At 46.7% G+C, this 71,797-nt stretch overlaps 1 protein-coding gene and 1 pseudogene across 2 annotated transcripts; both read right to left on the bottom strand.

Annotated features, from left to right (window-relative positions):
- Nucleotides 1–19,812: 19,812 nt before the first annotated feature.
- Nucleotides 19,813–53,956, bottom strand: OBI1 (ORC ubiquitin ligase 1). 2 transcript variants are annotated; one of them, XM_035116117.2, is made up of 6 exons: nt 53,802–53,956; nt 42,034–42,169; nt 40,858–40,949; nt 38,895–39,143; nt 30,425–30,513; nt 19,813–21,704 (listed from the first exon to the last, which is right to left on the bottom strand). In XM_035116117.2, the coding sequence occupies exons 1-6, from the start codon at nt 53,871–53,873 to the stop codon at nt 20,141–20,143; spliced, it is 2,202 nt and encodes a 733-aa protein (XP_034972008.2). In that variant the 5' UTR covers nt 53,874–53,956; the 3' UTR covers nt 19,813–20,140. The 2 variants fall into 2 exon arrangements, with proteins under 2 accessions (XP_034972008.2, XP_034972009.2); XM_035116118.2 differs by having other exon boundaries at nt 52,616–53,952.
- Nucleotides 53,957–58,846: 4,890 nt separating this feature from the next.
- LOC118085803 (U2 spliceosomal RNA) lies at nt 58,847–58,976 on the bottom strand (annotated as a pseudogene).
- Nucleotides 58,977–71,797: the final 12,821 nt, after the last annotated feature.

Genomic DNA, 71,797 nt, shown 5'->3' with positions numbered 1-71,797 from the left:
GTCTGCCGCTCCGGTGACAAAGGCCAAGGCAGCTGCTGTTACACCTGGAGCTCCGACACGTGTGCCGCTGGCACACGGACAGATGTGCATCATGATGTGTGCGGGGGAGGGGGGGTCTAGGCGCCGCGCGCCCGGTTGTGTGTATGTGTGCGCGCGCCCGCCCATAGAATCCATTAGGACGAAGCATGTCTTTTACTAGCGCCAGAAGAGATGCAAAGCAGCGGCTGAGAGCTGGGTTAGCGCGTTTGGATACCTTTTCTCGCTCTCCTGGTTTAAAAGCAGCGGCAGGCTTCTCGCAGAACTGCGTTTTTTTTGTTTTCGGTTTGCGATTTGTCCGTTTCCTGGACATTGTTGGCCAAACCAGCCATTAACTGTGTCGTTGTAGTAGCAATAGGTTGTGTGAATGTGGTCAAAGCATGGTTGTGTTCTTTAAGTTATCTTTTGCTGGAGGCGAGTCGTCCTGGTGGCCCTATTTCGCTGGGCCCGTCCTGCCTAGCCGATCCACAACTCGCCCCCGCGGAAAGAAGCGCTGGAAGGGTAAGCCGAACTGGCTCCATCGCCTTCCACAAAACGATTGTCCCGTCGTCGTCCCCACCACCTCCCTTCCTAAAACAAGCAATTCTGGAAGTAAGTTCCGTTGAAATCAGTGGGGTCTGCTTCCCGGCGAACGTGTTTAGCTGGGCTGGGACTGTAAGACGGAGAGCCCTCATTCTCCGATGGGGTCAGGGGGACTTCATGTAGTAATGTATACAACCCACACTTCACAAAGAAGTCGGTAGGGTTTTCCTTCTGCCATATCATCAAGCCGACAGGATCGGGTTAGCTAAATCAGCTGGAGTTCAGGGGTCTATGTTTAGCTGGGTTGTCGTTGCGCATTGGGAATTATTATTATTTGCTGCTGCTGCTCATTTCTTTAAAAGGATTCCTTGAAAAAAAGGAGACTTTGCAGCATTTCTGTAGATGTTATTTGTCTCTTTGGGCTTTGGGCGGCGACATCTTTCGGGAGGGCATGGCTCTTCGAAGAGACTCCTTCTCATCTGTAATAATGTCATTTGCTAGTCACCGAGTCACTCAGCCCAAATGCAGGCTGCTTTAGGAAATCAATAGATTCCTGTTTGGAACGATTTTCCTAGAAGGTTTCACACACACACCCTCGCTTGTGTGTATGTGTGTCTGAAGGACCTCAACCTCATTGATCTCCATGTGCATTCAGACCCACGTGGCATCACCTGGGTGCTGAGCGTCCACTCCTGCCCCTCGGATGGTGCTTGCTTGGTGCGGGGCAATGACACGGCTCTGACAGTGCAGACGGCTCAATTGAACCCGGGAGTCCAGACAGACTGATTCGAAAAAGACCCACTCTCCTGCACGTTTACAAAGGGAGTTTGCTTACTCCCAGGGAGCGTTAAGGAAGGAAGGAAGGAAGGTGTTAATGGAGAACAGGACTGGAGAGAGGGGGAAAGGGTCTGTTCCTCGGGAGCACGCTTATTTGGAAGCAAATTCAACTGCAATGAATGGGGTGTGTACGTGTGTTTAGGATTTTTCTTGTCGTTGTCAACTCACCCACCCCAATTCCCGGTTTCGCTTCCGCTACTGTTGCCACGTGATTTATTCATGTAGAGTACTGCCCCTAAGGCCATTTTTTGCTTCATGCAGCCTTACAACGTACCTGCTAGGCCAGCCCCTATATTATCCCCATTCCCGTGGAAGAAAAGCTGAGGCTGGGCGGGTGCGAAGGCGGTCTTGGTAAGCTAAGTCTGCAAACGGATCTGAACCTGACTCCATCGCTTAGACAGGTTCTCCACCTCCTACGCTATATTCTAAGCAAAGGACCTTAAAACAGTGGCGACGACTTTCCGGAGTGACAGAAAGGCAGGCTGATGCAAATTGTTCTTCTTGGTGGCTTGCTCAGACGTTTAAATGGGGTCTCCGCCCCCACTACACCACAAGCACCCCAAGAAAGAACGGACTCTACAAGCTGTAACACCCCCACCCCCACTTTATCTCAGCAGAATTCCACCGCAGGCTGTAAAACCAGCCTTGCCTCTGAGTAATAACACAAAACAGATATATAAAATAATTTGAGACGGAGGCGTCGGCGGCGGGTCTTCAGCAAGGAATCTGAGTCCCCCGCCTCGAGTCCTCCTCCAGGAGCAATGGGCGAGCCGCATGTTCCTGGCGCCGAGATTTGTGTACACACACACCCAACCGCCACAAAAACCCACATTTTCCATCATGCGCCTTCCCCCTGTTTTCTCCCGCAGCCAGAGAGGCTATAGCGCTCATTAATTTCTGTCTCCATCCTTGAATGTGTCCCGTGGGGTTCCTATATTCAAATTTATCTCGGTGAAATATGTCCTGGGAACTCAAACATTCTGATCTGCTGTGCATGGAGGGCTGGCATTATTTATCTTGCTGATTCTCCTATATGATGGCTAATTATTGTTCTCTTATTAGAGACGTCTGCTTGGTACTGGCTCGAGGTGCCTCGTCTTCGGAGCCTTGATGCACAAATTATGCCTCAGTCGATAGTTTGGAACAGGCTGAGTTGTAAGGGATCCATTCACCAAGTGTAATGTTGGGGTTTTCCTGACCGCTTGGCGGGGGTCCTTGGAGAGATCTGGAAAGCCAGAGAGCTTGCTGGGCACACCACAGAGGCAGAATGGCTCAGTCAAATTGTTCGCCTTGCGGAATCTTAAGGGTGAAGACAGAAGTGTTAAGGGGAAAGACAGACGTGAAGTATTAACTCTGGTGGAAGTTCTTTGGACACACAACTGCTGCCTTCCTGGGCATGTACTCTTTTCAAAAGAATCCCCCCACACAGTGCCAACCTGTGCATATCTAGGCAGGAGCAAGCCCCATTCAGTTATGGGACTTGCTCCCAGTTAAGTTTGCAGAGGATGGCCGCCTTAGACTGTCTTCCCCGCAGATCAAAAGCTTTTCCAGTAGACCTTGTGGATCTGAATCACTTCTGGGACATGACTCTTGATCTTGAGTTGGGCAACGCGGTTGGGAAACGTTGGGTGTAAAGCCTTTACTGTTCTAAAAAAAAGAGGGGAGGGGGTCCCGTGTTCAGAGGATGCAGAGAATTTAGTCGTGGCACAGAGATTACAGAAAAGAAAACCTGCTAAGTTTGTGTGTGTGTGTGTGTGCGAAGACACAAAGCAAAGCTGCCTCTGGGGGAGTATTTGCAAGATAAGAAGCATGTCCTTAGGTTCATTCATTAAATTTGTATTCTTTCCCTCGCTATAGATGAAGTTTTTGTTTTTGTCTTGGTTTGGATCAGGCATAGGCAACTTTGGCTCTCCAGATGTTTTGGAACTACAACTCCCATGATCCCTAGCTAACAGGGCCAGTGGTCATGGATCATGGGAGTTGTAGTTCCAAAAACATCTGGAGAGCCAAGGTTGCCTATGCCTGGTTTGGATCATAGGATATCTCTGTCTTCTGAACCCTACGTTCAACCCTAAACATTGCCATTGGATTTTCCAAGGAAAGACCTACTACTACATAATGTATGTGAAACTTTTTAGTAAGCGCTGTACAAATGTTGTTTCTTCTTCTTCTTCTTCTTCTTCTTCTTCTTCTTCTTCTTCTTCTTCTTCTTCTTCTTCTTCTTCTTCTTCTTCTTCTTCTTCTTCTTCTTCTTCTTCTTCCCCTCACAAGGCATACTGCAAGGCTTTTCAGGAATTCTCAGTGCTGGACAGCTCCCCCTCCGGCCCCTCCATCGCCTTTCCCCAAACCACTTGCCTATAAGGGACAGCTATAACAACAACAAAGTGGCTCCCTTCGATCAATTTGCCTTCTTGTAACTTTAGACAGCCTTTCCACTTACACATAATTCTTTGCCAAAGACCTTTTCTACTCAACAGAAGCCGGAGTGTGTGTGTGTCTTTTCTTCCTACAGCAAGGTCTTTCCATAATCAACCTCTTCTCTCGCCCCTTTCCTAGCTGATATCAGATGAGAATTTTTTTTTGTAGCGTACGCTACAAATTATATGAAGACGGCTTATTTGTATCTGTGTTTCTTGTCAGATGACACAGAAAGAATCTCCATGTTAGGAGAAGAGGGTGGCAAAGATCCCACCTTGGAGGTGCGAGGCCATAGAGATGTACGTCCCCCCCTTATTTTATTTTGAGCATTTTTACCCCTCTGTGCAGCCGAAAAAGTCTCCTAGAGCCGTTTACACGAGATCAAAACAAGACACTCCCTACTCGCGGGTTTACATTCTAGCAAACAAACAAACAAACAAACAAGGGAAAAGAGACAAGGGAGAAAGAGGAAGTAATCGAGAATTACTTCTGACACCTAGTTCCTACAGGCAACTTAGAATGCAGTCTTCATCTATCAGCCTGGCTTGGGTGGCACACCTTCGACCACATGACCTGAGAGTAAGTCCTACTGAATTCAATGGGGCGTGCTCCTCTGTAGACACGAGTATAGCCTTGTAGTGGAGGAGCCCAAAGTTTCCTCTCGGAGAGGTTTTGCTTGCCAGTTGCGCGAAGTTACAGTAAAAGTTGGCTAATCCGTGACACGCGGTCCTGAGAACGCGCCCGAGGCCCATCATCACCCCTGTCGATCAGGATTCACCGGCTGCGTTTCTGAGCATTTGATCTTTCCCCACTGAGGTCAGGCCAGCCGTTTGTTTCCAAAGGGGTTAGGGTGGAGAGGAAGAAACAGGACCTGTCCCCGCATTTCCAGAAACCAGCTGCTCTGCCTTTCTCTGCTGGAAAGGGACTGAGAGGCTGGATAGATGTTGGGTCGTTGCTCTCGTCTGGACCAGAGACCGCTTTCTGCACAACTCACACACAAAGCGCTTTCTTCCCCTCCAGGAACTTGGCTGACCTGCAGACCGCCTCTCCCACGGGCCTCCTAATATATTTTAATACTCGCTGTTATTCCTAATGGGCGCTTTTCCCCATGCTCATGAATACTGATGGCTATAAACACTCCAGCTTGGAGGACCTAAAGCCCATTGGAGACACGCGGCTGGGCTGTACTCCTGATCTTTTTTCTTCTTTTTTTTTTAAATGACCACTCAATAAAACCAGAGGGAGACAAGTGCGTTTGGTCTAACAGTCGTGGCGCAGAAGCTCACCTCCAGCACTTTCTTTCTCTTGCACACACACGAAAAAGTAGGAAGATTCCCTTTAAAACAAACAAACTGGGGGCAGAAAAAAAGATCTTAAATTAGCCTCGTGTTGTCTCGCTTGTTCGGAGGAAAAAATAAAGCACTTGCTATGTGGAACCCAAGATACAGTAGTTCGATTTCCTGTTGGAAGGCCCCATGAAAATCCTCGATCCCAAAAAGAAGGAAACCCCACTTTCCATCCTAGTATTATGGACTATGATAATCACAGAGGCAGGGGTGCCAAGATGAATAAAATATTGGAGGGTGCCCCCAGGTAAGCCCCGCCTCGCATAATCGATCACTTGACGCGGTGCACGGACACTATTTGAATGACAATGCCCATCAACTTTGCGGGCCCTCAAATATTTTCTTGGGGGGACCGAAGACCCCTCGGCCCCTAGGAGTTGGCTCCTATGTCTCGCCATGGGCTTTAGCCCATATTGATTTCGTCTCAGCATTTATCCAGTAATGAAAATACCCATTTTTCACCCCGAGGTAATGCATCTTTACTTCGAGGTAAAGCCCTTGAATTTGAACGGTACGTGCTTTTCAGTTGATCTTGAGGTTTTACGGCCCCCGTCCAAATACATCCGGTTTGCGCCACTCTCTTCGCCTCTTTGCATCATAACCAGGGAGTAAGACAGCCAGACTTATTTAGCAGTGTGACATTACACGTGTGTGCGCCACCCACAGCTCGGTTGTGCGAATGTTGCAGCTCAGTCCTAAGCATGCCTAACTCCAAAATAAACCCCAAAGTCTTAAGGCAGTTTTTCGCGTCACTTTTTCCGCCTAAACACCTCTACTCGGAAATCTCACTTATCCTCGAATTTGGATTGCGTCCTTTTTTGTCCTTTGGTTTGCGCCAAGTACTGATCTTGTAGATCGCTCTCTTCATTTTCCCTGCCTCCCCAACTGCCAACTCTTCACAGGTGCAAGCCCACCGTTCGAGAACCAGTCTTCTGCAAGTTTTGGGATATGGGATGCAGCGTTCCTCAAACTTGGGTCTCCAGCTGTTCTTGGACTACAGTTCCCATCATCCCTGACCACTGGTCCTGCTAGTTAAGGATGATGGGAGTTGTAGTCCAACAACAGTTGAGAAAACGCATTAGAGCAGACTTGTGTGGTTCTCTGGCTGTGGTTGGACTTAGATTTCCATAAACCCTAGAGAGCAGGGGCAGTTGCCAGGGGTGATGGGTCCAAGCACATCTGGGCGGCCACAGGTGCCCCATCCTTGTCCTCAAGCGTTCTGGAGGATGGCAAGCGCTGCCACCGAAGAGCAGCCGGCCTCCCCCTTTTCAGGATCGAGAGGTGCTGCCGTCGGGGAGGGAACTCGCCCATCGACCTTAAAACAAATCCGCGTGGTTGAGTGCGCAAAAAGTCTTTCCATGTCCTAATGAGGACTTTCCCTGACAACAGCAAAGGCCCTGCTAATTAAGTGGCGCGCGAGCTGCAATGATTGCTTTTGCAGCCAAAGTGTAGAATGTTGTCATATTAAATATGGAAAAGCTCGATTGTGATTGCAGGTCCCAAGGCAGCCTCCCCTTGTCCCCTTAGGGGAGGAGAGGACAGCAGCGAGGCTGGCTGGGTGGAGGCGACTGGGGAGGGGCGTCCAAAGATCACCCGCTTATTCGTCTCCCTGAGTAAGTGGATCCTAAACACACGCACAAGCACTTTTTAGGCTGAAAACGCATTCCTGTACATGTCCTCCCGCCCAGGACTGTTTGATGGAGTTTACTCCGAAGTAAGCTGGTAATATGAGGATTTACTTCTCTCGCCGAGATTTACTTCTGAGTCAGTGCACACGCACAGCACCGGCCTGCACGCACTACTGATTGCCGCACGGGGAGTCCTGCAGCTATTTCAGTCTTATTTCGGTAGAAATCAATTCGCACCTTGGGCTGGGTCCACACGTGCGTGTCTAGTCATTCCCTAGCCACTGCAAGGCCGAGAGAATAGCTTGGATGCGTGGATGGGGCATTGCGGATCTCACCGCGCAGAAAGAACTTCCCTCCCACCGCAAGAAGCAAACTTTTAAATGGAGCCCATTCCCACGTTACGCGAGGAACCTCCAAAATTTGAGTTTAAACAGGCACCCCCAAACTTCGGCTCTCCAGATGTTTTGGACTACAGTCCCCATCATCCCTGACCACTGCTCCTGTTAGCTAGGGATCATGGGATTTGTAGGCCAAAACATCTGGAGGGCCGCAGTTTGGGGGTGCCTGGTTTAAACCAAGAGCTAGTTCATGCACGCAGATTCGCTGGATGTCTCTTCACCATTGCTGCGTCCTTGACCAATTGCTTTGGCTGTGTGAACAGAGCCCTTGACGGCCCACTCACTAAGGCGTGGAAGCCATCTCTGAATGTTGCAGACACGTATGAAGCTTTTGCCTACAGCCTTCTAGAATGCTGAATTTCAAAGGTCCAGTGATTGTGCCTTGCAAATGCAAACGCGCATGACATTCTAAATTCAACCATCCTAGTTCAACTCTGGTCAGTTTCACTTTCTGGACTTTCCTCCTTCCTTTCCTGGTAGAGTCTTCTTCTTCTTCTTCTTCTTCTTCTTCTTCTTCTTCTTCTTCTTCTTCTTCTTCTTCTTCTTCTTCTTCTTCTTCTTCTTCTTCTTCTTCTTCTTCTTCTTCTTCCTCTTCTTCTTCTTCTCCTCCTCCTCCTCCTCCTCCTCCTCCTCCTCCTCCTCCTCCTCCTCCTCCTCCTCCTCCTCCTCCTCCTCCTCCTCCTCCTCCTCCTCCTCCTCCTCCTCCTAGGAGTATCTAAATCACACTGCGTCACATTCAAAAAAGGAGGGGGAAGGGCTGGAAGGGAGGAGATCGATTAGGAGTTAAAATGCAAAAGCCATCCGAGAAGTTTGGGCTTGCCAAATAAATAATAAAAATAAAAATAATCCAGACCGAATTAGCTGCTCTCCAGTCCCAACGCACCCCCGCCTCCTTCCTTTCTCCTATCTGTGCAAATCCGAGCACATTCAGGAGGGGGGGAGAGAGAGAGAGAAGAGAAGAGACCGGGAAATAGTTGCCTTGTCATGTAACACATTGCGCTGATTTATTATAAAATTTTAACGAAATCATGCATATTTTAACAGCCTTTAATCACTGCATGAAAATTTAATTCATGAACTGTAGCACGTTTAAATAAATGAAGTGTTAATTCATTAGGATTAATTAATTTGTTAAAGGATTGTGGGCAAGGTTAAGGTGGAAGGAAAACTCTTTGTTAGTTTCCTGGCTTAATCACCAGGTTTTGTTAGCAGGAATAATAATATTAAAAAAAAAACCACAGGAGTAGTTGCAGCTTGGGTTGCAAAAGGAAGTGCGAGATTCAACTCTATCTGTAGGGTTTGGGAGGGCTGCGGACAGGCAGCTGTGTTATCCCAATAATTCTTCTGGACAGATGGTGAAATGAAAGTCCATCCCGTTTGTTCACACCTTACATACACCCCAGGATTGGTTCCAGAGTGACCCCCTTTTTATCTGCTAAATTTGCATACCAGTCCTCTAGTAATTCACATTGACACTGGTTATTTAAAACCCTTTTCAGCTTTGCAGTGATTTCCAAAAGGGCAGTAGCTGTTAATAGTCTGTTTTGCAACAGAAGCAAAGAATCTTCTGGCACTTTAAACGACTACATTAAAAAAGCAAAACAACAACAACCAGCATTAGCTTTTATGGACTACATCATCAGATGTATGAAATGTAATATTCATCTGTAGGTGGTGTGTGTGTGTGTGTGTGTGTGTGTGTGTGTGTGTGTGTGTGTATAATTAGATACATGTGGTATTGTAAGAATTGCACTGAGAGAGGGAAATGCAATGCAATGCAATGCAATGGAATGGAATGCAATAAAATAAAATAAATACAGACAGTGGCAATTCTGTTAGAGCTAGAATGTCTGCAACATACTTTAAGCAAGTGACTCTAAAGGTGTAGAATGATTTTTTTGAAGCGGGGAATATAGCTAGAAAGTTTGTACCTTGGGCATATTACAGGCAAAAGATAAGATACCACCTTGGAAAATGTTATTAAGTCACCTGCTGTAGTGGTGGAAGTCAACCACACTCTCAATCATTCTGTGTACAGGAAGCTAAATGGCACTGTTATGGATCTAATGTTAAATATTTTTTTTCTTCCACGGGTCTTCACCTGAAGAGTGACATGTAAATACTTTACATTCATCCATCCATCACTGATGTGAGGACAAGAACACAAGAACATTTACGTATTCTTGTTGGGGGGGGGCACAATTTTGAGTCTAATCAGAGAGTGACTTCCTTTGGCTATCTGTATAATATCAAATAGTAAAATATTTAGCTGTACACCAACCACCAAGCTCATTTTTACACAATGGTGGAGTTTCTAAATATTTATATAAATAAACGTGTAGTAAAATATGTTCTCTGAGTGGTCTCTCCTAGTCTGCTTTATCCCAGCTCACGCTTTAAAAGCCTGGGCTTTTGAGTTACAATATTCTCTTTCTGCCTATTTACATTACATGCTAAACATATACCAGGCTGTTCAGCTCTGCCAAGGAAATGGTTCATTGATTATATTTCATCTGAGACACATCCTAAGCCCCCAAATGGCACATGCAGCAACATACACAGAGCAAAACAAAAACTGCAAAGCAACATCAAATACAGCAATAAAACGAAAGCTTAGTATAACCTGCAGTCAGATCCGATGGATTGTTTACTTATGTATTGCATAGGTTCAATTAAAGAGGAAAAGGGACTTTTCTACTGTGGCACCGCCATGGAAATGCTCTCCCTGCTGAGATCAGCCACCACCAGTGGGGCGTTCTCTCCCTCTCTGGCAAATGAAAACTTATCTTTTCACCCAAGCACTTCCTGATGGTTAATATGAATGTTGGATGCCCTGGTCACCGTGTGGCTGTTGTTGTGGGATATCCAGAAAAAGCAGTCAAGTCCAACATTTCCTGCTTGCTAGAATGGGCACTCGGCAGAATGTGGATCTAACAGGGGGAACTTCCAGTCAATCCTGTGGGAGCCACTCCCACCCTGGGAGAGGCCAAGTAGAGATGGGCGGAACTTATAAAAAGGCTGGTCAGGTCTCCATCTCTCTCTCTTCTACTACATCTTGCTCGCTTGCCTTCGTCATGCATCTTCTGCCATGGCATCTCTACAGAGAGGTAGTGACTTGTTGAGTCTGAGGTCAAAAGACTCAGATTCTACTTCCAAGAAGAGTGGAAAGACTTTAAAATCTATTTGAAAAAAAACATGCAAAAATTGTATACCAAGAATAGAGTTAGAATTGTATAGAAGCTGAGGATTTAAAATCTAAGTGAAGTATACAGAAAGGATAGATTTGAAATTTTAAGATATGTATATAGAAATGTATTAGAAATTGCTAAAAGATAAAAATGAAATGAAGAGCAGATGGAGGGAACTCAAGGAGGTCCCTATATACAATGTTAAAGAAATTTGTATTTGTATTTAGATGTTTGTTTTCTTTCTTTTTTATTGTTATGTTATTGTTCTTTAATGTGTTCTACTGCTTTTTAAGTTGTTGTTGATCTTTTGTTTATCTGTTTTGTGTTTATAAAATCAATAAAAATCATTATTTTTTTAAAAAAGACCCAGATTCCATTGTCCACACACACACACACACACACACACACACACACACACAAGCTGGCCCTGCCACGCATTGCTGTGGCTAATCCTTGTGATTTCCCCCACCCTGTGCCGATCCATGATGTATCACGTCCCCTCTTTCCCCCCACCCCCGGCTCATCCCTGTGAATGGTCCCACCATGTCCTGACCTATCCTGTCCCCTGTCCCCCAACCCCCCCCCCCAGCAAGTCAGTGCCTCCATTCGGCCTAGTCTGTAAACGTCAGCCGAGGTGCTGTTGAGAGGGAAGGTTCTATAGGTGCAGTACCAGTGTAGAGGGCACTGGTTTGCAACCTGGTTCTTTTCCCAGCATGCACTTTTGCTGAGTGGTGCATTCTGGAACAGGTTTTTTTTTTTAGTTTCACCTGGCGGAGGTGTGACATCTGTCTTTGAAAACTTTATAAGAGCCTTCGTACATTCGCTTTGGACGTTGTGTTCAAATTTGAACGGAATAGGTGAAGCAGTTTCGGAGAAAAGTGGACACAAACCCACATGCCCCCTTTTTACACACACACACACACACACACACACACACACACACACACACACACAGAGTAACTGCCAACCTAGCAGTTTGAAAGCACACCAGTTCAAGTAGATAAATAGATACCACTGCAGTGGGAAGGTAAATGGTGTTTCCGTGTGCTCTGGCATTCATCAGTGTGTCCTGTTGCACACTAGAAGCGGTTTAGTCATGCTGGCCACATGACCTGGAAAGCTGTCTGTGGTCAAACGCCATCTCCTTCGGCCTGAAAAGCGAGATGAGCGCTGCAACCCCAGAGTCGAATTCTACTGGACTTAACTGTCCAGGGGTCCTTTTTACCTTTACTTGAAACTGCAACCTAAGCCTGCCTCCAGATTGCTACTGTATATGAACTGTGAGTAAACTGTATTTTATTTTATTTTAGTCCAAGAGACTGTTTTTGTGCTGTTATGGTTTTAAGGAGAATAAAAGGGGGAAATACAAAAAAAAATATCCAAGCTGCACCAAGACGTCCTGGCTTGCTTCATCAAAAAGGCTGTAACCAGCTGAATCAACAGTGTCCTAATTTTGTTGTGAAAGGGGTGTACTCTGCTAAACTCACAAATGTGTATAAGGATAATATCTAGCTAATATATCCTCTCCTGGTTTCTATGCACATCCCTACAGCTGTCACATATGTTTGCATGCACATGTTTGCACGTACCCCACACTTTAGCAAAAGAGGCTCTCAGAGTCAGGGGCATAGGAAGAGGGGGGCGATGGGAGCGTGCCGCCCCCGGCAGCGTGATCCCAGTAGGGTGCCATCGTGGCTGTCCCTGCACCACGTCCCTGCAGGCAGCGCGCCACGCCCATGCAGGCAGCGCGCTCCGCCCTCGGGATGTGCGCAAGCCCTGCCCCCACATGAAGCTCTGCCACTGCTCAGTGTGGCTTATAAAATTCAGTACTAAGATGACCACTGGCCTCAGGTTCATAATCTGAAAAGTCACGATAGATGAAGAACAAGGAATTGTGTGGAGGGAAGAAAATGCAAGCTCAAGCAATTCAAGTTATAGTGTTAAGGGTTCTGGGCATCTTGCCCTTGATAAACCAGTACAGTACCCAGTTCCCAGATCAGCTCCAGAAACAGAACAGGTGACAATAGCTAGGCCAGGAACAGAAGGTAGCTCGTCACATAGATTTTCCTACAGACAGCTGGCTTGATAGCCATTAGCTTCCTCCTTGCCAATGTCAGCCATGGCTCTGGCTGTCTTACTCTCTGCAAAAGCACTTGTTCATGTTGTGTGTCCCCCCCCCCCCACTGTTCTCTTTCATCCATCAATTTAATGGAGTTTGTGTTGTCCTAGTATGTTGGGAACTAGTTTAGTACTTTCCTATAAACGAAAAGCTGTATATGCATTTTTTTTAAATAGTGAAAAACTATTCTTTCCCACCTGCACAAAGCATTGTGGAGTGTAGTTGTGTTTTTAAATGTCTGCAAGCTTTCTATCAAGGAATTAATTTTGGACGTTGCACAAAGCAGAGTCAGCTGAACCCAAATTGTATTGCATTACCTGGTAGTGCAACCACTTTCATCCAAACTTAATTCCTAGCTTTGCTAAAATTAAAGACTGCCACGGTCCTCTTTACTTCTACTCTCTGCCAACCCAGTGTGCTACATTTAAGGGGTGTGTTAAAAGGCTTACAAGCCCAGTTTGAATTTTTCAGAAATGGGAAACAGCCACTGATTCTTGAGCCTGAATTCCTAGGTGCATAAACTGCTATCTGTAGCTCCTGGGACAGTCATTTCCACCCTGCAATATTGGCTGAGTACGCACTATACTTTTAAAGCACATTGCCCTGCTGACCCCTGGGAACTGTAAGCCCTGTTACCTTTTCAGCTTCCCACACCTTCTCCTAATATTCTCCCCCTTCCCACTCATTATGCTTCCACACAGGAAGGAATTGTTAACTGCGGCTATGGAGAACCTGTGGTCCTTCAGATGTCTTGGACTCCAACTCCCATGATTCTTAACCAGGCATCCCCAAACTTCGGCCCTCCAGATGTTTTGGACTACAATTCCCATCTTCCCCAACCACTGGTCCTGTTAGCTAGAGATCATGGGAGTTGTAGGCCAAAACATCTGGGGGGCCGCAGTTTGGGGATGCCTGTTCTTAACAGTAGGATGCTGCTGGTTGGGGCTGATGGGAATAGATTGGAATAGATTCCACATCCCTGCATTAAAACAGATATTAGATGGGGAAAGACAAGGAGACCTGTGGGAGACCTCTAGATGATGTTGGACTACAGCCCCCACCATGCTTGGCCACTGATCATGCTTGCTGGGAGTTGTAGTTCAGCAACATCTGTAAGGCAACTTCCATCAACTCAGCAAGCATGGGGGCTGAAAGCCTACATCATCTAGAGAGGCAAATGTTCTTAAACTTTCCAGGCATCTGTTAAAGTCGGTCAATCTGCTGGCTGTTTGGTCAGTTGGAGTGCTTCTATGCAAGCAAGACTACTAGCAAAGGAAGACCGGCTATCCCCCAGCTGGCTATAAATACCTGTTTACAACTCAACAATTTGTTTTTGGCATTATCAAGCAGATCTCTCTACTTTTATGCGCTTCCTTTGTATGCTCTTCCCCCACCCCACTATGTCTTTGTATTTTATAACCCTGAGGGCAGGATCTATATGTCATTTTGGAAATTATTGATTTGATCTGCTTTGAGAAGACAGTATTTGCCTGAAAAGCAGAATATAAGAAAGAACAAGCCAGGATTAAAGGTAACAAAAATGTAAGAGGAACACCCCAGGTTCAGGCCAAAGTCCATCTAGTCCAGCACCCTGTTCTCTCAGTGGCCAACCGGATACTTAAGGGAAGCCTGCAAGCAAGACATGAATAGAACAGCACTTTCCCCACTTGTGAGTCCCAGTAACTGATATAGAGACACAGGATGTGGAATGTATCCACCATGGTTAGCACCCATTGATAGCCTTCTCCTCTATGAATTTGTCTATGGGGGGCAGGGAGTGGGTTTATGGCAATTCCATCATTGGGCTCCAATACTGAGGCTCCAATACTTTGGCCACCTCATGAGAAGAGAAGAATCCTTGGAAAAGACCCTGATGTTGGGAAAGATTGAGGGCACTAGGAGAAGGGGACGACAGAGGACGAGATGGTTGGACAGTGTTCTCGAAGCTACGCACATGAGTTTGACCAAACTGCGGGAGGCAGTGCAAGACAGGAGTGCCTGGCGTGCTATGGTCCATGGGGTCACGAAGAGTCGGACACGACTAAACGACTAAACAACAACAATCATTGGGCTCCACTGAAAGCGGCTTCTCCATGCAAATCAGGAAGCAAACTCTCCAGATAACGGAATGGCGCTTCTTATCTCTGTGGTTGCAGTCTTCTGGGTTGAATGTGCAGTTGAATGCACATGTGCAATCTGTCCATTTCCCTCCAATCCATCCCCTCCACGTAGCCCCGGGCAGTGGCAACCCATGCTACGCCACTGCTTAAATAATGAAGAAATTATGTGGAGCGGGTGACTTCTTTGATTCACTAAAAATTTTCTACTAGGATGCTAATGCCTGGCTGAGGGTTTCTTTTTCTTCTTTTTTGACACAATGGTTTTTTAGTGTGGGTTTGCATGTTCCCGGGTTTACTGCCCATCTCCAAGGAGGCTCCTATCAGAAAGCTCAGAGAACCATTGCCATTCGGTTTAAGAGACAATCCCAAGCTAGATGGAACATAGGCAGCTCCCTATGAGTCATTGCAAAAGTTGCTTGCAGTATTGCGGGAGAGAGGGCTTCTGCCATTCATTGAGAAAAAGTACACTCCAATAGGTAGACAAAGCCTTGGACAGATCAAAAGTACAGGTTTTTGTTTGCTCCTGGGTAACCCTGCAGGAAACCTGAAACAGAGCTTAGTTTCCTGACACATGCCTACTTTTAATTCCCTGCTGGGAACAAGCAGGACCCAACAGGCCAACGCTGCAATTGTATTTTACATGTGCGGCTTGCTAATGTTGAGGTGTAGCATTAGCAAAGACTTCTGCGAAATCCAGACAGATTAGGCTGTTATACACTCTAGTAACCGCCCACTGGTACCAGATGTGGCTGTTTGGAATAAAATCTCCAGATGCAAAATAGGGCAATGCTGTTTTTAGATACAGACTAGATTTTGTTTGTGTAGCCCCTTGCCTTGTGTAGTAACTATTTCGATACACATCAGTTTGTGTGCAGGCCGCACCTCATTAAATATTTAAACAATGTGCACAGAAATGAACACGAAGCATTCACTGTGCCCTTGAGTAGGTCATGCAAAGGAAAAGAAAGATCTGAATTTAAAGAGGTTATGTTAATGCGGCCATTTCCTTTTGTGTAACCCTTTGCACACCTGGGTTACAAGGGCAGAGATGCATTTGCTGCTATTGCCTTCTGCTTGCCGAAGGGCTGTAGTGCAGGGCCAGGGCCTATGAGTTGGATGCAAGACTGTCCAGGAGCAGTCCTTAGTATTAATTAGGAGCCTTTCTTGACATCCTGAAGAGCCAATGACGGGCAGACTATACGGAACTGGGCTAATTGGACAAAACATTGCGTCATTTCACCTGTGCTCTGAAAAACATGCTCCATTTAAAATTGCAGGGTCCAAGAAAAGCTCTCGCAACATTTCACTGGAGCTCTGATTTGGCGCAGTGGTTTGAGGATATATATATCAGGGACGGCCAATCTACTCACACAATTAAATACTGGCAGTGATCTATCCCTTTTTGGGGATCTATCACTGTTGAGATTTTTTTAGGGAGGAAAACCTGTTTTTTTTTGGGGGGGAATAAGCAAAAAAAAGTCGCTCATCAAGAGATTGCTAGTGAAACAGTCAGCCCTGCAGGAAGAGCTCCATCTTCCGGTATAGCGATCAAGAGGGCGGAAGGAGCCAGCGATCGACCGCGATCTACCAAAACCTCCCGGGGATTGATCAGTAGATCAGGATCGACCTGTTGGACATCCCTGCTATATATGACTGCAATTCTGTTGGGTCAGAAGAGGCAGCAGAAATTGCCCTCAAAAACTTTGACCTACAAAACTGAGCATTGGATCATGATCGTGCAACTGACCCCTGCTCTCAGCTTCTTTCCCTGTCCACAATGAGCCATTCATTTATATACCACTGAGCACAAAAGAAGGCTTCTAAGCAGTGTTTGAAATTAGCCAGGTGCCCAGTGCATTTTGCACCTGGCTTTTGACCACTTGCCACCAAGTGAAGATGCCTGGGTACCAGGATGGCGCCCGACATCTCCATCATCTGGAAAGTGCATGCCTGGGGATCTTTGGATCTGGATTGTTTTCATAAATTAACACCCCCATCCTGTAGAATTCTATGTTACTTTTTATCTGCACAATCAGAATGAATTTTAGGAACCGAAACGCTTTTTCTGTGCAGCCAGAGCAGGAGCAGTTGCCATTGAGAAAAAGAGGTCGGAATAGGCCAATATACATGTGGACTGTCCCTGGATCAAGTGACTTTTTTCTTCTTTAAGTCCTCAAAGCTCTTAACCTAGCTCAAGGTTGTCATCTGAACTAGCCAGAGGTTTAACTGAGAATCAATCACAGCCAGCCCATCACTTGAAAAACAAGACTTTAGAGCTATCTTGCCCCCAAATGACAACTAGACATTCCATTTTGGGGACTGTAACCTAAGGGACCCAGGTGGCGCTGTGGTTAAACCACTGCACCAAGGGCTTGCTGATCAGAAGGTCGGCGGTTTGAATCCCTGTGACGGAGTGAACTCCCATTGCTCAGTCCCAGCTCCTGCCAACCTAGCAGTTCGAAAGCACGTCAAAATGCAAGTAGATAAATAGGAACCGCTACAGCGGGAAGGTAAACGGCATTTCCATATGCTGCTCTGGTTTGCCAGAAGCGGCTTTGTCATGCTGGCCACATGACCTGGAAGCTATACGCCTGCTCCCTCGGCCAATAATGCGAGATGAGCGCGCAACCCCAGAGTTGGTCACGACTGGACCTAATGGTCAGGGGTCCCTTTACCTTTACCTTAACCTTGGTTTAAGGAGTCATGTGGCATCTAGCTTACATATCTGAGTTTCTAACACTGCTTCCAAGCATTTTACAAACATAAAAACCAAAAACATTAAAGTACAATTAAAAAAAAAACATAAAAATATCAACCTTCACAATGAAAAACACACAATAAAACATCCTTGGTCATTGGGTTTAGTTGACAGGGGGTGATGGGAGTTGTAGTCCAACAACATCTGGGAACACAAGGTTCAAGAACACTGGCTTATTATTATTATTAGCTCATCGGACAAACAGCTTGCTGACAAGACATTGCTGTTGGGAAGCTGGATTGTACATCCATTATTCCTGCCTGGCTTTTCATTGATGAGGACTATTCTTCCATATGCTATTCACCCTTTTCCGTTTCCCTGATCTGGGCACTTAAAGCTGAAGACCAATGTTGAATTAGCTCTTACCCTACTTACTCTGACGGAGTTCTTGGAAGAAGTCCGTACCTTCGAAGCACAAGGAAAGGAAAGGTGAGGCGGAAGGGAGCCAAACACTACTGACCCCATTGAAGAGCCATTGATTGGTCCAGCCTTACTATAGAACCTAACAATCCCTTTGATTGATAATGTAGCACAGATAGCTGGGTTGAAACCCATTGGTCAGCATCAAAACTCAGCCCCAAATTACATGTCACAGGGATATGGTTCAGCTGTAGTGATGTGGAAGAAACTCACCTTATCCAGCTTTTAAATGCAAACCAGCATAATAATTATAGTTATCTACTGCATTGGTTAGTCGCTTTGCTTACAAGGTAACTCAAAGCAACCTGCCGGAAAACCAATTCAGAACAATAAAAGCCTAGAAGCAAAATTCAAATAAAAGACTAAAAACACAGTCAAACTAAAAGAAAGGAATACTACTCCTGCCCCACTAAAAGAGGCTACAATACCCTACCTATCAAGGGTCAAAGCCCGGGGGAGGGAAAGTATTTGCGCTGCACCTAAAACTAGATAATGCCAGGCGCAGCTCCCTGAAAAAAATATTCCACAGGTTGTTCACTTCCTGGAATGGCATCGAAAGCAAAACAACACTATCTGTCAAAAATTGCAATTGTTGGAATTTTGGGAAGTTCTGCAACCAAATTACAAAAAAAGAAAAAAAATTGTATGTAATAGTGCATGTAATAGTGGGAAAAAATGCATTCCATCTGGAGAGATTTCTTGCAAAAAATGTGCCTGGCAGGTATAATCGTATCCTTGGAAAAGGTTCCTGCTAAGATGCTGATGAATTTTCTGAGGATTCCTTCCATCAGTGTAAATGTGGAGAACGGAAATCAAGGTTGGAGAATGCAAGAGGAAGTGAAATTGACAGATTCAGCTATTCTTGGTAGGTTGTTCCCTCTATTTCCCCCAGTGCCACAAGCCAGGAAAACAGACCACAGAATAAGAAATCCATCACACATTCTCAGCTGTACTAATTACGAGGGGTTGATTATGCCATATTGTGTAGTTCAGGCCAGTTCCTCTTGCTTGACCCTAGCTGACAGGGGTTGAAATGCAACCCCCCCCAAAAAAACCTCATACACAAATGAACAGCAATAGCCCCTTGAACATTTTTCTACCCGGAGCTCTTTGAAGGCAAGAGTAGAATACAAGTGAATTTGAAACCAAACGTTAATGCCTGATAGAAATCAAAAGATACCAGCTACATTATTCGATACCACATTGACAAAACTGGTACGCGCTGCTATCACAGGGAACGACTTAATGAACATTCCGAGTAGGATTTCTAATTACAAAAGTCTCCAATTCTTTGTATGCTAATTCAGTATCTGAAGCAGCATCAAGGAAATGCGGCGCTTGTGACATTTTTTTTTATTCATTCCACATAGAAAAAAAAGCATGCAGTATTAATGTAAAACAGTACAGTATTCATGTAAAATGCTCAGTGCACATTTGGTAAACAAGGCATTAGCATACCAACCCATTTTTATGAACTACACAGTCACAAAACAACACGGTCTTGTACAACAGTGGCACTTTCTCATTTTGGAAAGTTGAAAGCAGTGTTTAATTAAAAAAAACAGGGAAAAAAAAGAGAGAGCAAAGAAGCAAAAAGGACTGGGTTCTGTGTCTTCAGCAAAACAACATTTTTTCCCCCAAATGAAAACTGCCAAAGAAAGAGACTAACAGCTACATATTCAAAGCTACAGATTCAGCAAAGACTCATGCAGGTGCAAGCAAGCAAATGTTTTACGGTGGAAGCCAGGTTCGGAAAGAAGCTGGGCTTTGTGATGATAGCTCCTGTCACATTTTTGCAGAAGAAAATAAGATGCAACGCAGCCACCCCACCGGTGTCAAACCCATATCATGATTTGTCTCCACGAGAAACTGCTTTGAAGATCTGTCAAGGGCTCAGTAACTGGGCATTTAACAGCTCCTCACAGGGTAGAGACCTCCTATAACCCAACGCTAAAGAAGCAAAAACAAACCCCGAGGTGTCTAAACCTGAAGACATCTATCAAGAGATAAATGCTACGAAGATTTATTCTTCAAGAAAATGTACTCCAAAGCAGAGGGGGAAAGAACCTGTGGGTCTACAGATGTTGCCAGACTCCCACCAGCCCAAGCCGATTGTCAGGAATGATGGGAATTGTAGTCTGGATGAATCTGGGAAGGCCACAGGATCCTCACCCCTGCATCAAAGGATTTCCACACTCCGTCGCTCAGTGTAGGACAGACTGAGGTCACTGGAGAACCCCAAAGGAATTTGCAGGGTTTGGTGACGGAATGAACATTTTCACATTGGCACTAAAGTATTCTGTTTAGGAAAACAAAGACAAAAAACCCCCACTGACAGTCAAGAAGGGAATCAGTTCTTGGTCGTTTTTGATGGACTCGCACTAGACAGGCTATTCTGGATTTTCCTTTTCGCCGACGCGTGGATACTTTTGGCTTTTCTGTCGGGCATGAAGGATGACGACCAAGGAGACGGGAGTTGGTTGTGGAGGTTCTGCAGCTCGGGCGCCACCTTAAAGAGAGGGGACCCAAGTTTGTGCTCTTCAAATGACCCTCGAGAGTTGCTAAACAGAAAGCTTGGGGAAAGCTCTCTTTGGAATAGGAAACTCCGAGGTTTCGTTTCGCTCGTTTCTGAAGTCCGGCCGGCAAATAACGGGAAGGGCTCTGTCGTATCTAACGCAGATGGAGAAAGGATGGGGAAAGTGGCAGACTTCCAGTCGTTCCCCTCTTCCGAATTATCACCTGCAAGAGGGCCTTTCAGAGTGTTTTGCTCCTTCCTCTCCTTGACTGTCTTATCCTTTTCATTGAGGAGGTCGGGACACTGCGTCGACTTGCAAGAGTTATCCAGGTCAGAAGACGACTTGGACGTGTAATAGGGGCTCTTGCTATTGTCTGACTCGGACATCATAGAATCCAGCTCGGAGATTTTATCAAGGTAGGCGGCATCCATCGATGCCTCGCTGGACGTCCTGGTCCGATTCATTTCCGAAGAGCGGACAGGATGCAGCTTTTTCGGAACGCTCGGGTTGTGCGCTTTGTCGCTGGATTTCGCCGAAGGTTCGCCAGAGTCGCTCGGGGCCGCGCTGGGCTCCGCGCCCTCAAAGTTCTCGTCATAGCGTGGTTGGCACCTGTTCCAAAACACCGGCTTGTCCGAAGCAAAACAGGCCGCCTTGGTCTCGCCGCCCTCGCAACTGCTGGCGCTATGTTCCGGAGAGTCTTTGTTCCCGTCGTCCGACGCCTCGCCGAAATCCTCAAACTCCAGTTTCCTCAGAAAGGTGGGTGTCTCTCTGGGATCCTCCTCTTTGGTGGTGGGGTCGTCTTTGTTGCCGGGAGTGTTCAGCTGCAGGCAACTGAGAGAGAGAGGCGTGCAGGGATCCGGCAGTTCATAAAGCTCTTCTTTATACGGCACACAGTCTTCTATTTTATCCCATGTTTGCTCTGAGCAGGTGTCCATTTCGGAGCCCCCTATATCCAAGAGGCCCTCCTGAGAGTGTGCAAAAACGTCCGTGCCGGACGAGCACTGAGCGATGGGCTCATCCGGACAGCCCCGGCCGGCTGAATTGAGGCACACATCGTTGCTGCTCCCCAAGAGCCCGCTACCCGCTGGCTGCTCGAGGTCATCCGGGCTGTGGCTAGCGCACAAGCAGCTCGGGTCTATGTGCTCTTCTGGGCTCTCCAGCAGCGCTATCTCGTTGGCTGCGCTTCTGCCGCTCTCTTTGTCCTCCATGGGATCCGCGGCGTCGCTTTCCGGGCTTGTGCTTTTCCGTTGGCTGCCTTCCCTCTTCAGCTGAGCGACTTGAGCTTCCAGGTCTTCGATGTAGGCGTCGCTTCTCTCCAAGGCTTTCTTCAGGCGGTTGGTCTCGCGCTCACACTGTTCCAGCTTGGACTGAAGCACGGCGACAGTAAACCTTCCGAATCTGCAGGAAACCAAAATGCGAGGCGTTTAAAGAGGGTCAAAGGAAACACAGAGTCAACCAACACCCCAATTCTTACATTTTGCTTATTTATACAAGAAGCAACCCTCAACAATCCCATTTACCCTCACACAGCTTCATGACCTCCTTCATCTCTATGTGGGACAAGAAGCTACAGTTAGAACTGGATATGGATTAACTGATTGGTTCAAAATTGGGAAAGGAGTACAACAAGGCTGTATATTGTCTTCCTGCTTATTTAACTTATACAGTGGTGCCTTGACTTACGAATTTAATCCATTCCGAAGGCACCTTCGTAGGTCGAAAAATTCGTAAGTCGAAAAGCGCCATTGGAAACGCAATTTCCCATAGGAATGCATTGGAAACTGAAAAATTCGTAAGTTGAAGCAACCCCATCTAAAAATTTGTAAGTTGAAAAAACCTATCTAAAACCGCCACGGTTTCTGTTCGGATGTCGAGAAATTCGTAAGCGTGTGGCCATTTGCCCCATTCATAAGTCGAGGTACCACTGTATGCAGAATTCATCATGTGAAAGGCTGGACTGGATGAATCCCAAGCCAGAATTAAGATTGCCGGAAGAAATATCAACTACCTCAGATATGCTGATGACACTACCTTGATGGCAGAAAGTGAGGAGGAATTAAAGAACCTTTTAATGAGGGTGAAAGAGGAGAGGGCAAAATATGGTCTGAAGCTCAACATCAAAAAAACTAAGATCATGGCCACTGGTCCCATCACCTCTTGGCAAATAGAAGGGGAAGAAATGGAGGCAGTGACAGATTTTACTTTCTTGGGTTCCATGATCACTGCAGATGGTGACAGCAGTCACGAAATTAAAAGACGCCTGCTTCTTGGGAGAAAAGCAATGACAAACCTAGACAGCATCTTAAAAAGCAGAGACATCACCTTGCTGACAAAGGTCTGTATAGTTAAAGCTATGGTTTTCCCAGTAGTGAGGTATGGAAGTGAGAGCTGGACCATAAAAAAGGCTGATCGCCGAAGAATTGATGCTTTTGAATTATGGTGCTGGAGGAGACTCTTGAGAGTCCCATGGACTGCAAGAAGATCAAACCTATCCATTCTGAAGGAAATCAGCCCTGAGTGCTCACTGGAAGGACAGATCCTGAAGCTGAGGCTCCAATACTTTGGCCACCTCATGAGAAGAGAAGACTCCCTGGAAAAGACCCTGATGTTGGGAAAGATGGAGGGCACAAGGAGAAGGGGACTTGGACAGAGGACGAGATGGTTGGACAGTGTTCTTGAAGCTACGAACATGAGTCTGACCAAACTGTGGGAGGCAGTGCAAGACAGGAGTGCCTGGCGTGCTCTGGTCCATGGGGTCACAAAGAGTCCGACACGACTAAACAATTAAACAACAACAAGTTTTATGACAAGATCAACAAAACATGGTTCTATAGGCCTCCTAGAAGAAACCTGTGGCTTGAAAGTTAAATGTAATTAAATAGACAATTTGTTATATGCCAGCAACTCATAGCTCTGGTGGAGGTGGTTCAGAAGACAGACACATTTATCGAGTTAGGGAAAGTAAGAGGGACTCTGAGAAGGAAGGGATTACGGCAGACACGGAATGGGAAGGGAGATGAGGAATCTGTGGGCTCTCCAGGCATTGCTGGGCTATTTATTTACCCTATATTTCGGTGTATAAGACGACTGGGCGTATAAGATGACCCCCAACTTTTCCATTTAAAATATAGAGTTTGGGATATACTCGCCGTAAAAGAAATACGACCCAGGATATAAGACGACACCCGACTTTTGAGAAGATTTCCCTGGGTTAAAAAGTAGTCTTATACGCAGGAATATACAGTAACTATTGTAAGTTGTGCTGAGTTTACATTTCATTTTAAAAAAGGGGTTTCATTTAAAGAAGGGACTACTAAGTTCCATAAATCAGTGTTTCCCAACCTTGTGCCTCCAGATGTTTTGAGACTACAATTCCCATCATCCCTAGCTAGTAATACCAGTGGTCAGGAATGATGGGAATTGTAGTCCGAAAACAGCTGGAGGCACAAGGTTGGGAAACACTGCCATAAATAATGACAATTACTTAAATGTATATCCTGCCCATCCTCCCAATAGATTCCTGGCCAACATACCACAAGCGATAAAACAGTATCGTCATCAAAAGAATTCCAATACAGATTCTTGCCAAGGACTGGCTAGATGAGGAAAAATGTGGGGAGGCAACAGCCTAGGGAACCTACCATGGAAATATAAGACTGGGAAGGCTCTGAGGCAGGAGAATGGTGCAGGAGAAAGCCCTCCATGGCCTTGGCCCTGTATACCTGAAGGAGCATCTCTACTCCTGTCGTTCAGCCCGGACACCGAGATCCAGCTCCGAGGGCCTTCTGGCGGTTCCCTCACTGCGAGAAGTGAAGTTACAGGGAGCCAGGCAGAGGGCCTTTAGGGTAGAGTCGCCCACCTTGTGGAATGCCGCCCCATCAGATGTCAAGGAGATAAATAGCTATACAACTTTTAGAAGACATCTGAAAGTTTGTCTGATGTTCTGATTATGTTTTTATATCTCTTGGAAGCTGCCCAAGAGTGGCTGGGGGAACACAGTCAGATGGGTGGGGTACAACTAAAATGATGGTGATACCAGCTTTTCCATTCTTGGAAGCTGCGCCCACACTAGGATGGGTCATGCCCATGTCTTTTCAAGTCAAGCAAAGCACCACGTTGCGACAAAACAAAGAGCATGGCGATTATGCCCTAGTTAAGCCCCAAAATTCTACATCTATGATAAAAGGGAGCAGAGAATACTTCAGGAAAAAAGAGAGTCTACGGCTGAAAATTAAACCATTAGCAGAACTAAGGCAATAACAAGCAGAAGATTACCCTACCAGGGGCTGGGCCTATCCATTCAACTCAAATATGCATGAAGAATTATCCCCTAAAACAATGGCAGAGATTTATGATAACATTTGAACAGCAGTCCACATCTTGAAATATTTACATTCAATCATTTTCTTACAGCTCAGCAGTGTTTTACAATATACATTTCATCCGCAATGTCACCTTGTCAAATATAAAAATGCCAATATGAAATTCAGTAATTGTCACCATCCTTTAGAGATTTTTTTTTTTAAAGACTCATTTGGAGCCTTGCGATTATTTTTTCCCTCTCTGATGTACAGCTTTCTCCTGGCTTACGCAGTGCTGAAACTTAAAATAAAATAAAAAATCTTTTGCAAAGCTGCTTGTTTCCTTGGAACTCCAAACCCGCAAACTTCAAAAAAACACAGCAGTCAGTTGAGCAGAGCGGTGCTTTTGATGAAGAGTTTGTGCTGACTCCCTAGATCGCTTAGGCTTCACAAGTTTTAGTTAGATTTCTGGGCGTAATTCAAAGTCCTGGTGCCTGCCTAAAATGGCTTGGTACCTAGATCTCTGAAGGATATGCCCTTTCTCAACCTGTAAACTCAGGCTTATCTTCAGAGTTCCTCCTACGGCTGCCCCAAGCCATCTGAAGTGAGCCAGGTGGCAATTAGGAAGAGAGCCTTCTCAGTGGTACGGTATTATTATGTTATTATTATTTATTGTATTTATATACTGCCCTATACCTGGAGGTCTCAGGGAGGTTCACAGAATAAATCAAAATATATAAAACCACAAAATACATCATCAAAACTACAACAACAAGCACTCAATAACCCCCCCCCCCACTCGAAAAAGCCCCACATTTTAAAAGGGCACAGGATGGGGTGATAGCACCCCAGATGCAGAATATTCACCCTGGGGAGGTTTGATTGGTTCATGATGATAACGATAATAATGATAATAATAATTTATTATTTATACCCCGCCCACCTGGCTTTCCCAGTCATTCTGGGCAGCTCCCAACAGAATTAAAAGCACAATAAAACACCAGACATTAAAAACTTCCCTAAACAGGGCTGCCTTCAGATGTCTTTTGAAAGTCAGATAGTTGTTTATTCCCTTGACATCTGACGGGAGGGCATTCCGCAGGGCGGGTGCCACTACTGAGAAGGCCCTCTGCCTGGTTCATACTGAGAGCTGCTGCTCAAATTTCACCCGAACCAAAATTGGGGGTAAGCCAATAGAAAGAAGAGCTGATCAGTTCTGAAGGGATGTGGCTAGAGAAACTTAAAAGTGTTCTGCAATTGCTGAAGTGCACACCCGACCAAGAGACTGAAGATGCAACATGAAGCACGCCCACAGGTGCAAGGAATAACAAAAACCGATCAAAAATTAACTGTGTCAGGTGAACACACTACAAGCTGAACTCTTCCTGCACAGACTTATAAATATATTTAACATTTGTTTTGGTGCTGCAGTTAACAAACGCTACTTTCAGTCATTGTATTTGCGGTTTTAATCTTGCATATTGGATTTCTGTTTCTTTTCTAAGCCTTGTTGAGTATTCATTTGAACTGAAGAGCTGCGTAGAAGTATCACACACACACATTAATACATACATAAATGTATCGGTTATCATTTTTGTGCTGGGCCAAGTTCTTCCTAGTTTCTCAAGATGTCTGAATTTAGGCTGGGGGTGGGTGGGTGGGTTTGGCCACTTTTACTCGCCACTTAAATATTTGCTACTTTCCCGTTTGTAAGCCGCCCTGAAAGTATTTGCCGTCAAGTGTCAGTGACTCGTGTTGCTAAGCCAAACCTCACCTCAGCTCAGCATGGCAGCAAAAAGGACCTTAAGGAAGAACAAACTGGCTGTGGACTCTTCTCTGGGACCCCCACCTTCACATGGTCTCAGAAAACTATAGTTTGGCTTACAGCAGTGGTTTCCAACCCGTGCGCCGTGGCACCCTGGGGTGCCTTGAATGGTGGTCAGGAGTGCCGTGGGCAACCCTGGCCTCTGTCCCTCTTTCCTTCCCTCCCTCCCTCCTCTGATGCCCTCTTGCGCCCTCTGCCTCCCGAAGGCTTGCACAGCTACAGGCTCCCCAGGTGAATGGTGCCTCTGGGGCTGGTCAGGGGGTGCTGGGTGCCAGGAGCAGAGGTGGCCTTGCAGTAAGTAAGCAAAGTGGGTGAGGGAGCCCAGCCAGCCAGTCCACCAAGTGGACGGCTGGGCAGGCAGACAGGCCCTGTGTTGGCCTTTCTTGTGCTTCCTGTGTGCAAGGCCTGCCTAGGAGCTGAGTGTCCGGTGCTGAAGAGGTGCCTTGCCGCCATGCAGGCCCTGTGATGCCTACTGCTGAGTCCCAAGGTGAGTAAGATGGCCTCACATTCAGCTTTGGCCAGTCTCCATCAGGCTGCTAAGGCTGGGGGCATCCTCTTCCCAGGCCCCTGTGTGAGGAGGCACCTCTCTTGGGGGGTGGGGGGCTCAAAGATCAGGGGCAGTGGCAGTTGCTGCCTGAAGGATTCCCAAGGAGAGGAGAGGAGGCCGAGGGAACACTCCAGAAGGGAGAGTGTTTGAAGAAGGGGTGAGGAGCTGCTGCCTCTACTGAAAAGGGGTGACATAACTGGGCTCCTGAGCCCCTCAAGGGTGCCGCAGGAAGAATGTAGTTGGTCAAGGGAGCCGTGGACTCAAAAAGGTCGAAAACCCTGGGATTATGCAAACCAGGTGTAAGGGGAAGAGAGTATAGAGTCCCTCCCCCTCTCATCAGAAGCAGCTCCTCCCCAAGCAGCAAGGGCAGCGAGGACGCTGAGGAGAGCAGTCAGGAAGTGGAGAGAAAGGGCTAGGGCTCTCTCAGCACGGGAGAGCCCCTGCGACACAGGAGGGAGGAAGAGAGAGAGGGGGAAAGGGGGGAGAAGGAAAACATGGAGCGTAGACCCTTTCCTCCGGTTCCGGAATTACGCAGGAGAAGGAGGGGAAGGAGGTTTGCTGTCCCAAGACTCTTATGTTGGAGGAAGTCAGGGGGCGGTTCAGTGCCGGATTCTGCATCGGACTGAGCAGACATGTTGTACATACCCAGCTCACTGTAAATAGCATGCACTAATAAAAAGCTGTTCAAAGACAAGCATGAGGAGCGTTGTTACTCTAGAGTAGTCGCAAGAACCTCTGACACCAGGCTATTGCACGTTCAAAATGGCTGTGAAGCTAACTCTGTTTCTGTTTCAAGCCGAAGCATTTGGGAGAAGTTGGAAATTCTCTTGGGGCCTTCTTGTCGTCCTCCTAAGCAGAGTGGAGAGGGGAAGGGCACACAACGAAATGCAAGTTTCAGAGGGGGGCACCGTCTCCCTGCTTTCCAATGCTGCAAAAAGTACTGTTGGGCTCTGCCAACAGAGGCCGAGGCAGCATTTGAACCCACCCTCCGCTGTTCAAATTCCAACAACACTTGTCTCCCGCTGGAAAAGCAGGGAGCATGTCGCTTTCCCTTCAGGCTGGTCACCATCTATCTTCAATGCATCAGTAGCAGCCCCCCTTGCAAGGATAGCCTAGCTCATGGGGGCCTGTTAGCAAGCTGCCATTTACTTCGAGAGGAAGAGAGAGACTTGTCTGTGCAAAACACGCAACAACTGAGCACAGTTCACTTATATGCAGATCTAGCAGAAAAGTCCAATGGAAGAAATGTGTAAGATGTTTATTTAATGCAACCTGCATTAGAGGCAACCTCTAATTTGCTTACCAAGAGAAAGCATTGTACTCTCAAGCGCAGGTTCTCTTAAGAAGTGTCTCTGGACCTCAGAAAGACCAACATTCTAGCAGCCATAAGGGACACACTGAAAAGTACAGACTGAGCAGGGCTACATCAGCACACCAACTAACCCACCAGTCTATTTCTAGTGCATTTAACACAGGAAGGAAGTTAGGTAGGAATGTATCTCATGTCCGACCCAACATTGTGGTTTGCACACATCAGACAGCCAAGATGAGATGACTGCCCTCTCTCTCATAGGATCATAGAATTGTAGAGTCAGAAAGGACTCTACAAGGCAGAAATCTTTTGTCCAATGTGGGGTTCAAACCCACAACCCCGAGGTTGAGAGTCTCCTGCTCTACCAACTGTGCTCTCCCAATCTCAACCCGTTCTTTTAAGCGATGGGTCTTTTAACATAGCAGATCAGGAGTGGGGAACACGAAGTTCTCCAGAAGTTGTTGGGACTCCAACTGTCATCACCTCCAACCACCATGGCCAATGGTCAGTGATAGGAGCTGTTCACCACACTCTTTAAATTCAACAAAGGAAGAAGAACTAAACACTGGAAGAGGCTGGTGGGCCTTGGTGGGTCCCGATGGGAATTTCCAAGGGTGCCACTGTGCCCACAGGTGCCATGTTGGGGATCCCGAGTTCCAAAACTTGTTGTATGAGTCCTGGGGGGAAATGGACGATGGCCACAAAACTACTGGAGGAGTCATTGGGGCAACGGTGGACTTCTACCGCATGACATTGCTATGATCTGTTTCAACCAACGTTTTGAGAAGAGGGGACAATATGGCTTTCCACCAAGTTCTCCAAGTAATCTTTAGAGCAACCAGGAGTAGGCTAGAATTTCCCAGCTCTGAGGCTGGCCTGGAAACATTACGGATTGGTGGAGGAAGAATGGATGGTGGATGTAAGGGGGAGAGATTACAGAGAACCTCCCCCTCTCATCAGGAGCAGTTCGTCCCCAAGCAGCCATGAAAGCGCGGGGTCTGAAGGGGCTAGTCAGGAAGCGGAGAGAGAGAGCCAGGTCTCCGGCAGCATGGGAGAGCCCCTGCTCCACAGGCGGGAAAGGAGAGAGATGGAAAGGGAGGAGAGGGAAAAGATGGAGCGCAGACCCTTTCCCCCGGCACCGGAATTAAGGAGGAGGAGAAAGGGGAGGAGATTCGCTGTCCCGAGACCGCTATGTTGGTCCAAGTCGCGAAAAGGGGCAGTGCCAGATTCTGAGACGGAGTAAGCGGACATGAACCCGACAGCTCACCACACTGTAAATAACATGCACCAATAAAGACTCTTTTAAAGACAAGTATGTGGAAAGTCGTTACTCAAGAGTAGCCGTAACAACCTCTGACAGCACCCTTCAGATGTTGTTGGACTATAGCTCTCATCATCTCTGATCATTTCCCATGGCTGGGGCTGATGGGAGTTGAAGTCCATCAACATCTTGAGGGTACCGTGTTGGCTATCCCTGCTCTACCCTTTCTTTGCCTGCCCATTAATTTACTTCCATAGATCCCCTTGCCACCCATGGCATCCAAGCATCTGAATACAAGGGTGTAGTTAGGAATGGGGAATCATTTTTACTTGCTGTTGATTTGATTGTCCTGTTTTTGAATCTCTACCCTTGGACCTTCAGGCTGTAGGGTGCGCCACAAACACTTTTAACAAAACCAATAAATTTCCACCTGAATACCTGTGGTGCAAGTTGTTTTGGTGCAAGTTGCTTTGAGGACTCATGAATAAATCTATTTTTTTTTTTTTTAGTCTATAGAACAGCACAGGGGGTTGGGATGGTGGTTGGGCGGGGGAGGGGAAGTAGGAAACAGGCAAATGTCAAGCAGTTTTTGTAATATCGTTCTAGGTTGTTTTGAAACAAATCTAATATAAATCACCATGCATTCAGACAGAGACGGAATGTGGCATCTAAGTCTGAAGGAAGACAAGCAGTTCAGAATTCCTACTTAATCCTCTCTCTCTCTCTCTCTCTCTCACACACACACACACAGAAAACAAAGACAAAGCTCTCCACCAGCCCAGTCTGCATTCCTGCAACGGCGGTTATGGTCCTCTGGTAGCTGCGTATGATCAAATGAATAATGCACGACAGGTTTTAAAATATTTACATACTTCTGGGGCGATCGGCTTCCAACCTCAGCCTTTAGCCGCAAGTTCTCCCTCACAAGGCCACTGTTTTCGAGCCTCAGCTTCTTATTTACCTATATGGAAATAAATAGGATTGTAAGCGCGCAGGGGAAAAAACCCCAAACAAACTCACTCGTAATGTTTATAAGACTTTAAAGGAGGGGAAGCATATTTAGACAGGAGCAACAGTTAACTCCGCTCCCTCTTCTCCGAGACCCTGCCCGCCTACCCTCGACAGAGACACCACTTAAAAATTACCCTGGGAAATGGCTTGCAAAAACTGGAGAGAGAGAACAGGCATTTTTAATTTATATTCCCAAAATACACCGCAAGGCTTCTACCCAGGGAAATAAACAGAGCCATGTTAGTTCAGCCTGACAGTCATTAAGGGGTGGTGGTGGGGAGGTACTAATGGCAATTCCATGTTCCCCCCCCCTCCTTCTCCTCCACATGACTAAATACTTTAAATGCATTAACATTATGTGAGGGACAGGGGATATCGCGAAGTCCCTCCCCTCCTGAGTTCAAGCCCGTCCCCGAGCAAAGGGGAAAGCAGGGAGAGTTCCGATTCCAGTGGGGAAGCAGGAAGTCGTGTCCGAGGCTCAGGCAAGGTAGAGGAGCCAGGGTCCCAGGTGGGACAGGAAGGGGCAAGTAAGGGGGGAAGACCCATCCCCCCAACTCCAGAATTACGCAGGAAGAGGAGGGGCAAGAGGATGGGTCTGCCAAAGCTTTTGTGTTGGAGAAAGACGCGCCAAAAGCCATTAGGAGGTTCTGAAACCGACTGACAACATCGCTCCGTGTAAATAGCAATGACTTGAGCACTGTAAATACGCAGCACCAATAAAAGAATAAAATGCAGAGCTGCGTAGCGTCGTTACTCTGAAGTAGTCCACTCCGGCCACTGTGACAGCAACCTCCTAATCATTTTTGGGCTACTTTGGAGTTGCCGGGATGAGCGTGTCAGAGGCGGAGAAGTGGCGGCAGATCGCTGAGCAAGCCCAGCTAGAACTGCAACAGCTGTCGCTGCAGGCGCAGGGAGAATTGAAGGCAGCTAAAGAGGAGACTAAGAAGGTCCAGGACGACCGGCTACAACTTGCGGAACAAGTGAGAGAGCTCCAGGAAAAAGAGCAGCATTTAAAGGCGGTGGCGGTAGACCTCCAAAACAAGCTGGATGCAGAGAAAAACAAGGCGGGAGGGGCACCCCAAGTCCAAGTGCTGCCAGGAAGGAGAGCCGGGACCCTAGTAAGCAAGTTCAATGGAGACCCGAAGGAGTTTCAGGGCTTTGAGACTGAGATTGTGTATGCTCTTGAGCTGCACCACGATGAGTTCCCTGATGATGAGCACAGAGTAGCGTTTATTGTGGAGCACCTTACAGGGGCGGCCAGGGAGTGGCTAAGACCGTTAATTGCAACAAGGAATCCTTGCATGAAGAATGTCAAACTATTTCTAGAAGGTTTGAAAACGATGTATTCGTCCGATAGTCATATGGACCAGACTAAGGAGGAACTTCATAATTTACGCCAAGGAAATATGACAGTTCGCGCGTATTGGGCGAAATTCACCATGCTGGTGCACAGATTGGGGTGGGATCTGGAGTCTGCCCCAATGCAAGCGGCGTTTTACTTGGGGTTGCATGAGGAGGTGAAGGATGAGCTCTCGAGAGGTCCAAAGCCCAGTAATATGGATCAACTGAGCAAAGCGGCTCTGGCGGTGGGGGTGAGGCAGGAATCCAGATGGAGCGACAAGCAAGCAACGCGCGCAAAGCGGGCTTGGTTCCCACGGTCGCAGGAGAAGCCACTCCCTCAACAACCCTTTCAAGCCACGCCTGGGGCCAGTCAGGACCAGGAACCCATGCAGATTGATAGCGCGCGCGCGCGGGCTTTTCAAACCCCAGCGGCGCCAAGACGCAAGGAGGGAAGGGGTGGGAATTGCTTTCTCTGCAACTCCCCCCAGCATCTCGTCAGAGACTGCCCACATCGCAGGGAGTGGCAAGGAAAGGCGGGAACGGTTGTGCCCTCCCCCACTGACGCAGCACCACAGCAGGGAAACGGGAAAGCCTGGCTGCAGGAGACAAGGGGCGGCAGCCAGGCACAGTCAGCAGACAACAGCCCCAGCCCACCCACCCGCACAGAGAGGAGCAGAGCCAGCCCACCCCTCCCAGAGCAGGAGTGGTTCTAGAAGTGACGCTCACGCTCCCAAATGGCTATCCATTGACGGTCCTCGCCCTAATTGACAGTGGTGCCTCAGCCAACTTCTTCTCGAGAAACTTTGCAGAAGAGCACCAGATCCAGCTTCTGCAGCTGGATTTTCCTCTGCACGTGGCAACCATTGACGGCAGAGAGCTGCTGGGAGGGGCCATCACTCATCAAACCCCCCCATGAGAATGACGGTTGGAAGGCACTCAGAGACACTGGCATTCAACGTCACCACCATCTCAGACCCCCCAATCGTTTTGGGCATGAGCTGGCTGGCGCGCCACGACCCCTCCATAAGTTGGCATCAGAGATGCATCACTTTTGGATCGGACTTTTGCCTGGAACATTGCATGCAGCACCAACCAGGGGAGGGGCCTCCGATAGCCACGGTGGCCACCATGCACGTCAAAGGGGGTGAGGCGATACCCAAACCATACTGGGACCTGCAGGAGGTCTTCAGTGAAGCGGAGTCCGACCACCTGCCCCCACACAGGCCTTTTGACTGCCAGATCAACCTGGTGCCTGGGGCAACTATACCCCCAGCCAAGCTGTACGCCATGTCAGACCAGGAACTGGAGGATCTGCGCGCTTTTATCGACAAGAACCTCAAGCGGGGGTTCATCAGAGAAAGCAAGGCAGCAGGGGGCAGCCCGGTCTTCTGGGTGGACAAGAAAGACACGCAACAGCGCCGTCTTGTGGTGGATTTTAGACGGCTGAATTCGGTGACAGAGCCAGTGGCTTTCCCCATGCCCAGAGTGGATGATCTCCTGACAGCGGCACGCAGAGGCAAGATTTTCACCAAGCTAGACCTGAGGGGGGCGTACAACTTGATCAGGATCCGGGAAGGCGATGAGTGGAAAACCACGATGTTCACGCCTCTGGGCTCTTTTGAATATCTGGTGATGCCCTTCGGGTTGCAAGGGGGCTCAGCATGCTTCCAGGCCTTCATGCACCACGTCCTGGGGTCCCTACTCTTCAGGAAATGCTTGGTCTTTCTGGATGACATCCTTATTTACTCCAACGACCCAGTGCAGCACGTGAAGGACGTCAGGGAGGTGTTACAGCGCCTGAAGGAGAACCACCTGTATGTGAAGCTGGAGAAGTGCAAGTTTCACACCAAGGAGGTGGACTTCCTGGGCTACAAGCTGTCAGACAAGGGGCTGGCAATGGACAAGGACAAGGTGCAGACCATCCTGGACTGGCACAGCCCCAGGACGCGCAAAGATGCCCAACGCCTACTAGGCTTTGCCAACTTCTACAGGAAGTTCATCAAGAACTTCTCTCGAGTTACGGCTCCCATCACTGACTGCCTGAGAGGCAAGCAGAAGTTCAGGTGGACACCAGAGGCGCAAGCAGCGTTCGAAAGCCTCAAGAGGGTGTTCGCCTCAGACCAGAACCTGTTCCACGTGGTTCAGGACGCGCCCCTACGCATTGAAACAGATGCTTCTGATAAGGCTGTGGGCGCCATTTTGTTGCAACTGGACGCCAACAGAGAGTGGAGACCCTGTGCCTTCTTCTCCAGGAAGTTGACCCAGCCCGAGCGAAACTACACAGTTTTTGATCGGGAACTTCTTGCGATCCACGCGGCGTTCCAGCACTGGAGACACTTCCTGGTGGGCGCCAAGCACCCCATCCAGGTGTGCACAGACCACAAGAACCTGGAGTTCTGGAGAACTGCCAGGGTGCTCAACCAGCGGCAGATACGGTGGGCGGAGTTCTTCTCGAACTTCAACTTCTCCATACACTACATCCCAGGAGAGCAGAATGTCAGGGCGGATGCCCTCTCCCGCAAGCCAGAGTACATGGAGGAGGAGGCGCCACCAGCCCCAAGGCACATTTTCCCCCCGTCGGCATGGTCCTGCGGAGCAGCAGTGGTGAGCGAGGCAGAACTCACAGCACTGACGGCAGCGGATGAATTTGCCAACCGCATCTTCAGAGAACTGAGAGGGGGGAGGGAGCAGGCAAAAGACTTTGCAGAACGCAGAGGGCTGCTTTTCTACAAGGGTGCGCTGTACCTACCCACCACCCAGCTTCGACGTACGGTCCTCAAGCAGATGCACGACAACCCTACAGCGGGGCATTTTGGAAGGGACAAGACCACTCACCTAGTCATGAGACACTTCTGGTGGCCAGGGGTGAGGGAAGATGTTCGAGACTATGTAAGGGGCTGTACCACCTGCCAGCGGGCGAAGGTGGTCAGAGCAGCGCCACCAGGGTTGCTGGAGCCCTTAGCCACACCACACAGGCCGTGGGAAGTGGTGTCCATGGACTTCATCACAGATCTGCCTTCGTCCAGGGGTAAGACTGCAGTGTTGGTGGTGGTGGACCTCATGTCCAAAATGTGTCACTTTATACCGTGTGCCAGGGCAGTCTCGGCAGAAGAGACAGCCAAACTGTTTGTTGATCACATTTTCAGACTGCATGGATTACCTTTAAGGGTTATTTCGGATCGTGGCCGCCAATTTGTTTCCAGGTTCTGGCGGCGGCTCATGAACCTCCTGCAGGTGGAGGTCAGCTTGTCGACGGCTAGACACCCGCAGACCAACGGACAAGCGGAGAGGGTCAACGCCATTCTGCAGCAGTACCTGAGATGCTACGTCAGCCAGCGGCAAACGGACTGGGTGGATCGCTTGCCACTAGCAGAATTTGCCTACAACAATGCAGTGCACGTCTCCACAGGGGTGTCGCCCTTTAAGGCCAATTACGGGCGCGACCTCAGATCTTTCCCAGAGAGGGAGAGGGAGGAGGAGGAGGAGGGCCCACAGGCTGAGGATTGGGCAGAGGAACTGGAGACGGTGCACCAGCAGCTCAGAGAACACTTGGAGAGGGCCAAGGAAGCGTACAAAAAGGGGGCAGATCGCCACAGGCGACAAGGGGAGGTCATCAGGGTGGGGGACAAGGTGTGGTTGTCCTCGGAGGGCCTTCCCACCAGAGGGAGGTGCAAAAAGCTGGCACCCAAATGGCTGGGCCCCTTCACGGTCACGCAACAGGTCAACCCGGTGGCATACAGGCTGGCACTGCCAGAGGACATGAGGGTGCATCCAGTGTTTCATAGATCGCTGCTGTCGCCGTACAGGGAAAGCAGCAGGCTCAGAGACAGCGAACAAACCCCCGAGGGAGGGGGGGAGAGGGAAAGCAGGGAGCAACTCAATGAGGCCACGGCCATCCTGGATTCAAGGTGGGGGGTGGGGGGCCTGGAGTACCTCATGGCATGGGAGGATGCTCCACCGTCCCAGAATGAATGGGTTCCCGCCACTCAGATACAGGAGGAATTCTTGGTGGAAGAATTTCACGCCCTCTTTCCCCACAGACCCAAGCCCTGGCACATGGAAAGGGAGGGGGAGGAGGAGGAGGCACGGGAGAACAGCTCACCATGGCGCTGGGAAGCGGAGTTTGAGGAACCAGAGGATGAGGTATGGGTGTCGCCAAGATCCACCCAGTCAGAGGAAGGAGCAGCTTGGCAAAACATTTTTACCCCCACCAGCTCTGACGCCACGGACTTTTTGGGATTCCCGTCCTCCCAGGCGGAAGGGGGGGGCTCGCAGGACTGGGGGGAGGTGTTCACACCAACGGGCTCGGAGAGCACCGAGTTTTTAGGCTTCCAGTCGTCACCGACACATGGGGGGGGCCTGGGGAGGGGTGAAGGAGAGCTTGGGAGGGGGGTGGATGTGAGGGACAGGGGATATCGCGAAGTCCCTCCCCTCCTGAGTTCAAGCCCGTCCCCGAGCAAAGGGGAAAGCAGGGAGAGTTCCGATTCCAGTGGGGAAGCAGGAAGTCGTGTCCGAGGCTCAGGCAAGGTAGAGGAGCCAGGGTCCCAGGTGGGACAGGAAGGGGCAAGTAAGGGGGGAAGACCCATCCCCCCAACTCCAGAATTACGCAGGAAGAGGAGGGGCAAGAGGATGGGTCTGCCAAAGCTTTTGTGTTGGAGAAAGACGCGCCAAAAGCCATTAGGAGGTTCTGAAACCGACTGACAACATCGCTCCGTGTAAATAGCAATGACTTGAGCACTGTAAATACGCAGCACCAATAAAAGAATAAAATGCAGAGCTGCGTAGCGTCGTTACTCTGAAGTAGTCCACTCCGGCCACTGTGACACATTACAATGTGCAGGTATCAGCAAAATGAGTGTCGAACAGCTTCCTGACTCTCCCAAACCGAGTTAAGATTGTCAAGGGGCTTTTCCCCTTTATAGAAAAAAAAGAGAGAGGCACAGACACACACTAGAGAACAAAATATGCGATGACAACTTATTTGCCAGGCCCCATTGGTATCGCTTGCAGAATGCTGCTATTAATAAGCCTCAGGATTTAAAGCCCCTCTTGTCTCCTCGAATGGAATCAGTGTCTCGTTTTTCAGTTTTAAGGGCAAGGAAGCCACAGGCGCACACATTTGCACACCCGCAACAAAGAAAAGGTCAGAAATTCAGTTGCGCACCAGGGCTGCGGCCCACAGGCCGAATTTTGACCCACATCCCCGTTTCCTCCAAACCACACCTATTGCCCCGTGCTCGACGGTGTACCCACTTAGGGAGCTCAGCAGCACAGCCGACACCTGCAAAAAACAGGGGCTGAAGTCATGCCTCTACCAGCTGATGGGCCGTTGGTTCAAGCCTGCAGGATTGGCTGCACGACCCTGCAGCTGACAAACAATACAAAGCCGCTCCGCCAACCCAAGACTTGGCGCTCGAGAAACGCAGACACGGGGCTTGCAAAGCGCCTTTGTGCTGCGTTTCCCAATTGCCCGACAGACCAGTTGACTGTCAGAGCCTGCACATGGGACTTTCGCAGGCAGGTGGAGCATCTGGCATCTAGGTGACGGGCAAATGGGTTGCCCTGCCTGTCAGAGTCAGCCCATCGGGGTGGGCGCAGATAAGGATTGGGCCTGCAAGGTCAGGCAAATGGCACTTAAGCAAAACGGGAAGTGTCTTAACTCTTCCTTCTGACCATGCAAGAGGAAGGGTGGGTTAGCACACCATGAGACAGAGGCTCCCTACAGATTGCTTAAATTATGCTAAGCCAGGATGAGGTCCTGTGGCTCTTTGGCACTGAGCAAATTTCATGGACGGGTGGACAATCTGGAGAGAGAAGAAGTTGAGTGGGGGAGCCAAAATAGGTGGAGCGAAAGGAAGTTTTTAATGTGTGACATTTTAATGTATTTTAATCTTTGTTGGAAGCCGCCCAGAGTGGCTGGGGAAACCCAGCCGGATGGGCGGGATACAAATAAATCATTATTATTATTATTATTATTATTAGAGGGACAGTTACAAGATTGTGGGTCCTAAATGAAAGGAACATGCATGCACCATCCTGTAATAATAATAATAACAACAGCAATAATTTATTATTTATACCCTGCCCATCTGGCTGGGTTTCCCCAGCCACTCTGGGAAGCTCCTAACAGAATATTAAAAACACAATAAAACATCAAACATTAAAAACTTCCATAAAACATCAAACACAAGAAACTTCCATAAACAGGGCTGCCTTCCAATGTCTTCTAAAAGTCCGATAGTTGTTTATTTCCTTGACATCTGATGAGAGGGCGTTCCAGAGGACGGGCGCCACTACCGAGAAGGCCCTCTGCCTGTTTCCCTGTTTCACTTCTCGCAGGGAGGGAAAACTGCCAGAAGGCCCTTGGCACTGGACCTCAGTGTCTGAGCTGAACAATGGGGGTGGAGACACTCTTTCAGGTATACTGGGCCGAGGCTTTTTAGGGCTTTAAAGGTCAACACCAACACTTTGAATTGTGCTCGGAAACGTACTGGGAGCCAATCTAGGTCTTTCGGTGTTACATGATCTCGGCGGCCATGAAGGGAACGTTCATGCGCCATTCTGTTAATTACAGGCAGCCTCCGTTTTAGTCGTGGCCGATACGTGCGTAGTTGCACACAGCGCCAAGCCCCAAAGTGACCCGGAAACGTCATGAAAGACATCACTAAAAGGGCGGAATGGGGGACGGGGTATTTCAATTGCGCACAATTTCACTCAAGTGTGCAGTGACCCAGAACACAATCCCCGCACGGCTCAGAGGTTGCTTGTGACCTTAAATGACGGTGTGTCAAAAATGAAGATGGAACGTAGCCCTCATACAACCGCGTTCTTGGTATCATGGAATATTGGACCATGGCCAATTAACAGAAGGACCATTGACCCAGTGCCTCAACCCTAGTTCGCTTCCCAACCCACCTAGGAAATTACACAAGAGGTTATACTGCCCGCTATCCCAGCCCATTCAATATCGCCAGATTTCGCATTCATTACCTCCGCTAGTGTTCCCATGTCATCCTTCACTTTTTCATACATATCATTAGCCGCCTGAAGCTTCTGTGTCCATACCGCCAAAGTCTCTGGATCAACCTTGTGCTCGTCCTCCGAGAGTCCTGGACTTGCCCGGGTTTTGTCAGACACTTCTAGCGTCTCGGGGTGCAGGACAGATTTGAGCTGCGCCTCCAGGCTAAGCTTGCTCTCTTTCAGCTCCTCCACTTCCTTCTGCAGAGATTCTATTTCATCCTTCCGAGTGAGGCAAATTCGGGTGCAGGGGAAATACGTTTTTGCAGGAGGCAGGAAAAGAAGAGGAAAAAGGAGAGGAAACAACAACAATAATGGCTAAGTTTCTTTGTTATACTGCTCAATTCTCCTGCAGGTTTTTGTAGGCTGATCCCAGTACAGAAAATGAGCTGGCTTTGAGCCTGTCATAAAAGGGTGCATGTATATAAAGTCATACCTTGGGTTACAGCCGCTTTTCGGGTTGTGCTCTGCGCCAAACCCAGAAGTACTAGAACAGGTTACTTCTGGGTTTCGGCGCACGTGCATGTGCAGAAACACTAAATTGCGCTTTGCGCATTATTATTATTATTTATACCCCGCCCATCTGGCTGGGTTTCCCCCACCACTCTGGGCGGCTTCCAACAAATAGCAAAATACATTAAAATATCACAGATTAAAAACTTCCCTAAACAGGGCTGCCTTTAGGTGTTTTCTAAATGTCAGGTAGTTGTTCATCTCTCTGACCTCTGATGGAAGGGTGTTCCACAGGGCAGGCACCACTACCAAGAAGGCCCTCTGCCTGGTTCCCTGTAGCTTTGCTTCTCGCAGTGAGGGAACCGCCAGAAGGCCATCAGCGCTGGATCTCAATGTCCGGGCTAAACGATGGGGGTGGAGGAGACATGCACAGAAGCGCCGAATCGCGAACGCAGTAGACGCTGCGGGTTGCGAACGTGCCTCCACACAGATCATGTTCACAACCCGAGCGTCCACTGTATTTGTGTGCAAGAGAGAGAGAGAGAGAGAGAGATCTTATGGTACTGGATCAGACCAAAGGCTGATCTCACACAACATCTTTTTCTCAGCAGAACCTAGGCAGATGCACAATTCAAAGTGTTGGTGCCGACCTTTAAAGCCCTAAATGGCCTTGGCCCAGTATACCTGAAGGAGCATCTCCACCCCCATCATTCAGCCCAGACACTGAGGTCCAGCTCTGAGGGTCTTCTGGTGGTTCCCTCACTACAAGAAGTGAGGTTACAGGAAACCAGGCAGAGGGCCTTCTCGGTAGTGGCGCCCGCCCTGTGGAACGCCCTCCCATCAGATGTCAAGGAAACAAACAACGATCCAACTTTTAGAAGACATCGGAAGGCAGCCCTGTTTATGGAAGTTTCTTGTGTTTGATGTTTTATCGTGTTTTTAATACAGGTATTCTGTTGGGAGCCACTTTGAGTGGCTGGGGAAACCCAGCCAGATGGGCGGGGTATAAATAATAAATTATTATTCTTATAATTATTATTTTAGCCAGATCTGTACCTTGGAATACAAAGCAGTTTCAAAATAGGGCTTCCATCCAATGCACACCTTAAACTCCCCAATATACAGGTGGTGTACTGGCTGGGTTTCTAACGCAGGACCAGAGAACCCACTGATTCGCCAGGGCTTGCAAAGCCCCCAGAACATCCACAAAGACCCTCTTGCGAAGCCTTGTCTCGTGGAGTGTTCCGCAAGAGGCCGGGCACGATAGCTGAGTCTTGTGGAGCACTTTGCTTTTACCTGAGCCAGGTCATTACCTGCCCCACACTTCACAGGTGTAGGGCAGGTGGCTGTGGCTTGGCCAAAATGGCCTTGCGGACCTAATAAGGTCCATAGGTTGTTGGTTCCCCATCCCTAATGTGTCCCAAGGGAGTTGGCTCCATACAAACCAGAACCTCACAAACCACCCTTCCTGACACCATCTTACCTCATATTCTTTGTGCATGAGCTCGAGCCTCGTTTTGCGTAGCTGTTTCCTGACCTCCGGGCTGAACACAGGGTTGCTTTCACTCGTCCCTCCTGCAGCAACACAACAAGTGAGGCTCCGTTCAGTGCTCAGCTTTCTTCTAAACATCTGCAGTCCCTCCAGATGTCTCCGGACTACAACACCCAGCCTCCCTGCCTCAGGGGCAGCAAGTCTGCACACTTCATTTTGAAGTTTAAATATAATTTATGTTAAGATTACGATTCACAAAGGCTGTCACATCCTAAGGTCACTCTCCCCCTGACAAACGCTCTGAGAGATGCAGTTGTATTTATTTTTATTTACTTGTTAAATTCATTACACCTTCTGCATGTCTACTCAGAAATCAGAATGCTGATTTCCATAGGCCTTGCTGCCAGGTAGAGGGTTTCAGCCTAAAGTCTTCTTTGCTTATAATCTGGGGTTGCCACCATCTCTGCGATCGCTCCCATGCAGTTTCCTGGAATGTGTAACACACATACCTGACAACAACCCTTTGAGGTAGGCTAAGTAGGGGGGGGGAAGTAACTGGCCCAAAGTCAAGTAGTAAACTTCACAGCTTGAGCGGAGATTTAAAATCAGGTTTCCCAGCCTGACACTCCACTTCTGGGTTGCCAGTTTTTGGGGTACATGATTTGCAAACTGGAGAAACTGTCCCTGGCACAAACAACAAACATTTAGCACAGCTAAGCACATGTTGAATCTATTCTCTTGGCTACAACAGAATGCTTCTTTCAAGCCTCATTTCAGCAGGGGGAGGGACCCTGTGGGTGCCAGGAACGGTCTTGGCACGTGCCCCTGCGGGTGCTGCGTTGGCGACACCTGCTCTAACCACTACACCCCACTGCAGCACACTGGCTGAAGAATCAAGACTATGGCTGGGAATACCTGGGTTTGCTGGATAACCTGTCCCATTCACGCTATCGCAGTCAAATCTGTTTCTCGGGGATGTTACAAAAACAAAATGGGATCTAGTGAAACGGACGCCACCTTTGCAAAAAAGGGCACAGAATGAAAATACAAGAGCTGGTTGCGAGCCTCGGCAGAAACGGCGCAGCCGGATGCTACAAAGGCTCCATGCCATTCAGAGGATAAAAAGATTCTGCATGCATTTGATGGGAGGGGGAAAGGCTGCCTTACCTATGACCTCCTTGCAAGGATTGTCAGCGGTGATGGGGATCCTACAAGCAGGACACTGACTGTTGTTCTTCAGCCACACTTCAATACAAATGGAACAGAAGACATGGTTGTTGGCACAGATGACCGGATGACGGACCTTGCAACGGAGAGGGTATAACAATTAAAAAAGGTATTCTAGCAGCAATGGCTCTTTTCCCTTTATGGCTTGGAACACACATAAAAAAACATGCTTAGCATACAAGGAACATAGAATCGGAAGGGACCCAAGGGTCATCCAGACCAACCCCCTGCAATGCAGGAATCTCAGCTATAGCATCCATGACAGATGGCTATCCAACCTCCGCTTAAAAACCTCCAAGGAAGGAGAGTCCACAACCTCTCGAGGGAGACCGTTCCACTGTCAAACAGCTCATACTGTCAGAAAGCTTTTTCTGTCTTTTTAGTCGGAATCTCCTTTCTTGCAACTTGAAGCCATTGGTTCGAGTCCCGCCCTCCAGAGCAGGAGAAAACAAGCATGCTCCCTCTTCCATGTGACAGCCCTTAAGATACTTGAAGGTGCCTATCCTGTCTCCTCTCAGTCACCTCTTTTCAAGGCCAAACATATCCAGCTCCTTCAACCTTGATCATCTCAACTGCCCTCCCTGTGCACACGTTCCAGCTCAGGCTTCCTCAACCTCGGCCCTCCAGATGTTTTGGGACTACAACTCCCATCATCCCCAGCTAGCAGGACCAGTGGTCAGGGATGATGGGAATTGTAGTCTCAAAACATTTGGAGGGCAGAGGTTGTGGAAGCCTGTTCCAGCTTGTCAACATCCTTCTTAAATTGTGATGCCCAGAAATGGGCACAGTATTCCAGGTGTGGTCTGACTGAGGCAGAATAGAGTGGGACTATTACATCTCTTGATCTGGACACTATACTTCTGTTGATGCGATCTAGAATAGCATTAACTTTTTTTGCTGCTGCATCACATTGTTGACTCATGTTAAGCTTCTGGTCCACGAAGACCCCTGGATCCTTTTCACATGTACTACTAGTAAGCCAGCAAAGAGCAATGCCACCAAAGGAGAGAGAGAGAGAGAAAGAGAGAGAGAGAGAGAGAGAGAGAGAGAGAGAGAGAGAGAGAGAGAGAGAGAGAGAGAGAGAGAGAGAGAGAGAGAAATACAGGTAAAACTTGGAAAATTAGAATATCGTCGAAAAGTGCATTTATTTCAGTAATGCAACTTAAAAGGTGAAACCAATATATGAGATAGATGCATGACATGCAAGATATGTCAAGCCTTTATTTGTTGTAATTGTAATTATTTGTCGTTAGGCGGGGTCAATTATAAATGGAATGTAATTAATGAAATGTAATAGCAATGTTTATTTTTGTATTATTGTAACGATTTGTTTTATTACTGTGGAATTTCCAAAAGAAAGCATTTGTAGAAATTAAAAGAAAAAAAAATAAGAAGTTGCATTACTGAAATAAATGCACTTTTCGACGATATTCTAATTTTCCGAGTTAGGGGTAAACATAGTGGAATGTAAAAAGTGAGGGGAGAGACTTCATCAGGCCAGGCTTCTTCCACCTGCCTTGCCTCACCCTCCAGTCTCTGCTTCTCAATTTGTATTGTATTATTTTATGCACCGTGGCTTGCCGTTGTTTTAATGATTGTAGTTTAGAAATTAATTATTGTAATTGTTAAGAGTGGATTTCTGTTTAATTTTTATATGCTGATATTTAATATTTTTCTACTGTATATTATTCTAATGGATTGTTGAATGTTACCTTATTTGAAGTAGGTCGCTTATTTTTAGGTTATGTTTTATTATCACATTTTTTTTGTATTGCATTAGATTGTTATAAGGTGTACAGTCTTTGTTTCTTCAGCTTGTAAACTGCCTTGGGTATTGTAAGACAGAAAGACGGTATTACAAATTTAAAAAGTGATGAAAAGTGAAAGTGATATCAGGTCCAAGCAGCTAGAATATTATATGCACAGAAAAGGACAGAAGAGGAGTGGCAGCTTTTGAAAGTAATGGACTATGCAGAAATGGCAAAGATGACAGCAAAATTAAGAGATCAAAATGATGAACTTTTCTAGATATATTCAAATTCAAACTATATATTCAAACCATATATATATATATTCAAATGAAATCGTGAGATAAAAGCAGAAGAAAAAGGATAAATTAATTGTAATAGAGAAGCTTTCTGTAACAGGCAAATATATATATAATGCAGTAGTAGAAAGGGTTTGAGTAAAAACACTGTGGAGGTGAGGGTAGGAAGTCAATTTATGAAACAATGTAATTATTTGATTTTGTGAAAATGTTTGAAAAAAGTAACAAAAACGTATAGATATTGCTTGCTAGACTTTTAGAAGATTGCCCCAGACTGCTTCTGGCACGGTGGCCCAATGTAACTCAAGTTTCCAGGATTTTCGCCTTCCCGGTTTTACACCACACTGAGAACTAGAAACTTTAGAAAATAAATAGGAAGTCCAGACTGTCCAAAGCCCAAGTTCTGCACAATGTTTCTTTTGCACGGAACCCCAGGACAAAAGACCCAAGAGATGCGACGATAAGTGACAAACTTGAAACGGAGTTTAGACTGGCTGCAGAATCTGCAGCACAAAAAAAATCAGCCAGTTTGCCATTTCCCTGCAGACAAAAATTAGTGAAGCTACCACGGAAGGGCAAGAGGCTTTCTCCACCCTGCTGAGATGTTCTAAGCACTGATAACTATCCAATATAATATGTTCTATTGTACAGAAGGCAGAAGTAAAGAGCTGCTATGCCACAGAGAATTGGGGTTTTAAGTATTTGTATCTTAACAAGATGCTTATATATTTTCCTAAAGGAGCACAAACAGTTTTAGAAAAATAAGTTTCTGAAAGGCATTACTAATAAGATCTCCCTTTAATTTAAAATTCTGCTTGGAGTCCAGCCCTGGGATTCAATAATCAACTATAAACAGAGAAATTCTGCATTTCATAATGCTACTTCGCCCACTGCGAAAACTTCTTTAGAGACCAAAACAAATGTTACTTTTGCTCCCAAAAGCCTTTGATATATTTGTGCTTCTAAACTCTGCTCTACTTCCAGAGATATGAGACACAGGATAAAATAAAAAAGCCTAATTTCTCAAGCATTGTGGTCTACCGCTCTATCCTAGGCAAACATACCTAAGTCCTCTACAATCTCTTGTAATGCATGTGGGGGATATCTCAGGCTCAGGGGGCAAATACAGTCATTCAGGGCTCTCTTTCTGCCCTCTGAACTCTCCTCAGACCATACCAGTGGTTTTCCATGCCCTTGGTCAAGTGCCTTTATCTCAAACAGTGTTTTCCAAACTTGGGTCTCCAGCTGTTTTCGGACTACAGTTCCCATCATCCCAGACCACTGGTCCCGCTAGCTAGGGACGATGGGAGTTGTAGTCCAAAAACAGCTAGAGCCCCAAGTTTGGGAAACCCTGGTCTAGAATGCCTTTGGACTGCTACAAGGCCTCTTTGCTTGCCAATGCCTGGGTGGAGAAATGGGTGCCAAAAAAACCTCTGACAAGTCAGAAACCTTTTGTATGACCAGTAGTGGGTGGCATGGCAGAGATGCTCAACTGTCCCCCTGACAGCTGAATGGCTGCTGCTTATTGGGAAAGGGGAGGTAGACAGGAGGGTCTCGCAGTGCAAACACATGGCTAGATTGGCTCAGCCGGTGTGTTTGCACTGGGCCAAACTTGTTGCCACCTCCCTCCCTCCTGGAAGCTGCAGCACCTGCCAGGAGGTCAGGTATAAATCTCTGCTCCACTGCATTGTTCGCAACTGTCTCGTTTTACAGGATAAGAGCAGGCTCTGAGCCAGAGACCCTTCTGAGCATCCAGCTTCTGTGTGACAACCACAACCAGAAGTTTCGCATCACCCAATACAAAAGTCCCCCAAGCAGCACATTATGTGATAGATTGTCCTACGCACAAAGCATTCAAGGGCACACAGTAGGGCTGTTTGTGCATCGCAGAGAGTGTGCCTCTTCTAAGATGGCACCTGCCAGCTGTGGTTTCTCAAAGGGCTCTTATAAATCGCCGTTTTGAGAAGTCTGCGGCATATCTGGTCTGGGCCAACTTCTTAGATTCAGTACATTTTCTCAAGCAAGAAAATCTAACCGCATGTGCCAGTTGCAACTCCAGCCCCCAAATGTTACTTATTTTATTTCGGAGCATTATTGTGCCCTGGGCATAATGAGAGGGAGGGTGGGTCCCTACCACAAGAGGCTTTCAATTTATCAATTGACTCAAGAAGTAAAGGTAAAAGTAAAGGACCCCTGGATGGTTAAGTCCAGTCAAAGGCGGCTATGGGGTTGCAGCGCTCATCTCGCTTTCATGCTGAGAGAGCTGGCGTTTGTCCACAGACAGTTCCAGGTCATGTGGGCAGCATGACTAAACTGCTTCTGGCACAATGGGACACTGTGGCAGAAGCCAGAGTACACGGAAGCACCATTTAGCTTCCCGCCGGAGCGGTACCTATTTATCTACTTGCACTGGCATGCTTTCGAGCTGCTAGATTGGCAGGAGCTGGGGCAGAGCAATGGGAGCTCACTCCATCACAGGGATTTGAACCGCCAACCTTCTGATTGGCAAGCCCAAGAGGCTCTGTGGTTTAGACCACAGTGCCACCCGCATCCCAAGGGGTTAGAAACACTTCAATTACACACAGAGTTTGCTTCAGAATGAGGGTATCAGGGCTAGGGAGCTGTCCAAAGGCTTTGGGGGAAAAGATGAGTTTCAAGGTGGGACCAGTAACCAATTGCTGCTGGGCCATGTGTTCTTGTTAAGTTGGGCAGCTAGCCAACCATGCCTTCTCACAGGACACTCTGTTCCAGCCGTCTTCCAGGATACAGTCATACCTTGGTTTAAGTATGCCTCGGTTTGAGTATTTTCAGTTTAAGTACTCCGCAGACCTGTCTGGAACGGATTAATCCACTTTCCATTACTTTCAATGGGAAAGTTCGCTTCAGGTTAAGTATGGACTTCTGGAACCAATTACACTCATACCTCGGGTTAAGTACACTTCAGGTTGAGTACTCCGCGGAGCCGTCTGGAACAGATTAATCCACTTTCCATTACTTTCAATGGGAATGTTCACTTCAGTTTAAGTACTCCACGGACTGTCTGGAACGGATTAATCCACTTTCCATTACTTTCAATGGGAAAGTTCGCTTCAGGTTAAGTACGCTTCAGGTTAAGTACGGACTTCTGGAACCAATTACACTCATACCTCGGGTTAAGCACGCTTCAGGTTGAGTACTCCGCAGACCCGTCTGGAACAGATTAATCCACTTTCCATTACTTTCAATGGGAATGTTCACTTCAGGTTAAGTACGCTTCAGTTTAAGTACTCCAAGGGACCGTCTGGAACGGATTAATCCACTTTCCATTACTTTCAATGGGAAAGTTCGCTTCAGGTTAAGTACAGACTTCCGGAACCAATTGTGTTTGCAAACTGAGGTACCACTGTACTTTATTCCACGCCCCATGGTTTTATTCCTCACCCAGGCAATTGGCATTCCCTGTCCACTGAGCATGCTCAGTCCTCATTCGGCTTTTTCTGGGGTTGCCCTCTGTTCCTTTTTTTAAAAATGCAGGTACGTGGGTGTACTTCTGCAAACCTTGGAGGTGGTGCTATTTTGGCTACATAAAGGCCTACAGTATGCCAGGAGAATATGTAAACAGAAAAGATAGGGAACCTCTAGAAGTCACTAGACTACAATCCCCACCATCTCTAACCAGTGGCCATGCCGGTTTGGTATGATGGAGCCCAGCAATATCTGGAAGGTCAAAGGCTGGCAAACTCTGGTAAAAAGGTTAAGTCCAGTCCAGTCAAAGGCGACTATGGGGTTGCAACACTCATTTCGCTTTCAGGCCGAGGGAGCTAATGTTTGTCTGCAGGCAGTTTTCCGGGTCATGTGGCCAGCATAACTAAACCGCTTCTGGCACAATGGGACACCGTGGCGGAAACCAGAGTACTGTACACGGAAACGCCGTTTACCTTCCCGCTGCAGTGGTTCCTATTTATCTACTCACTCTGGTATGCTTTAAAACTGCTAGGTTGGCAGGAACTGGGACAGAGCAACGGGAGCTCACCCCGTCGCATGGATTCGAACTGCTGACCTTGACAAGCCCAAGAGGCTCAATGGTTTAGACCACAGCACCACCCGCGTCCCATCTCTGGCACACAAGATTCAAACTAGCTGCAAGGAGGCATTCTTGGAGCAGTTAGTACGTAAAGCAGGCATCCCCAAACTTGGCCCTCCAGCTGTTTTGGGACTACAACTCCCATCACCCCTAGCTAACAAGACCAGTGGTCAGGGATGATGGGAACTGTAGTTCCAAAACAGCTGGAGGGCCGAGTTTGGGGCTGCCTGATATAAAGCAATTTGAGTGCGGTAATCAAGACTGATGTCCAAATGTTCTCTCTCTTCTTTTGCAGTCCCTTTGAGATATACTTCACATTTTATTCTGTGATTGAGTTTGCCAGGTGGTTCAACCAGCCCAACCAAGCCGAATATAACCATAAATTCACTCCTACGTAGGATTGCAAAACTCTTACAGTTGGCAGGGCACAGTATATTTTGAACATAGAATTGTAGAGTTGGAAGGAACATCGAGGATCATGTAGTCCAGCCCCCTGCAATAGCAGGAATATGCAGCTGTCCTGTATGGGGATCGAACCTGCAACCTTGGCGTTATCAGCACCATGCTCTAGCCAAGTGAGCTGTACAGGAGAATATCACAAGTTGCAAAGGCCCCAAATAAACCGTGAATGGCAGGCAGGTATTCCTAGACACTTGTGGGTTGGGGGCACACAAAATCACATGGGGGAGCTTTGCCTATTGATTCTTGGGAGTCCATTTCACAAGCAAAGCATCATTTGCTGCTTGCAAAACACTAGCTAGTGAAGAACAAAGCATGCTGATTGGGTCAACCTGTAAGCCACTCTTTGGCCCCCAACTCCCAGGTGGCCTACAATTATACATAATAAAAGCCAGTCAAATTATAGCCAGCCAGTCCAGAAGCTTGCACAAATGAAAGTCTTCATCCGGTCCAGGAAAGTAAGTTGAAACCGGTGCACTTTTCTGGAGAGGGCATTCCAGAAACCTTCTCTCTGATGGGCAGGAAAATGTTCAGTTTCAATCTACTGTCCCAACCTGCCTGGAGCTGATGGGAGTTTTAGCCCAAAATATCTGGAGGGACCAGGTTGGTGAAGGATGCTCTACCAAGTCCTAGTCTCAATGTCCTCTCTGCTTCAGGTGAAAATGCCTGCAGAGAGCAAATAAAGGCACGGTATGGGTTGAGGCCTGGCTAGTGCTTGGATCCTTACCTTGACTCAGTGAACAAAGGTATGTCAGAGGTTCAAGCAATCCATCAAATAGAGTTTCAAAGTGACTCAACTCGTTTAGAAGATATATAAACACAGCTGAAAACACCATTCAAATGCTGAATGGAAGATTTCAGCAGTCCCATAATTAAGAATGCGTTGTTTTTAATACCAGTAGATCAATCCACTGTAGCTTTTCGAGGATTACTGAAGACCAATGTATCAGTGGGCCTACTTGTTTATTCTGAGGATATTTCGGTTCTGATGTGTTACTGTAGCAGGGAAAAATATTTAATGGCGGCTTTTCCGCCTGAAAATGATAATCATTACAATTTAGTTAAAAGATATAGAGCCCGTAAGGACTCAACCTCTACTCATGTTTCTATATCAATAATTTAAAAAAATCAGAATGTTCTCATATTGGTGTATGGTTTTTATTCGGGTATGTTTCTAAGTTTTTAACATGTTTATAAAGCATTCTGTTTTTTTCTTTTTTAAAACGAAGAGCAGCTATTACACTTCTTTACAGGCCATTCTTCCTCTCTGACAGCAGCCCAGCAGGATGACCGACTATAATAAGCACCTTGATATTTTATGAGTTGGTCTTCACCTGAAAGGCATCAGAGGAATCACAGAATTGTAGTGTTGGGAGGGACCCTGAGGATCATCTAGTCCAACCCCCTGCAATGCATAAATATGCAGCTAGCCCATATGGGGATCAAACCTGCCACCCTGGTGTTGTCAGGACCACGCTCTAACCAACTGAGCTACCCAGTTGGCTATCAATCCCTATTGCCACAAATGCATAGCACTGCACTAGCCTGCCAAATAAGATACTCCACTAGCAAACTTGTATATGCCCCCTACGCTCTACCGATGGTACCACACTTCTAAGAGATGAAGCTATTGAATTGCGCTGGAAAGAACATTACGAGCATCTCCTTAACTGCAACTCCCCCGTAGCTGCCGAGGTCCTTTCACAAATCCCGCAAAAAAAAATTAGAGATGAGCTTGCAGTATCTCCAAATCTGGGAGAGTTGTGCACAGCTATTAACCGAATGAAAATCAACAAAGCCAGTAGAGCTGATGGGATGCTTGCAGAAGTCTTCAAAGTGGGTGGAATTGAACTTACACAACAACTTCATAAGCTCATTGAAAAAATCTGGGAGAGGAGATCCCAGCAGACTTTAGGGATGCCAAAATTATCAACCTTTTATTTTTTTTTAAAAAAAGGTGATATGGTAGAACAGATAACGGAAACTATCAAGGCATCTCTTTATCATAGCTGCCAAGTTATCGCTTTTTTAAAGGGATTTTCCCTTATGCTGAATAGGCTTCCTCGTGAGAAAAGGGAAAACTTGGCAGCTATGCTCTTTATTAGCTGTGGCCTGCAAAATTCCCGCAAGGATCTTAGCAAACCATCTCCTAACTATATCTAAGGCTACCCTTCCTGAATCTCAAAATGGTTTTCAACCTTCTAGGGGGACAGTAGGCATGATGTTCACTGCTCAACAGCTTCAAGAAAAATGCAGAGAGCAAAACCAACTCCTGTATATAATAATAATAATAATAATAATAATAATAATAATAATAATAATATTTATACCCCGCCCATCTGGCTGGGTTTCCCCAGCCACTCTGGGCGGCTTCCAACAGAAGTATTAAAATACAATAATGTATTAAACATTAAAAGCCTCCCTAAACATGGCGTTTATTGACCTCACTAAGGGCTTCGACACGGTAAATCGTAATGCCCTGTGGACTGTTGTTCTGAAAATTGGCTGCCCAGATAAATTTGTGAACTTTCTTCGGAGCCTCCATGATAATACAACAGCAACAATCGCAGATAACAATGGCTCTCCAAGCGAACCATTCACAGTGGGATCAGGTGTTAAACAGGGATGTGTTATCGCCCCAACTCTATTTATTATTTATTTTCATTGCCATGATCCTACACATTGTCGAAGGGAAAGTTCCCATCGGGGTAGAAACCATATATCGAACAGATAGAAAGCTCTTTAACTAGAGTAGGCTGAAAGCAAAGAGTTAGGTTACCATAATTTCCATCATAGAGCTTCAGTATGCTGATGACAACATAGTGTGTGCACACGCAGAGGATGACCTCCAAACCGTCCTAAACATATTCACAGAAGCTTATGAAAAACTTGGCTTATCACTCAATATCCAAAAAACTAAAGTGCTGCACCAACAAGCACAAAACACCTGCAGCGCCACAAATCCAACTCAATGGTGTAACTCTGGAAAGTGTCAATCACTTCTCCTACCTGGGCAGTTATCTTTCCACTAGGGCTGAAAATGATGCCAAAATCCAGCATTGCCTGAGCTCTATGAGTGCAGCTTTCTCCTGATTGAAGTGCAGAGGTTTTGAGGACTGGGGCATTCACAAGGAAAGCAAAATGCTTGTTTACAAAGCTATTGCACTACCAACTTTACTATATGCTTGTGAAACATGGACCACTTATAAACGTCATCTCCAACTCCTTGAAAGATTCCATCAATGGTGTGTCCGAAAAAAATTGCATATCACTTGGGAAGACAGGCAATCTAATGTCAGTGTAGTAGAAGAAGCAAAGATCACCAGTGTTAAAGCAATGATTCTTCAACATCAACTTTGTTGGACTGGTCATGTTGTGCGGATGCCTGATGATCATTTTCCAAAGCAACTACAGTCACACCTCTGGATACGAATGCTGTGGCTTGTGTACAACAAAGGTTATGAATGTGCCGAACCTGGAAGTAACGGAACAGGTTACTTCCGGGTTCGGCGGTTCGCGCATGCGCAGAAGTGTCGAATGACATCATGTGCAGAAGCACCGAATCACAACCCGCGTGTGCGCAGAAGCGCATTGCGTACTGTTCATGTTGAGAACGGGGCTCTGGAACGGATCCCGTTCGCAACCAGAGGTACCACTGTACTCTATTCCAAACTTAAAAGTAGAAAACGTGATGCTGGTGGTCAACAAAAGAGGTTTAAAGACTCTCTCAAGGCAAATCTAAAAAAATAAAGTATAAACACTGATCACTGGGAAACACTGGGCTGAGAGTGCTCCAACAGGAGAATAGCCTTTGCCAAAGGTGTCATGGACTTTGAAGACGTTTGAACTCAGGACGAAAGGGAGAAACATGCTAAGAGGAAGGCAAACAAGGGAGAAACGTGCTAAGAGGAAGGCAAACACTCACCGTGATCAACTCCTACCCAGAAACCTACCGTATGTCCCCAATGTGTAAGGACGTGTGGAATCCATAATTGGCCTCCACAGTCACGAACACACGGTTAAGATCGTGTTCATGGAAGAGTCTTACTCGGCTATGAGTGATAGCCAAAGAAGAAGATGCTCCTCTCTCCATGAGAAAAGCCACCACCAGATCTGAAAGAGGGAAAATGTTTTCCTACCAAGCTCCATCATACTCACGATCACAAACTTTCCATTGTGTATACAGAGCCTGCTGAAAACAGGGTTGCAGGTCTATTCGGTGAACACAGTTTCCCATAAGTATCATAACAAACAGATCGGGAGGGAGGAAAAGAGACAGCAGACCACAGAGTGGTTGTCAATAAGATCTGAAATCATAGCTCAGGATCATTTTGGCAGTCCTAGTCAACATTTTCTCAGCATACAGGCCATAAACGAAGGCAGAAAGCAAGAGGAAAAAACAAACAAACTCCAGCTGAACTCCTATAACATTATTGGTTGTGGAGAGCTTAGTGAAGCAAGCAGGGCTCTCCTTAAACGGGGGAGCCTGTCTGGCCTAGGCTTCTACAGTACAGTACAGTACTCCATATTATTTGGCCTACCTTGTTACTAGCAGGGTCTCAGCCTGCAGAAACCCACCTTGGAAAGCTCGTCTCTCAAAACCACTGACAAGGCATCAACTCTGATCTAAGCAATTTCCAATCACAAAATAATAATAATAATAATAATAAAAACCCGAAACAAACGAGGAAGGAGGAAGTCTTCGTTTCGCCCCACCCCCACCCCGGCCGACCCTTCATCACAGGAGCTTCCCTTCATTTTACAAAAAGTGAACGCGTTCTCATTTAAGTACTGTACAGTCCAATAAGTCTTGAAAAGCGGAAGCAAATCTTTCCGACACGGCAATGGTCCAGCTAAGGCCTCACTTCCTCCTCCTAGCTCTAAAAGCAACCACACACACGAGGTTCCGGCAAACTGCAGGGGCAAATCTGGGAACCGGGGAACAATCGGCTACGTGTCAGAGGGAAACGCGACAGGTTTTTGTGGGGAGGGGGGAAGAGAGAGGAAATCCTCCCTGGAATCCATTCTCGCTCTCCTCCCTCGCAAGGCATGGCTTTCTTCCGAGGACCACGCACACTTAAAAGTGTCCCTTTTTTGGGGGTGGGGGGCGGCTGCATCTCGAACGCAAGGTGCCGTTACCTTTCCCAGGCAAATGTGGCAAGTGATGGGCAGCGTGAGAGAAAGTGTTACATTCTGAACGTTCTGAGCCATTGTGACGTTTCGAATCCCGCGAGCGTGGAAGTTCCAATCCACAGGCGGCGGCGACCGCGGCGGCGGCGAAGGAAGACTCGCTCTCTTCAACTCTCACGCTGTTAGGGCTCCGAGTACGGAAAGCCAGCTTGGCCAATCTTCCTCGCGTTGCCGCGGACGCCTTTTAAGAATTCTCATCGGAAGAGGGGGAGGAGAGGAGGGAGGAGTCGAGAAATCTGAGCACGTTGGGCATGAAAAACGCGAGTTTGTCTTGCCTTGGCAGACACGGATTTGCGCACACGTATCCATTTCGAATGTGTAAGAATTTCAGTCGGAATTGGTGCAACAGACCCAGGCTTACCAGCACTCGGCGTGATGCCAAAGCCCCTCCCCTTTTGTCCTTATAATAACCCTATGAGATAAATGAGGCTGAGTGTGCGACCGGCTCAATGTCAGGGACATTCAAACAAACAAACAAACAAACAAACAAACAAACAAACTCTTAACCCAAATGATTTAAAACACACCGAACTTTCTCCAATTAATCCTCGAAGAGATACAAAAGCCACGCTGAATTCACACGTTGGCTTTTTTCCAGAAGTGCAAGTGGTTCTTGCATGTCTATACTTGAGCTGATGTGAATCCCACCTTGTTTCTCTTTGAAACCAAATTAAATCACAATCAGAAGAATTTGCATCAGTCACTAGCCATAGCAATAAAATAAAATAAAATGCATTGAAGACACAGGTAAAAACTATACAAAGTACATTCTAGAGGTTTCTGTCAATAATCAAATAATAGATCTTATAATTGCCCTTGCTAATTTTTTATTTTTGCTGTCACCCAGTTATCTTGATCTGCTAGAAGAAGAAAAAACCAGTAGCAATGGTTGTGAGAGCTGGTATGGATAGTAGTAGAGGGGTATTAACCTCACTCCTCAAATCTTGCTAGCAGCACATGACCTACGGATTCAATACTGCCATTTCCACATGAACATAAGTGTTTTTCCAGCGGGATTTCTTGAAATTGGCCCTCAAGTTACAGCTGAAGGCAGTATATTTAATCTTGCAAAGGCGAAAGCGTGTCTGTATTTTGGAACTATTACATTTTGCAAATAGGGTGCCAAAGTATCAAAAGGACTAGGTAGGAAATAATCATACCACGGACAAAATTTCCTGATTGTGGCCAAATTATACTTGATGCAAATTCCACCATGTTTCTCCTTGAAACCAGATTTGTGGAACTTGCTTCCGTCATGCATGGCATATTCATACGTAATATATCTGTTGCATATAGGTCTGATCCACAAAAGCGTCTCTCAGAAATACCAGCTGCTCCATACCTGTAAAATATAATATTCAAATTTCCACTATGGAGCGTATACAATACGTTCAATGTGATTTTGATTTCATGGCAACCAGTGCTGCTATCTAGAATCTATCTGCTTGCCCCAATGAACAGAGAGATCCAGCTAGTACTCAGTCTTGGAATTGCCTAAGAATGCTGAGGACAAACACATTACATCTTCCTTGCCTGGATGGAGAGGGTGTGTGCGCATGTGCAGGGTTGGCCGGAGACATTTTGGCATCTTTATTTTATTTATTTATTGAATTTATATACCGCCTTATACCTGGAGGTCTCAGGGCGGTTCACAAAACAAAATCAAAATATAAAACCACAAAATATATAATCAAAATAAAAACAACAGCCCAATAACCCCCACAAATAACCCCCACATTTTAAAAACCAATCAAATCAACCAAAGGCCTGGCGCCTAAAGGTGTATAATGAAGGTGCCAGGCAAACATCCCTGGGGAGAGCAGTCCACAGACGGGGAGCCGCTGCAGAGAAGGTCTGTTATCGTGTTGCCTCTATCCGGACCTCTTGAAGAGGAGGCACACGAAGAAGGCAAACCACAACAGGTCAACCCACACAACTGCCAGGGAGGAAGGAGCGAGTGGAGATCTACGTCAGGAACAAGTGGGGAATGAAGATATACCGTACCAGTACATTGGGATCATCTGCCCCTATGGATCCTGCCACTCGAGGCGGTCACCTCGCCTTGGGCCAGCCCTGTTTGTATGCGCGCACACACAGAAACCAATAATTTTTGTGTAGCTAGAACATCATGTCAGTTGCTCTGTCCACCTTCGCCTGTCCACTCTTGGCATGCAGCACTCCGGAACATGCCTGCCAAGTTGCTGTCAGAGAAATAAGGGACCGGGCCGGAAATAGCAGACCGGAAGTAGCGCTGCCGCCATTTTGGAACTGGGCGGAGCATGCTCAGAAGTGACTTTTGGTGCTGCTTTGCCCAGTTCCAAAATGGCCGCCGCGCCAGAAGTCGCACTGCAGCCATTTTGGAACTGGGCAGAGCAGCATCAAAAGTTGCTTCTGAGCATGCTCTGCCCAGTTCCAAAATGGCCGCCGCGCCAGAATAAACCGGGGAAAAACAAAAAAATCCATTTTTTCAGCTAGGAACAGCTGGAAAAATGGGGATTTCCCGGGGAAAACGGGAGACTTGGCAGGTGGCTCAGGAAGGCTGGAAAGTTTTCTTCACCCTTGGGCCGTAAGAAACAGTTGTGGGTTGATCCTGGCCAGCGAAAGAGAAACATTGGCTGAAGATTTGGAGCTGCCCACAGCCTTATAAGTATATGCTACTGCCTTTGGAGGACTGATACAACAGCACACATGTTTGTAATTTTTTTCTCAGATCGATATTTCATGTACGCTACCCTGGAATCAATGTTTTAGATAAAGACACAAGCTGTGTACACCCCCAAACATTGAAAGCACACCTTCCCAAAGAATCCTGAGAACCGTAGTTCATCCCTCCCAGAGCTACAACTCCCAGTGCCCAAAACAAACTACTGTACAGTTCCAACCATTCTTTGTGGGGTGTTTTAAATGTATGGTGCGTAACAAGCTGCGGTTTGGATTCCTCCCCCCTTCAAAATAACAAGTTAAAAAACCTGTGTCATGTACAGGTTTGAAGGCCCACCAAAGTCATAGAATCATAGAGTTGGAAGAGACCACAAGGGCCATCCAGTCCAACCCCCTGCCAAGCAGGAAACACCATCAAAGCATTCCTGACAGATGGCTGTCAAGCCTCTGCTTAAAGACCTCCAAAGAAGGAGACTCCACCACACTCCTTGGCAGCAAATTCCACTGCCGAACAGCTCTTACTGTCAGGAAGTTCTTCCTAATGTTTAGGTGGAATTTTCTTTCTTGTAGTTTGAATCCGTTGCTCCGTGTCCGCTTCTCTGGAGCAGCAGAAAACAACCTTTCTCCCTCCTTTATATGACATCCTTTTATATATTTGAACATGGTTATCATATCACCCCTTAACCTTCTCTTCTCCAGGCTAAACATACCCAGCTCCCTAAGCCGTTCCTCATAAGGCATCGTTTCCAGGCCTTTGACCATTTTGGTTGCCCTCTTCTGGACACGTTCCAGCTTATCAGTATCCTTCTTGAACTGTGGTGCCCAGAACTGGACACAATACTCCAGGTGAGGTCTGACCAGAGCAGAATACAGTGGTACTATTACTTCCCTTGATCTAGATGCTATACTCCTATTGATGCAGCCCAGAATTGCATTGGCTTTTTTAGCTGCTGCATCACACTGCTGACTCATGTCAAGTTTGTGGTCAACCAAAACTCCTAGATCCTTTTCACATGTACTGCTCTCAAGCCAGGTGTCTCCCATCCTGTATTTGTGCCTTTCATTTTTTTTGCCCAAGTGTAGTACTTTACATTTCTCCTTGTTAAAAATCATCTTGTTTGCTTTGGCCCAGTTGTCTAATCTGTTAAGGTCATTCTGAAGTGTGATCCTGTCAACTGGGGTGTTAGCCACCCCTCCCAATTTGGTGTCATCTGCAAACTTGCTCAGGATTCCCTCAAGCCCATCATCCAAGTCATTGATAAAGATGTTGAACAAGACTGGGCCCAAGACAGAACCCTGTGGCACCCCACTAGTCACTACTCTCCAGGATGAGGAGGAGCCATTGATGAGCACCCTTTGGGTTCGGTCAGTAAGCCAGTTAAAAATCCACTGAATGGTAGCATTGTCTAGCCCACATTTTACCAGCTTCTTTACAAGAATATCATGGGGCACCTTGTCAATTGGTTTTTGATGGATTTAGACACCCCTGTCTGTAGAACGAGCATCCAGCCAGAGACTCTTTGTGTTTGCCATTCAAACAGCTACCTGACAAGCTGATGATCTTTGGGCCTGTCCATATGGCCACTTTTGTGTGTGTAATAAATGTGCATCTGTTTATCATATGTTGGTGTGGTCTGTGTGTCTTCTTTAATAATAGCCATAAAAAGGAGCTTCTGTTGCATTTCCCGGACTTCAGATGCAATAGTTAGAACCTGAGGAGATACAATTCTGCATCCATTGCTATATTAATTGCATAATATGCATTCATCACCTTCTGTGTGCAAACTCCAACTCTCTCTACCCACCAACCTCTGCCAGCTTCCATTAGTCCATCACTAGATTATGGATATAAGCAGCCTCCAAGATGCAAACCCACTCAGCAAGCAATTTTGCCTTATTATTGTTCCACAACATGCTACTGCTGGATAATTTCCCCCTTCCATTTGCCAGTTCACCTCCTCCAGGTTCGGAGAGTTATTGGGAGGTTTCCCAGAGTTCCCTGGGAAGAGGGATTTATTGTTAAACCACTCAGAATTGTAGCTCTGTGAGGGGAACAGCAGCCCCTCCAAGTGTCCCTGTTTTCCAGGACAGTCCCAGATTTACAGAAGCCATCCCGGTTTCTGATTTGATCTTGGAATGTCCCTCTTTTCCTTAGACATTCCTATTTTCATCAGAGAAATGTTGGAGGATGTGGAGTTATATGACCCCTGAGCTAGGTAACTATACAACTTTTAGAAGACACCTGAAGGCAGTCCTGTAGTGGGATGTTTTTAATGCTTAATGTTCTTAGATATATATAAAAAAATAAAAGAACATTAAGCATTAAAATGGGGACGGGGTATAAATAATAAAATTATTACGATTTTGATTATGGAATAGGACTTCCTTATTTTCATAGGAGAAAAGTTGGAGGTTATGGAACAGATAGTACACTTGGTCTTAGCCAAAAAGCCGAGAAGCGATACAGGAATCTCCTAACTAACAACTCTCAGCAAATTGCAATTCCCAGGATTCGGGGGGTGGGGAGCCATGGCTGTTTAAAGTGGTTTGATATTGCTTTAAATGCTTTAAATTTCATTTCAGTGCACATTCGGCAACAGATTCTTACTGTAAGTAACCTTTTATAACACAAATGTTCTGGTTTATTTAAGTGCCTCTTATTCTGTTGCACTATAGCCCCTCTGGACAGCAATAATGTGGCAGCACTGGGGACGCTTTGTGGAACAAACTACAGCAGAATAAATCCACTAGGTAAAAGTAAAGGTACCCATGACCAGTCACGAACGACTTGAGGGTTGCATGCTCATCTCGCTCTGTAGGCTGAGGGAGCCAGCGTACAGCTTCCGGGCCATGCGGCCAGCATGATTAAGCCGTTTCTGGCGAACCAGAGCAGCGCACAGAAACGCCGTTTACCTTCCCGCCGGAGCGGTACCTACCTATCTACTTGCACTATGACATGCTTTCAAACCATAGCTGCCAAGTCCCAGCTAGAAAAATACGGGATCAGCAGCGCCGGCAATGGAAGTCGCTTCTACGCATGTCCAGACATGCGTAGAAGCAACTTCCGGTGCCGGTGCTACCCGATTTCCGGTGCCCAGACATGGGCAGAGTGGCACCGGAAGAAATCCAGGAGAATTACGGAATTATTTTGCCATTCGGGATGACAGTGGGAAATGGCTTTGAAAACGGGGGTTTCCCAGGGAAAACGGGAGACTTGGCAGCTATGCTTTTGAACTGCTAGGTTGGCAGGAGCTGGGACCGAGCAATGGGAGCTCACCCCATCACAGGGATTCGAACCGCCGATCTTCTGATCGGCAAGCCCTAGGCTCTGTGGTTTAACCCACAGTGCCACTCGCGCCCCGTGTCCAGAGGCTGCATCAAAGTAACAGCTGTCCGGTAGACCACAGCGCCACTAATGCACTATTATTTGTGTTAAGAATACATTGCAGAACACAACTGCAATAAAACACCAGTCTGGAGGGACCCTATGCCATAAATACAGCCTTCTGAATCAATAAAGTTTCACTAGCAGAGCTTGCTGCTTTGGGGGTTATTATTTTTAAAATCATTTTCAGAACACTTGTTTGATATGGTTCTTTGTATCCGATTTGTTGGGTGTGGTGTTTGTTGTGGGTTGGGGTTTGTTTTTTTTTTTGCATACTTTGTTCTTGAAACTTTTTGTACCTTGCTATAAAATAATATAAAAATAAGACCTGGAGACTCTCCCCATGTTAAATCTATTCACCAATATACAGGCATTTCCATGTCAGTGTCAATTAAACCAATTATACTTAACATAGGTTCCACATGGAAGTGGCTCCACACAATTCTCCGTGAGAAATGGACCTTGGAGAGCTTTCTGAGCCCTGCTCCAGGCTCAACACAGCAATCTTATAAACCCCACTGAACACACACACCTGTTTCTGAATAAAGACACCTAGGATTGGGCAGGACCATTCTGATTTTGAAGAGAGGGGTAAATGAAACTCCACATCCACCCCAAGAAGGCTACAAACCCTGGCAACAACTACAAAAACAACAACAACAGTCTGTGGGATCTGGAATTTAGTATCTTCTCATTTGAAGAAAGATTTTGGGGTGGGAAGGAAAGAAAAATACCATTCTGATTTTATTTGCTCTTTTGGAGTGAGAGGATTAAAAAAAAACGACAAGCTGCCTTTCAGGAGGAAAAGAGAAAATTGGATCTGAAATCAATATTTATGAAGCCATGATTAGCTGACAGATGAGAAAATGATTACAAAGCTAGGTCTGAAACATCTACCCAAATGTATTACCTGTGATACACACACACACACACTAAATGGGTCAATGAAAGAGTGAAGTCAATCAATTTTTAATAGCACTTAAGATTTTATGATTTTTTAAACTTTCCTTTTAATAATTAATCGGAAAAATGAATCTAATTTAAACAAGGTGGTGGAAGGTGTTCTGTATCTATTTGATGGTGTTCTTAATGAGGAAATTCAATTAAGGTTGACTTTTCATTATAAATCTGTTTGGATTAATGGAACACTTTGATTGGCTGAAAACATTTGAGACAGGCAAAATCGCTAAAGCAAACTCAGCAGATATAATAGCAAGATTTTGTTTTTTACAGGCCTCTTGTTCAGTTTTCCATTCTCTCTGCCTTTTTCTTCCTTATAACGTTCCAGGATGGGATTTCAGTTTTCGCTTCTGGGGGCTATAGTTTAATATTCTTAAATTTTACAGATTATTTATACAGAATCCTGAAGGCTGAAGGCTGGTTGTGTGAAACACCTGCGCATACTAGTAGGATCTGTGCAGCGGAATGAGAAATGGGATGGAGATAAATTTGCACTTCCCAAAAAAGTAGCCAAACCAAAATGTAAGTCTCCTTAGAAATGCACACATCACTGCATGTTGTGATGTAGTTGTCCAAGCAAGTAACATGTACAAAAATTCATATATTAGGGAGGGAAATTCCATAAAAATGCACAGTTAAAATTACATCAATTCTTCATGTTAGAGGAAATAATAATAATAATAATAATAATAATAATAATAATAATAATATATTTATACCCCGTCCATCTGGCTGGGTCCCCCCCCCCGCCGCCGCCACTTTGGGCGGCTTCCAACACACATTAAAATACATTAAAATATCACAGATTAAGAGCTTCCCTAAACAGGGCTGCCTTTAGGTATTTTCTAAATGTCAGGTACTGTAGTTGTTTATCTCTCTCTGACCTCTGATGGGAGGGCGTTCAACAGGGTGGGTGCCACCCTCTGCCTGGTTCCCTGTAGCTTTGCTTCTCGCAGTGAGGGAACCGCCAGAAGGCCCTTGGCGCTGGATCTCGGTGTCCAGGCTGAACAATGGGGGTGGAGATGCTCCTTTAGGTGTACAGGACCGAGGCAATTTAGGGCTTTAAAGGTCAGCACCAACACTTTGAATTGTGCTCAGAAGCATACTGGGAGCCAATGTAGATCTCTCAGGACTGGGTGTTATGTGGTCCCGGCGGCCGCTCCCAGTCACCAGTCTAGCTGCCACATTCTGGATTAATTGCAGTTTCCGGGTCACCTTCAAAGGTAGCCCCACGTAGAGCGCATTGCAGTAGTCCAAGCGGGAGATAACCAGAGCATGCACTACTCTGGTGAGACAGTCTGCGGGGAGGTAGGGTCTCAGCCTGCTTTCCAGATGGAGCTTATAGACAGCTGCCCTGGACACAGAATTAACCTGCGCCTCTGAAACATACTCGGAGTCGAGAGTGAATTTCATGCTCTTTATTCAGCTCATAGTCATCAAGGAGAAGAGGAGAAGAATGGCTCTTTTCCAAAAACCATCTGCTTATATACATTATTTACACAATGGGCCTTGCGTGATTGGCTACTTCAGGGCTACACCTGTGGGCCAATCAGGTTGTGGATTGACTTCTGCCTGCAGCCTGATTGGCTGCTCCTACAGGCCAATCAGATTGCAGATTCACTTCTGCCAGCCGCCTGATTGGCTGCTCCTGCAGGCCAATCAGGTTGCGGATTCACTTCCACCTGGAGTTGGATTGGGTAGCTCCTGCGGACCAATCAGACTGCTGATTCTGAATCCTATTGTTCTAGGATTCAGCTCAGTACATAACAGCCTCCATGCACAGTTGTGAGTCCAAAATGACTCCCAGGCTGCGCACCTGGTCCCTCAGGGGCACACTTATCCCATTCAGGACCAGGGAGTCCCCCACACCCACCCGCCCCCTGTCCCCCAGAAACAGTACTTCAGTCTTGTCAGGATTCAACCTCAATCTGTTAACCGCCATCCATCCTCCAACTTCTGAGGCACGTTTGAAAATGGAAACAGTTACTTCCATGCTTTCAGTGTTCGAGTTCTGAATCGTTCGTCAACAGAGACGTTCGAAAACCGAGGTTCCACTGTAGCCATTTCCACACATTTTTTGGGGGTGGTGGTGGTGGTGGAATGTTTTATTAATTTTGTAGCAAACCAACATTGATCCATTCCAACTCTAGAGCAGCGGTTCCCAATTAGCTAATTACTGAGGACCCTTATTTTTCAAAAGCCAAGCCATGGACCCCCTACTTTTGAAAATTTTGATAACTCTATGCTAGTTACCTCTGCAAAGCAATTTGTTTGAACAAAATGTGGAGTAGCCCCTAGTAAGCAAAGGATTTTAGGTACAGTGGTGCCTTGACTTACAAATTTAATCTGTTCCGAAGGCACCTTCCTAGGTCGAAAAATTCGGAAGTCCAAAAGCGCCATTGGAAATGCGATTTCTCATAGGAATGCATTGGAAACAGAAAATTCATAAGTTGAAGCAACCGCATCTAAAAATTCGTAAGTCGAAAAAGCCCTATCTAAAACCGCTGCAGTTTTCGTTCAGATGTCAAGAAATTCGTAAGCATGCGACTATTTGCCCCATTCATAAGTAGAAAAATTCGGTTGTCGAGTCATTGTAAGTCGAGGTACCACTGTATACTAAAAAGCAGACCAGGGCTGAGCAATATATGCATTTCAACATTGTGATATGTCAGCAGCTAAGCACTGCTCTGTCTCACTGCCAGGAGATGTTACTGCTACGGTTGCCTTGAAGTGAGGGCAATCAGCTGCCCTGTTCTCCATCAGTGTGAGGGAAGGCAGCTTAGATCAGCAGCCTTATTGGGCTGAGATCATTGTGCGATATCGGCGGTGCCTTAAAATTGGCTGTCCTGTTGTTCTCCCTCGCACGAGGAGTGATATATTCCTGCGTATTGCCAGGTGAAAATCGTTATTGCGGTGTGATTTCAAAAACCGATTTTGGTCAATGTATTGAAAAATTACACAGCAGACTGGATGCGGAGGAATGGCTGGGGAACACCCAAGGGGAAATGGCTCCGAGCTAGGGGATTGGTAGTGGGACGACAATGAGTGGTCAGAGGGAGAAGACTGGGAGGAGGAAGTGTCGGAAGCTGAAGAGGTAACAGGGCTGAGTGAACAGTGAGAGGCTGTGGCAGAGAGCAGCCCAGAATCAGAGGCAGAAGCAGAGGCTGAAAAGGGGGTGGGGGGTCCAAGAGGCAGAGATGAGTCTGGTTGGTGAAGGATCTGGGGTGGATCTGCCTCCTACTGTAACCAGCTTCCCTCCCTGCTGGTCTTCCAGAACAAGAAGAGGTTAGAAGAGGGAGGAGCAAAGATAGGCATGGCGACGGAGTCTCAGATTGCTTGGGAAGGACACTGGGGAGGAGGAAACTTGGACAACTGTGGGAAGGCAGGGACCTTCAGTCCCAACTACTACCTCACAGGAGCAAGAACTGCCAAAACGAGTTGCTATGCTCATTAGGTCTGGCCTCCTGTGCTGATATCGTTTCTTTGAATAAAGAGTTAACTGCACTGACACCGTGTGATTTATTGCTATCAATTTTAACTCGCTTATGTCAATCACATATGAAAAGAAAAGCTGAAATCAAAGAAATAAGGAATATTGGGTTATGTTGGAGGGGATGCCAGGAAATAGGGAATTATGTTCACATGTGGTGGGGGTGTAAATATGTATAATTTTTGGGGGGGGGGCAAAGTGTATTTAAGGAAATAACAGAAATCACTGGGTTAAAGCTGACCGAAAGTCTAGAGGTAACATTATTATCAATTTACAATGGGGTGGAAGGTTCACAGGCTATGAAGGACTTGCTCACAATTTTTTTTGACAGCTGCACAAATGATTATAGCCAGGAAGTGGAAGGGGCAAGTAGAATATAAAATGGAAGAATGGTATAAAGAGGTGTGGGATACAGCTACAGTATTAATGATAAATTAACATGTGTCATTAAGGTAAGGCGGGGAATATGCAGGAGAAATTATTTTGAGGAGATATGGAGGGTGTTTGTAGAATTTGTCCTGTTAAAACGGAAAGGGGACAAAGCATCGCAAGAGGTATTGAAATTTTGGGAGGTTGGATAGTGACAGTGGAATGGTCTCGGTGGTGGGGCGCACATGTTTATTCTTATTTTTTATGATTATTACTTGGTGAAAATAAAATAAATAAATAAAATCAAAAAATTTAAAAAAGAAAAGAAAAGCTTGGGAAGGGACACTGTCAAATATCAGAACCCTTGAATACGTCATCAAGGGTATAATCCAGGGGTCCCCAAACTACGGCCCCCGGGCCGGATGCGGCCCAACCGGCCTTCCAATCCGGCCCGCGACGACCCCCGCCACCCGCTGCCGCCGCCCGCTCTCACGGCGCGCGGCGCAGCGATGATCTAAAAAATCGGCAAAAAATCGCCGAAAATCCTTTGTGCGCATGCGTATGGGCCTCTCCCGACCCGGAAGAGGTCATTTCTGGTGCACTTCCGGGTCGGGGGAGGCCCATACGCATGCGCACAAGCGATTTTCGGCGATTTTCCCCCCGCCCGTGTGCGTGTGCGCATGCGCACGGGCACGCACTCCCCCGCCCTCCGGCCCGCTGCGCGCGCACTCCCCTGCCCTCCGGCCCGCCGCGTGGTCGGCACGGCGGGCACCGGCCCGCCGCACGGTAAGTCTGGGGACCCCTGGTATAATCACACCTGATTCCACCATCCAATGCTTGCCTAGTGCCCTTTACTGAGAATGGGATATGGGAGGAGAATAGTCCCAAACCTCATTTTGCAGTTCTTGTAGTCATTTATGCATCTGTCAGCTGGAGACTATCCAGAGAACTATTGCTGCAGGTGCCTCTGCTGTGAGATTGCCTGGCCTAGACTAAGAATGGAGTATTTCAGCACTGGCTCCCATATTAAGGAATTACATCAGAGGGAGATTTGTCAGACTCAAACTGTTATTGGTAGTTAATTAAAATTCCACCAACCGTGTGATGATCTTTGAACCTTTCCTTATCGTTTGGCTTCTTGCATTTTGCCCCGGCGTTGCTTTCAAAAGTTGTCATTTTGTGTTTGACTGATTTTATTGCCGTTACAACAATGGGATTAATTGCCATACTGCTTTCCTGTTGGGTTTTCTTTTATTGCTGTTATTGTAAGCTGCCCAAAAAAGGCTGCTTCCTGCGGAAAGGTGGCAATGTGCACATATATGGAAAGCAAGAGAAAGATGGATTTGGATTTGAACCTGCAAAAGCAATTATGCGAGAAACACACACACAGACACACACACAGCTTAATCGAGGAGATGTTTCTGCTACCGGTACTTGCCCATTTAGACCAATGGGATTGTGCTAATTGGGGGGGAAATTTCATGTTCTCTAATCTTAGGGCTATAAAAATTGTTCATCTGTTCAGTCGCAGGCCATTTAATTTTGGATGCATCATTGCCAGTTGGTAACAGTAATTAGCATTCCCTGTACTGTGGCAGCTTCCCTGAAGCGATGCTAAATAGGGTTGCCCTTTTGTGTGGAAACATAAGCAGGGTTGTGCAAATGAGCCTGGCCACCCATCTTAGAGACAGACGCTCCAGCTCTAGCTTCTTGGCTCAGGACCGGGTGCCTTCAATGCCCACCTGCAGATCTTATTTACTGATTATTAATGACACGAACTGTCGGCAACTTTGAAAGGCACAGCATGGCAACATGATGCTTCAGCCCCAAACTGTCCTCAACAGAGTGGTAATTTCCTTGAATGACATCTGATTCTACTTTCATCTCCCTCTCTCTCTTACTAATCAATTTTTTCAGAACAGGACTCTGAAAACTGAAAGGCGTAGGAACATACACCTTGGTTTGAGGTTAGTGCTGCAATGAAATTTTGAGGTGCGCCTAACCTGGGGTCTCAACAGAGGTCCAAGCCAGTGTGGTGTAGTGGTTAAGAGCGGTAGACTCGTAATCTGGGGGACCGGGTTTGTGTCTCTGCTCCTCCACATGCAGCTGCTGGGTGACCTTGGGCTAGTCGCACTTCTTTGAAGTCTCTCAGCCCCACTCACCTCACAGAGTGTTTGTTGTAGGAGAGGAAGGGAAAGAAGAATGTTAGCAGCTTTGAGACTCCTTCGGGTAGTGATAAAGCGGGATATCAAATCCAAACTCCTCCTCCTCCTCCTCCTCCTCCTCCTCCTCCTCCTCCTCCTCCTCCTCCTCCTCCTCCTCCTCCTTCTCCTTCTAAAACTGAATGGGATTTGCTGCAGACTGAACAAAACATCCTTGCCTATGATATCCTTTCCAAGAACACTACTATATTGATTTTTTGGGGTGGGAGGTGGGGGGGGGGGTTTCCACGGGTGATGCCATTCAAACTATATTTTATTTACTTATTTAGCAAAATGTATGTGCCATTTGAAAGAAGATCTCCAAGCAGTTTACAAAAAACGTAAAACAAAACATTGCATTCTCTATTTTTTTTTAAAAAAAACCCATATACACAGAGTTAAAAACAGCTATTTAAAAACGTTCAAAAACATGATTAAAACTACAGCTCCCAATATCTGTAACCACTGGAAATGTTGGCTGGAGTTGATGGAAGTTGGAGTCCAACAACATGTGAAGGCACCATGTTGGCTATTCCTGCTCTAGGCCATGCCCAAATATCTACCGCATCGCACCCTTCTCAATTTGAGCTGCAGAATGTAGGAAGTTGGCTATTTCATTTATTATTGTCCTTAGATGCTACAACCTATGGAACCCAATGTGGCAAAGATGTGATTCCCAGGAGTTGTCCCATCTAGGCAGTGACCAGGCCCAGACCTGCTAAGCTATAGCAAAGTAGTGGCCCCTTGACCATAGCCTGGAGGCATATTATATCAAGGTCTTCTTGCCAATGCTTTGCAAGGCTCTCCATTCTGCACTGCAAATCTCCCCAGATCACCACTTCTTCCTCACAGCTAATGCCTCTATTCTGTATGGAATAGTTAGCGGTCTTGCATTCCATCAATTCCCATTATTACCTATTAACAGATTAGATGGGTCAGTAACTAATATTTAATAAAATAAAATGTACCTATGCATAGTTAATCATTCAATTAATCAGAGGGAAGCACATCCCCATGTAAGATCCATGTAATGCTAATGAAAATAAAAGAACTAATCTTACTACCACTAGCATAATAGTCCACTGGGACTAAGGATGATTCAGATGAGGTTCCATAGCCTGTATTTCAAATATCTGATATAATTGAGACATTTTGTTCCCATTAACACTAATATCCCAGACCATGCATAACTTTAAGTATATATAGCCTATTGAAATCCTTCCCGTTATGCACCAATATATCTTATCACGGGAAATATCACAGGAAATTTCAGCTGCGTGGTAGACCCTTTAGAGTTAAGTTGAGATCAAAGTTGTATAGTAATACTTGTACGTATTGTCATACATCAGGGATGGTCCTCCAGATGTGTTTGGACTCCAACTCCCATCAGTCCCAGCCAGCATGGCCAGTGGTCAGAGATAATGGGACCTGGCCTGCTGACCGGTTTGACAGTTCAAAACACCTCTAAGAAGCTTGAGAATTTAGATTACACTTCTCCCGCCATAACAATACCTAAGGAGAAGCAGAGGGAGCCCAAACTCATGCCTATGAGCAACCTGTCAAAAATTAAAGAAACGGGAAGGCCTCTTCATTCAACCAACCTGGTACTGAGCCCATGTGAGGCTGTTCTACAGATATTTCCATATGAGGGACCCTTGCCTTACTGGAAGTCAGCTAATAATAATAATAATAATATATTTATTTATACAGTGCCCATCTGGCTGGGTTTCCCCAGCCACTTTGGCTGGCTCCTAACAGAATATTAAAAACATGATAAGACATCAAACATTAAAAACTTCCCTAAACAGGGACATGCCTTCAAATGTCTTCTAAAAGTCAGATAGTTGTTTATTTCCTTGGCATCTGATGGGAGGGCGTTCCACAGGACGGGCGCCACTACCGAGAAGGCCCTCTGCCTGGTTCCCTGTAACCTCACTTCTCATAGTGAGGGAACCGCCAGAAGGCCCTTGGCGCTGGACCTCAGTGTCCAGGCTGAATGATGGGGGTAGAGACACTTCTTTAGGTATACTGGGCCCAGGGCTGTCTTAAGCTTATGCGGCGCTGGGGTGCAAAGATCCACCCGGTGCCCCCCCGGTTGCCCAGTCCCAGGTGCGCAGGAGGGTGGAGCCGGACGGCCGCCTCAGTGTCTCGATGGCTCGGTCGCCCCTGAACTCGCAGCGCAGAGCTGCCCACAGAAAAAGAGCCTGCCACGGCACTCTAACCGATGGCCAGGCTCTTCCCTGGACTCCAATCTTGGGCCCTGGACTCTTGGCCTGGGGCCCTTGGAGCCCGGTGCCCGGGTGCCCCGCACCCCTAGCGCCTATGGGTAAGACGGCCCTGACTGGTCCGAAGCCTACTGGGCTAAACAACATTTGAACTTACCCCCTGCTAGAACCTCCAAACAAGCTAGATTAAATATATTGCCTTCAGCTGTAACTTGAGGGTCGATTTAAAAAAATTTAGCTGGAAAAACGGTTATGTCCATGTGGAGATGGCAGTATTGAATCAGTAGCTCATGTGCGTCTAGCTTGCACTCTTTATAAAGATTTGAGGACTGAGGTTATTACCCCTCTACTGCTATCCATACCAGGTCACTCAACCATTGCTACTGTGTCCTTTCTTCTAGCAGATAAAGATGATCAGATGAGAGCAAAAAATGCAATTCTTTTTAGCAGGAGCAATGACAATAAGATCTATTATTTGATTATTGATGCAAACCTCCAGAATTTATTTTGTATAGTTATCGTACGTTTTTACCTCTATCTTCAGTATATTTTATTTTATTTTATTGCTATGGCTAGTGGCTGATGCAAATAAAGATTCTTCTTCTGATGGGAGCTGAAGTACAGCAAAATTGGAGGTGTCACAAGCTAGCTGTCCTTAACATAAATAGCATACAGCTCAGAGCTCTGTATGTTCCTCGTTAGGTGACTGGATTTCCTAGGTGAGCATCTCTGTGCACTTCAGTGGAGGGTGCAGATTCACAAGTGCCCTCCTTTGTGTGCAGGTGAGAACATTTCATGTACACCCTGCAGCTTTTGTAACCACAGGGTGGCCATTGGAAGAAGACAACTGAGTGGTTCCCATTTCCTTTTGCTTATACGGTGTGTATGATAGCCATCTTCAAATATCTCAAGGGCTGTCACCTGGAAGCCTGTTTTCTCCTGCTCTGGAGGGTAGGACTCGAACCAATGGCTTCAAGTTACAAGAAAATAGATTCCGACTAAACGTCAGGAAGAACTTTCTGACACTAAGAGCTGTTCGACAGTGGAAATGACTCCCTTGGGGCTCTCCTTCCTTGGAGGTTTTTTTTTTTTTTTAGCAGAGGTTAGATGGCCATCTGTCATGGATGCTTTAGCTGAGTTTCCTGCATTGCAGGGCTTTGGACTAAGGTAAAAGGTTAGACTGGATGGTTAAGTCCAGTCAAAGGCAGCTATGAGGTGCAGCGCTAATCTCTTTTTCAGGCCAAGGGAGCCGGGATTTGTCCACAGACAGTTTTCCCGGTCATGTGGCCAGCATGACTAAACTGCTTCTGGCACAATGGGGCACTGTGATGGAAGCCAGAGTGCACAGAAACTCTGTTTACCTTCCCACCACACTTATTTATCTACTCACACTGGTGTGCTTTCGAACTGCTAGGTTGGCAGGAGCTGGGACAGAGAAACGGGAGCTCACTCCGTCATGGGGATTCGAACCGCTGACCTTCTGATCAGCAAGCCCAAGAGGCTTGGTGGTTTAGACCACAGCGCCACCCACGTCCCTAGATGACAGACGGACGCCAACAGCATCAGGAGGGCTACATTTTCCCCATCCCTATTCTAAGAGTTAAATATGTAAAGGCAAAAAGGGGCACCTTAGCTTGTTTATTTCTGATAGATCTGCGGAACTAAAATATCACACTATGAAGAAACAGAAGCTGCTGGCAGTGACGGAATGCCATCTGGGGTGACACAGATTTCCATGTCTGCCTGCAGGTGGTTGCTGTCAGCCACTACTAGAGTGATAATAATATAAACAAAATAAAAAAATTCCTTCAGTAGCACCTTAAAGACCAACTAAGTTTTTATTTTGGTATGAGCTTTCGTGTGCATGCACACTTCTTCAGATAGAGGAGTGTGCATGCACACGAAAGCTCATACCAAAATATGAGCTTTTGAAGGAATTTTTTTATTTTACTTCGATCCAGACCAACACGGCTACCTACCTGTAACCAATAATATAAACAAGTCACCTTGTGGAGATATGCACTTGAATGGAGATCGCTTTAGTCCTTAAAGCTGACAAAGCCTGAATGGAAAAACCCAGCAACTTTGTTTTTGAAGGGGTCTTGGTTTCTTTTTGAGGAGGTGATGGGGAACAAATCAACATGCTGCCAGTAGGATATTCGCATGTCTTAAACTCATAGTTTGCAAACAGGTCGCCAGGGCTGGGTTGTTGTAAACGATGGGTTAAATTACACAGTGCTTGGTCTCATGCCACAAGTAGCACACTTCTGATATTCTGAGAGAAGGATGCCAGGTGCACTGGGTTACCATAGCAACAAGAGCAAGGTTCAGAGTATGATTTGCTGAGCCATTCACCCTCCCATTGGTTCAGGAAATATGCCTATGGGGATAATAGTCTCTAGGTCAGGCATAGGCAAACTCAGCCCTCCAGATGTTTTGAGACTACAATTCCCATCATACCTGACTACTGCTCCCATTTGCTAGGGATGATGGGAGTTGTAGTCCCAAAACATCTGGAGGGCCGAGTTTGCCTATGCCTGCTCTAGGTCATTGCTTTCATTATATGTTGTCCTGTCCTGTCCTGTTTGCTGTCAAGGTCTGACTCTGGATCCGTGAGAATCAGAGGCTTTGGGTTTTACATAGCAGGGTCAGCT

Source organism: Zootoca vivipara, chromosome 4 (assembly GCF_963506605.1).
Source record: "Zootoca vivipara chromosome 4, rZooViv1.1, whole genome shotgun sequence".
NCBI lineage: Eukaryota > Metazoa > Chordata > Lepidosauria > Squamata > Lacertidae > Zootoca > Zootoca vivipara.
Note: the sequence above shows the minus strand (reverse complement) of the source record. Positions and strands in the feature narration are given on the sequence as shown.

What these genes read in the sequence shown, in the direction of transcription:
- OBI1 (XM_035116117.2), bottom strand. Translation starts at nt 53,873, where the DNA reads ATGGCTCAGAACGTTCAGAATGTAACACTTTCTCTCACGCTGCCCATC. An exon ending in TCATGCACAAAGAATATGAG is followed by an intron (nt 39,144 to 40,857) that starts GTAAGATGGTGT and finishes CTCACTCGGAAG; the next exon opens with GATGAAATAGAATCTCTGCA. An exon ending in ACATGGGAACACTAGCGGAG is followed by an intron (nt 30,514 to 38,894) that starts GTAATGAATGCG and finishes ATTTCCATATAG; the next exon opens with GTAAATAAGAAGCTGAGGCT.